Source organism: Medicago sativa, chromosome 6, assembly GCF_051527215.1.
Source record: "Medicago sativa cultivar Bolivia chromosome 6, Bolivia_mono, whole genome shotgun sequence".
Classification (NCBI taxonomy): domain Eukaryota; kingdom Viridiplantae; phylum Streptophyta; class Magnoliopsida; order Fabales; family Fabaceae; genus Medicago; species Medicago sativa.
Window position 1 is genome coordinate 19,076,398 of NC_140754.1, and position 72,089 is coordinate 19,148,486.

At 36.0% G+C, this 72,089-nt stretch overlaps 5 long non-coding RNA genes across 5 annotated transcripts; 4 read left to right on the forward strand and 1 right to left on the reverse strand.

The window, feature by feature from the left end:
* Positions 1–31,448: 31,448 nt before the first annotated feature.
* LOC146913459 (uncharacterized) lies at positions 31,449–33,528 on the reverse strand. Its single transcript, XR_015013589.1, has 2 exons — positions 33,141–33,528; positions 31,449–32,573 (listed from the first exon to the last, which is right to left on the reverse strand). It is a non-coding gene; the product is annotated as an uncharacterized LOC146913459 (long non-coding RNA).
* A 405-nt stretch (positions 33,529–33,933) lies between these two features.
* On the forward strand, positions 33,934–34,414 carry LOC146913460 (uncharacterized). The gene is made up of 2 exons (XR_015016020.1): positions 33,934–34,068; positions 34,171–34,414. It is a non-coding gene; the product is annotated as an uncharacterized LOC146913460 (long non-coding RNA).
* Positions 34,415–39,114: 4,700 nt separating this feature from the next.
* LOC146913461 (uncharacterized) lies at positions 39,115–39,938 on the forward strand. Its single transcript, XR_015013596.1, has 2 exons — positions 39,115–39,578; positions 39,680–39,938. It is a non-coding gene; the product is annotated as an uncharacterized LOC146913461 (long non-coding RNA).
* A 1,543-nt stretch (positions 39,939–41,481) lies between these two features.
* Positions 41,482–42,340, forward strand: LOC146913462 (uncharacterized). The gene is made up of 2 exons (XR_015013598.1): positions 41,482–41,865; positions 41,968–42,340. It is a non-coding gene; the product is annotated as an uncharacterized LOC146913462 (long non-coding RNA).
* Positions 42,341–66,213: 23,873 nt separating this feature from the next.
* Positions 66,214–67,021, forward strand: LOC146913463 (uncharacterized). Its single transcript, XR_015013594.1, has 2 exons — positions 66,214–66,638; positions 66,741–67,021. It is a non-coding gene; the product is annotated as an uncharacterized LOC146913463 (long non-coding RNA).
* Positions 67,022–72,089: the final 5,068 nt, after the last annotated feature.

Here is a 72,089-nt window from a genome sequence, read left to right on the forward strand (position 1 = left end):
GGCAGACAAAACATTGGAAGATTGGGCACGTAGTGGCTCGTGCTGCAACATATTCACAGGGGGAAAACCTCTTTGGAGAGACCGTCGTTGAGAGACGTATCGAAACCATGGCTGAGGGCAATAAAACTTGTAAGGGAGGGACCCTTGGAAAGATCCTTAGATACAGGTTGCCGCTGCTAGGCGTGTCAGCGCTGGGTAAACATTGGATGTTGCATCTGTGGTCAATGCTTTTTTAATTCTTTTCATTTTTCAATCCCACTTTTGCCTGAACCGCCCTTTCGGGTTTTCGATTCACCGGGGAGTAAAGTTCTTTTCATTGCCCCATTTTTGCCTGAATTGCCTTTATAGGTTGTCAATCAGCGGGGTGCTCATTTTTGCCTAAGCCGCCCTTTCAGGTTTTCGGCTTAGCGAGCTTTTGTTTTCATTCTTTTTCTCTTTTTCATCTTCATTCTGTTTTTTCATTCTTGCCATTGACCACAGATCATCCTGGGGAGTGACCTGCTTGTAACATGTATTGAAATAGACATTGACATTCATTTATTCATGCATGTTTCATTGAAATGTACCTTATTGCTCAGGTTTGCTTTCAAAATAGACAGAAAAAGATTTTTTTAGTTTTCAAAAATGTTTGTTTCAGACATCGACATCATCAAATAGAAAGAAAGTATTTTGTATATAGCATTGAAAGTAGAAAGAAAAGTAGAGTTTTAAACAAAAGCACAGGCTCAAATTGATGTATAAGAGTGAGAGTTAGCCAAAGGCATGGCTTCACGGATTTACAAAGCTTGGAAAATGGTAATTTTATTGGTTGGTGATACATTGAACACGATGACCGCTACATTCCATAGAAATTTTGAATTCACGAGCACAGAAGCCTCTGATGAAGACGAACGTTGACAGTTGCAGATGCCCCAAGGGGTGATGGTGGTTTGCCGGATATAGTTACTTGTCTTTTATCAACCTCATTTTTGCATGAACCGCCCTTTCGGGTTTTCGGCTCATCGAGGCGCTCATTCTTGCCTGAGTTGCGTACAATCTCAGCGAGCTTCTTCATATTCATTTTTTGTCCCCTAACTTTTGCCTGGATCGCCCTTTCGGGTTTTCGATCCACCGGGAAGCGCATTTTTGCCTAGGCCGCCCTTTCTGGTTTTCGACCTACCACGCTGTTCTTTTCTTTCTAGACAAAGTATTTCTTGACTATATCGGCATTAACTGGATTTGGAAGCTCAACACCATCCATGTGTGTAAGAATCAAAGCACCGCCAGAGAAAGCCTTCTTGACAACATAAGGACCTTCATAGTTAGGTGTCCACTTGCCCCTTGGGTCGGGTTGCTGACTTATTCTTCTTTTCAATACAAGTTCGCCTTCCCTGAATTCTCGCGGTCGGACTTTCTTGTCAAAAGCATTCTTCATTCGCACTTGATACAACTGTCCATGAGTCATAGCATCCATACGTTTCTCTTCAATCAGATTCAATTGATCGTACCGACTTTGACACCATTCAGCCTCAGTTAATTTTGCTTCCATGATTACTCGAAGAGATGGAATCTCCACTTCCAGAGGGAGAACTGCTTCCATGCCATACACAAGAGAGAAAGGAGTTGCCCCGGTTGAACTGCGCACTGTAGTGCGGTAACCATGCAAGGCAAACGGTAGCATTTCATGCCAGTCTTTGTAAGTAGTGACCATCTTCTGAACAATCTTCTTGATGTTCTTGTTAGCGGCCTCGACTGCACCATTCATCTGAGGTCTATAAGGAGAAGAGTTGTGATGTTCAATTTTGAATTCTTCACATAAGGCTTGCATCATGCTATTGTTCAGATTGGAACCATTGTCAGTGATAATTTTGTTGGGAACACCATATCGACAGATGATGTTATTCTTGATAAACTTGACAACCACTTGCTTGGTCACATTGGCATAGGAAGCAGCTTCAACCCACTTGGTGAAATAATCAATTGCCACTAGGATGAAACGATGTCCGTTGGAAGCTTTTGGTTCGATTCTTCCGATCATGTCAATGCCCCACATAGAGAAAGGCCACGGGGAAGATATAACATTGAGAGCGTGTGGAGGCACATGAATCTTGTCAGCATAAACTTGACATTTGTGGCATCTTTTGGCATGTTTGTGGCAGTCACGCTCCATAGTTATCCAGTAATAGCCGGCTCTTAACAGTTTCCTTGACATGGTGTGGCCCAAAGCATGGGTCCCGAAAGTACCATCATGTACATCATGCATCAATTTCTCAGCTTCTTGTTTATCAACACATCTCAACAAAACCATGTCATAGTTCCTCTTGTATAGGATTTCTCCGTCCAGAAGGAATTTGCTAGCCCATCGTCTCAAGGTCTTTTTATCCCTGTTGGAAGCACCAGGTGGATATTCATGATTCTGCAAGAATTGTTTGATGTTGTAATACCAAGGCTTTTTATCATTCACATCTTCATCAGCCCGATCTGGCATATTTTCAACAGTAAACACATGAGCGGGTCTATCGAGACGCTGCACTTTGATTACGGGCACATCATTCTAGTGATTGACACGAAACATGGAAGACAGAGTAGCAAGAGCATCAGCCATCTGATTTTCATCCCGAGGGATATGGTGTAGCTCAACCTTGGTAAAGTATGTCAACAGACGTCTTGCATAGTCACGGTAAGGGATCAGCTTCTCATGATGAGTCTCCCATTCACCCTTTATCTGATTAATGACAAGTGCAGAATCTCCATAGATGTCAAGGTGTTTGATTCTCAGGTCAAGGGCTTCTTCAATGCCCAAGATGCATGCTTCATATTCAGCTATGTTGTTTGTGCATTCGAAAGTTATTCGAGCGGTGAAAGGAATGTGGTGCCCTTGTGGAGTTACAATAATGGCTCCAATTCCTTTACCATAAGCATTAACAGCACCATCAAACACCAAGCCCCATTTGCTATTGGGATCTGGCCCTTCATTGATCAGTGGTTCTTCACAGTCTTTTGCCTTTAAATACATAATCTCTTCATCAGGGAAATCAAACTTAATTGGCTGGTAATCATCAAGAGGTTGACAAGCAAGATGCTCAGCAAGGATGCTTCCTTTGATTGCTTTTTGAGCTTTGTACACAATATCATATTCAGACAACAACATTTGCCAACGTGCAATCTTTCCAGTAACAGCAGGCTTTTCAAAGATGTACTTGATTGGATCCATTCGGGATATCAACCAAGTTGTATGATTCACCATATAATGACGCAGGCGTTTTGCAGCCCAAGCTAAGGCACAACAAGTTTTTTCAAGCATCGTATACCGAGTCTCACAGTCGGTGAACTTCTTGCTCAGATAGTAGATGGCATGCTCTTTCTTACCAGTCTCATCTTGCTGACCGAGAACACAGCCCACTGAATCATCTAACACTGACAGATACATAATCAAAGGCCTTCCTTCCACTGGTGGGACAAGGATAGGTGGTTCCAACAGGTATTCTTTAATGCTATCAAAAGCTTCCTGACATTCATCATTCCATACAACAGGCTGATTTTTTCTGAGCAACTTGAAAATTGGTCCACAAGTAGTGGTCATGTGAGATATAAATCTTGAAATATAATTCAGACGTCCGAGGAAACCTCTGACTTGCTTCTCAGTTTGAGGGGCCGGCATCTCTCTGATGGCTCGGACTTTGTCAGGATCAACTTCAATGCCTCTTTGGCTGACAATGAAGCCTAGCAACTTTCCAGATCTTACACCAAATGTACACTTGTTAGGATTCAACCGCAGCTTGTACTTTCTCAGTCTTTCAAACATCTTTTTCAAGTACACAACATGCTGCTCTTCGTCACTTGACTTCACAATCATATCATCAATATACACTTCAATCTCTTTGTGGATCATATCATGAAATAGAGTTGTCATACCTCTTTGATAGGTAGCACCAGCATTTATCAAGCCAAACGGCATCACTTTGTAACAGAATGTTCCCCACGGAGTGATGAAGGACGTCTTTTCTCTATCTTCAGGTGACATTCGTATTTGGTTATAGCCAGAGAAACCATCCATAAAGGAGAACACTTTGGATTGAGCAGTACTGTCAACAAGCACATCAATATGAGGCAATGGGAAGTTATCTTTCGGACTGGCTTTGTTCAGATCTCTGTAATCAACACACATTCGAACTTTCCCATCTTTCTTTGGTACTGGTACAATGTTGGCAATCCACTCGGGGTATTCAGCTGTCATGAGGAAACCCGCATCAATTTGCTTTTGTACTTCAGCCTTGATCTTAAGAGCCATGTCTGGACGAGACCTTCTCAATTTCTGTTTGACAGGAGGACATTCAGGTCTTGTCGGTATCCGATGTTCCACAATCTTGGGATCCAGACCCGGCATATCTTCATAGGACCATGCAAAGACATCTGGATAATCATGGAGAAGCTGAGTGATCTTCTTTTTCACTTCCGGCTCGAGTGCGGCACCAATCTTGATCTCTCGCTTGTTGTCTTCAGTACCCACGTTGATAAGCTCAATCTCTTCCTGGTGAGGCTGAATGGCTCTTCTTTCTTGCTCAAGCAGTCGAGTGATCTCATACGGTATCTCTTCATCATCATCATCCTCATCTTCAGCTTCATATACCGGGAATTCAAAATTTGGAGGAACCATAGGGTCACTGTGTTCAACGGGTTTATTATGGTTCAATCTGCATAATGTGATTGGGATGATTTTTAGAAAAAGTTTTTCTATGCAGATTTTTGAAATTAATAAGAAAATACAGATGTTTTGGTTTTTTCTGGCATTACCATTATTTCCAAGAAAAAGGCACTAAAAAGTAAAAAAAACAAAGAGTCGTGAGAAAGACGACAACTTTTATTGAAAACGGCAATGCTGAAACAAACACGCCCTTACAATGATATCACTTTCGCCTTGGGCAGAGCAAAAGGATTGTTATTTTGAAAACAAAAAACATGAGCAACGAGACACATTACATGGAAGCATGCATGACTAAAGGAACATCAATGGCTTCCCAATTTCTCACAGTGCCTCCTGGTATAACAAATGTAGGCACGTGACTACTTCCAGCAGCATCTTCGGCAATAGCATTGATGAACCCAGCACTGTAGAAAGTTCCGGTTGAAACGCCAGAGGTTGGGGAGAATCCAAGGCCTTCTTTACGCTTGTTTTCCAGAATCTGGATCACTTTGCCCCAGCCAGCAGCTTGCCCTGCTTGAACAGCCTTCTGGGCGTCTTTCAGTGAAGCCATGCTAGCACCAGCCCTCCGGGGCTCTGCACCCTCAACAGTCAAGCCTTGAAACGACGTCCCTACAGCGGACCCTGCTTCAACACAAGAGAACGATGATACCTGGCTAACTAGATATGCTTCCTCACCATGCACAGTGACAATCTTACCATTCCTCATGAACTTGAGCTTCTGATGCAAAGTGGAAGTTACCGCTCCAGCGTCATGGATCCATGGTCTTCCGAGGAGACAACTGTAGGAAGCATTGATGTCCATAACTTGGAAAGTAATCTGAAACGTCTCAGGACCAACGGTAATTGGCAAGTCCACTTCCCCGAGAACATCCTTGCGGGATCCATCAAAAGCTTTAACCAGATAGCTGCTACCCCTCAGAGAAATTCCATGATGACTCAATTGCCTTAGTGTGGATTCAGGCATTACATTCAGAGACGATCCAGTGTCCACCAATACGTTAGATATCATATCAGACCCACAGTGCACCGAGATATGTAGAGCCAAGTTGTGGCGTTTCCCTGCTTCGGGGAGCTCATCGTCACCGAACCCCAAGTTGTTGCAGGCAGTAATATTACTCACTATCCCATCAAATTGATCCACAGAGACTTCGTGGTCAACATAAGCTTGCTCCAGTATCTTCATTAACACCTTCCTGTGAGCTTCTGAGCTCATAAGTAGAGACAAGATGGATATCTTTGATGGGGTTTGTAGCAGCTGGTCAACAATCTTATAGTCACTTTGTTGGAACAAAATGTGTTTAACAATAAACCTTAAAGAGTTTTGATGATAACAAGGTATTAAAAAATTGTAAATTGGACTAGCTAATCTTTGTTCAAGTGTACAGGACCATAATTATAAAGTTACATCATCATTGGTTCTGAATGAGCAAATAAAGAGCTATGGAAACAACAAAAATTTGAAGCTTGGACGCTCCTGAAGGCAACTTGCTCCTGAAGAAAAAGCGCTCCTGAAGACAAGCTGCTCCTGAAGAAATAGCGCTCCTGAAGTAAGCTGCTCCTGAAGAATAGTGCTCCTGAAGACAAGAGGTCCAGAAGCCACATCATCAGAAGCTGCATCATCAGAAGCTGCAGAAGTCATCTCATCAGAAGCTGCATCATCAGAAGCTGCCTCATCAGAAGCCATTTCACCAGAAGCTGAATATCAACTGGATTTGCAAAGAATCAAGAATTGAAGAATCATCAATGCAAAAGCTGTCTATTGGATTCGAAAACACAAACAAAGGATTAGTGGAGTTTGCAACGGTCATTTCAAAGGTGTTTGAAGGCGTGTGTTTGCAATTTGGACGAAAGCGTTGACATTGTACTTTGTACGAATTGTACAACCACGTTCTCCACTACTCTGTTTTGTGTCCGCGCTACAGGACAAGAAAACAGCTCCAGAATACGGTTTCGCCTGCATAGATGTTCCTTTGGATAAGGAATGGATTTCAAATTTGTTCTTCATAGGACAACAACCAAATCAGGCAAAAGATCATTGGTGAAAGATCAAGCTTCAACAACGACTCTTTGGTGTGCTGGCAATTTCACAACGTCTCTTTCACACCTCTATATAAAGGAGTGAAGACCTAGAGAATTGGTAATGCAAGAACACTAAACGAAAGACTCACAAGATTTTCACAAGTACCAAACCTCTGCTGAAATTGTTCTGCATTCACTTAGAATTTCTGTGTCTCAAAGTCATATCTTAGAAATTCTTAAGTCCATTGAGTCTGTATCTGATTTGTATTGTGAGCACCTCTGATTGTATATCAAGTGTTCAACCTTAAACAATTTTCTGTGTAATTTTGTTTAGTTAGGAAGTCTCTTGCAGTTGTGCTTGAGCAGGAAGTCTCTTGATTGTGTTCTTGAGCAAAGGAAGTCTCTTGCTTGTGTGCTTGAGCATTGGAAGTCTCTTGCTTGTGTGCTTGAGCATTTGTAATCAGATATTACTCATAGTGAAATCTCCTTGGAAGTGCAAGGGGGACTGGACTACTTCCGGTTTGTGGAAGGAACCAGTATAATTGCTTTGTGTCGTTCTTCTTCTCTCTCTCTCTGTTTTATTCCGCTGCATTTAGATTCTGATCATCACTTCAGAAGCTGTCTCACTTAGCTTCTGATCAGTGTATTCAGTTGTTTAGAGGAACGAAGAATTTTTCAAAACACAATTCAACCCCCCTTCTTGTGTTTTTCTCACCTTCAATTGGTATCTAGAGCCTTGGTCTGTTGTGTAACACTTAACCGTGCAACAGTCAAAGATCTGAGAAAAACATGTCTACTCCTACTCCTACTGGTCCTGGTGATACTAGCTATAAACATGTCTCACATGATTATAGTGATAGTAAGAAAACCAGTGTTGGAAAAGTTCCAAAGTTACATCATGAGCCTAGATGAGGAATTATGGGATATTCTGGAAGATGGTGTTGGTGATTTAGTCCTTGATGAAGAAGGAGCTGCTGTGGATAGAAAGAAACATACTCCAGAACTGAGGAAACTTTACAAGAAGCATCATATTATCAGAGGAGCTCTTGTCACTGCCATACCCAAAGCAGAATACATGAAGATGAGTGACAAATCCACTGCTAAAGCTATGTTTGCTTCTCTCTGTTCAAACTATGAAGGGAGCAAGAAAGTCAAAGAAGCAAAGGCTCTCCTGCTTGTACATCAGTATGAGTTATTCAAGATGAAGGATGATGAAACTATTGAGGAGATGTACTCAAGGTTTCAAACCTTAGTTTCTGGGCTACAGATTCTAAAGAAGAGCTATGTTGCTTCTGATCATGTAAGCAAGATTCTCAGAAGCTTACCTGCCAGATGGAGACCAAAAGTGACTGCCATTGAGGAAGCTAAAGATTTAAACACTTTAAGTGTCGAAGATCTTGTTAGTTCTCTCAAAGTTCATGAGTTAAGTCTTAATGAACATGAGTCTACTAAGAAGAGTAAATCAATAGCTCTTCCATCCAAAGGCAAGTCATCAAAAGCTCTCAAAGTGGTTGAATCTGAAGAGGAAGAACAGTCAAGTTCAGATTCTGAACCAGATGCTGCAGAAATGGCCATGCTCTCAAACAGACTTCAATATCTGGCCAAGAAGAACAGAAAGTTTCTCTCCAGAAGGGGTAACTCCAGAAGCTCAAGGAAAGAAGATCAGAAGGGATGCTTCAACTGTAAGAAGCCAGGTCACTTCATTGCTGAATGCCCTGATCTTCAAAGAGAAAAGTCAAAGGACAAATCAAAGAGGTCTACATTCAAACCAAGCAAATTCAAGAAGCAGATTAAGCAGAGTTTAATGGCAACCTGGGATGATTTGGGTAGTGAATCTGGATCTGATAAAGAGGAAGCTGATGAAGATGCAAAGGTAGCTGTTGGGTTGGTAGCAACAGCAACTTCAGAAGCTGGATCAGATTCAGACTCAGAAGATGAAAATGAGGTATATTCCAAAATTCCCAGAGATGAACTTGTTGAGTCACTTAAAGAACTTCTTACACATTTTGAAGTAAGAACCAATGAGTTGAAGGATTTAAAAGAAAAATATGCTGATTTGGTACAACAGCAAAAATCAACTTTATTGGATCTGAAAGCTTCTGAACAAGGACTTAGGGGCTTTGACTTCATGTGTAAAACATATGAAGATCAGCTCAGGTTCTTATGTCAGAAGCTACAAGAAAAGTGTAATGAAAAACCTTTAAGTAACCATGAAATTGCTCTTGAAGATTTTATTATATCTGGCATTGACAGAAGCAGAGTAGCTTCTATGATTTATAGCATTTACAAGAACAATGGCAGAGGAATTGGTTTTCCAGAAGTAAAACTGGAGAAAACCAATCTAAAGTCTTGTTGTGAATGCATCAAGGAAGGTCTGAAAACATTCTTTGTACCAGAAGGGGCTGAGTTGGAAACTGTTGTTCAATCAGAACCTGAAGCTTCTAGTTCTAAGGCTAAGATTATTTCAAAGCCAAAGAACTCTAAGTCAAAGGCTATGATCAAATCTGATTCCAAGACTTCAAAGGTTAGGATCCTGAAAAGATCAGAACCTATTCCTCAGAGTCTGGTGAAACCAAAATCTGGGGTTCTGAAGTCTAAGTTTCAGAAGAAGACAGTTACTGCTTCTGAAGTACCAAAACCTAAGGTGATGGTTAATCAGAAGCAACCCAACTCACAGCACAAGGTACAAGAAGTGAAGAGTAAAGCCTTAAGTACTAACCTTCCAGGACCCATAGAACAATGGGTACCTAAAACTAAAAATGTCAATGATGCAGGTATGTCTAAGAGCAGTGCCAAAGCAAAGATCATGGTACCTAGACAGCGGTTGCTCAAGACACATGACAGGAGACAAGTCCATGTTCCTCAGCCTAACAATGAAAGAAGGAGGAAATGTGAAATTTGGAGGCAACCAGTCAGGCAAGATCATAGGTACAGGAACTATTGGTAATTCCTCTACCTCAATTAATAATGTATGGTTGGTAGATGGTCTTGAACATAACCTTTTGAGCATTAGTCAATTTTGTGATAATGGTTATGATGTGCTTTTTGAAAAACCCAACTGTACAGTAATCAACAAGGAAGACAAATCCATTGTGTTCAAGGGAAAGAGAGTTGACAATGTCTATAAAATCAATTTTTCTGAACTGGCTGATCAGAAGGTGATTTGCCTACTATCAGTGAATGATAAGAAATGGATGTGGCACAGAAGGTTGGGACATGCTAACTGGAGATTAATCTCTAAGCTTAGTAAGTTACAACTTGTGAAAGGGCTACCAGACATTGACTATCATTCAGATGCACTCTGTGGTGCATGTCAGAGAGGGAAAATTGTGAAATCATCTTTTAAAACCAAAGACATTGTTTCAACCTCAAGACCTTTAGAATTACTCCATATTGATTTATTTGGACCAGTGAATACTGCATCCTTATATGGAAGTAGATATGGATTAGTCATTGTTGATGATTACAGCAGATGGACTTGGGTGAAATTCATAAAAAGTAAAGATGTTGCGTGTGATGTATTCAGTAGCTTCTGCACTCAAATTCAATCTGAAAAAGAATCAAAAATTTTGAAAATCAGAAGTGATCATGGTGGAGAATTTGAAAATGAGCCATTTGAAGCTTTTTGTGAAAAACATGGAATTTTCCATGAATTCTCTTCTCCTAGAACACCACAACAAAATGGGGTTGTAGAGAGAAAGAATAGAACTTTACAAGAAATGGCCAGAACCATGATTCATGAAAACAATTTACCAAAACATTTTTGGGCAGAAGCAGTGAATACAGCATGCTATGTTCAAAACAGGATCTATATTAGACCTATTTTGGAGAAAACAGCATATGAACTCTTTAAAGGAAGAAAACCCAATATCTCTTACTTTCATCAATTTGGATGTACATGTTACATTCTGAACAACAAGCTCTACCTAAAGAAATTTGATGCCAAGGCCCAAAGAGGAATCTTTTTAGGTTACTCTGAAAGGTCAAAGGCATACAGAGTGTATAATTCAGAGACACTCTGTGTTGAAGAATCTATGCACGTTAAATTTGATGACAAGGAGCTTGAAGATAAAACTTCAAAGCAAGGTGAAAGTTTTGCAGAGATACAGGTTCCTGAAGCTACTCCAGAACCTGATCAGATAGCTGAATCTGAAGATAGTCCAGAAGCTGAACCCACATCAGAAGCGCAAGATGAAACTGCTTCTGATGAAGCACAAGATGGCTCACATCAAGAAGATCCTCCCAGAAACACATTCAAACACAAGTCTTCACATCCTGAAGAGCTAATCATTGGAAACAAAGATAGTCCAAGAAGAACAAGATCACATTTCAGACAAGAAGAGTCAATGATTGGACTAATCTCAATGATTGAACCTACAACAGTTGATGAAGCACTTTCAGATGATGGATGGATCCTAGCTATGCAAGAAGAGTTGAATCAATTTCAAAGAAATGATGTGTGGGATCTAGTACCCAAACCTCAGCACAAGAACATTATTGGAACAAAATGGGTATTCAGAAACAAGCTGAATGAGCAAGGTGAAGTAACAAGAAACAAAGCCAGGCTTGTTGCACAAGGGTATAGTCAACAAGAAGGCATTGATTACACTGAAACGTTTGCTCCAGTTGCAAGATTGGAAGCAATCAGGTTACTTCTTTCCTATGCAGTTAATCATGGCATAATATTATATCAAATGGATGTCAAGAGTGCATTTCTAAATGGTGTCATAGAAGAAGAAGTGTATGTCAAGCAACCTCCTGGATTTGAGGATATTAAATATCCTGACCATGTTTTTAAACTGAAGAAATCACTATATGGCTTGAAACAAGCTCCCAGAGCTTGGTATGATAGACTAAGTAATTTCTTAATCAAAAATGATTTTAAAAGAGGACAGGTTGATACTACACTCTTCAGAAGGACCCTTGGGAAAGATATTCTTGTTGTGCAAATATATGTTGATGATATAATATTTGGTTCTACTAATGCATCTCTTTGCAAGGAATTTTCTGAGTTAATGCAGGATGAATTTGAAATGAGCATGATGGGAGAGCTGAAGTTCTTCCTTGGCATTCAAATCAATCAATGCAAAGATGGAGTCTATGTTCATCAATCAAAGTACACAAAGGAGCTTCTGAAAAAGTTCAAACTTGAAGATTGTAAAGTGATGAACACTCCAATGCATCCTACATGCAACCTGAGCAAAGAAGATTAAGGAGCTAAAGTAGATCAGAAGCTATATAGAGGTATGATTGGTTCTTTGTTATACCTCACTGCATCTAGGCCAGATATTTTATTCAGTGTATGCTTGTGTGCAAGATTCCAATCAGATCCTAGAGAATCTCATATGACTGCTGTCAAGAGAATCTTCAGGTATTTGAAAGGAACAACTAATCTTGGACTCCTTTATAGGAAATCCTTAGATTATAAGCTAATTGGATTCTGTGATGCTGATTATGCTGGTGATAGGATTGAAAGAAAGTCAACCAGTGGCAATTGTCAATTTCTGGGTGATAATCTTATATCCTGGGCTAGCAAAAGACAAACAACTATTGCTATGTCTACAGCAGAAGCAGAATACATTTCAGCTGCAAGTTGTTGTACACAACTACTTTGGATGAAACATCAGTTGGAAGATTATCAGATAACTGCTAACAGTATTCCCATTTATTGTGATAATACTGCTGCTATTTGTTTGTCTAAAAATCCAATTTTGCATTCAAGAGCGAAGCACATTGAAATCAAACATCATTTTATCAGAGATTATGTTCAAAAAGGAATTTTAGATATACAATTCATTGATACTGAAAATCAATGGGCTGATATATTTACTAAGCCTTTAACTGTTGAAAGATTTGATTTTATAAAGAAAAATTTGAACATGCATTTTGTATCTGATTAAATGCTTGCTTGCTCCTGAATAGGATTTTAGGTTCTGAAGTTAGTTCAGAAGCGGTAGTCCATCAGAAGCTCTTTATTGAGGTTCTGAGGAAAACTTGCTTCTAATGATGACGTCAGCATCTGAAGTCCAGAAGCTGGATTTGTTGCTTCTGAATAGTTGAATTAGTGGAAACGTTGGAAGTTACCTTTTAAAAAGTAACTTCTGGCCCACTAACTTGGTAGTTACTCTGTGAACTTCTTACGTGGCCTGTATGTGTTGGTGTATAACTAAAAGGGCAATGATGATTTAAAGCTTTGAAAGTACTTTTCACGCGCCCCCAATTTTGTCATTAATGTTATGTTTGTTTGTTTCTTTTGAATTGCAATCATTTTACTTTTAACACTTTGTCAATTCACACACTACTCACTCACAACAAACACATTTGCTCTCAAACCTTTTGCGAAGTAAGCGCATTCTCTCAAACTTAGAACCCTAAAATCTTCATCTTCTTCAAATCTTCGTCAATCATCAAATGGCATCATCAAGCTCGCAACGAAAAGATTCAGTATCTACTTCAAGAATGGTCCCTGAATATGACTACAGAGGAAGAAGCATGAAATTGGAAGAATGGGATTTGCAGGTTCAGATAGAGAATCCAGTGGACTTTGATTCTCTGAATTTTCATAGGTGTTCAATCAGAAGCTACTATGAAGAGCAAGGACTCATGGATTATTTCAGAATGTTGAATGGACCAACATATGAAGCTCTGGTTAGACACTTCTGGGTAAGAGCAAAATTTTACAACAAAGCGGCATCCTTAGCTGAGGAAAGTCAGATGGTACTAATGTATCCTGAATTAGAAGGGAAAACAAGAGAAGAAATGGGTCTTGCGCCATTTGTTGAAGATGAAATCAGGTCCAGCATCTGTGGTATTCCAATAAGAATTGCACAATGGCACATAGAGTATGTTCTCAAGGCTGCAGCCTCTGGATACTACTCTGGAATTGATCTTTCAGATGCTGCTGAAAAACGCATTTGGAAAAAGCAAGCCAACTTGGTGATATACAATTCTGAGAAGGAGAAGAAATATGCTGAATTGAGCATGGAAACTAAGATGCTTCTGAAGATTCAGAATGAGAACCTGTTTCCAAGTGGTGACTGTGTGAAACCAAATCTAGCTCAGAAGGTCCTTCTCCAGCACTTCATCAAGAAGGAAAAGGTGAATGTGCCCAAATACATGTTCAAGTACTTGGTAGAGTGTTTGAAACAGAGTCAGCTACTGGATAAACCCTGGGTTCCTTATGGAAGACTCCTCTCAGAGATATTCTATCAAGGAGGTATCTTGGGCAGTCTCAGTCAATCTCAAGGCTTCACAGATCAGCTACTTGACACAAAAACTGGAAAATTCATTAATGCTCATACTCTCTTGAATATGAAGCTAATCAGTGAAGTCACCAAACTTCAAACTGATTTAAGTGAATCACTTGTTATGTCTGATCTTATGAAGGACTTTCCACCCATCTGCAAGAAGGATCCCATTGAAGTGCAGTTGTACTATATCAAGGAACATTTTGAGGCAACCAATGAGAGAATCAGATTGGAAGATATTCCAGAGGAAATGTATGGTGGTGCTCTGCCACGAGCCAGAGGCAGAAAGTCAAAAAGGAAGATGACTGCAGAGGAATATCTAGAGGTTGAACAACCTGCTAAAAAGGCAAAAGTTGCTTCTGACAAGCTCAAAATTGGTAGTTCATCAGTTCCTTCCATTGAAGAAGCCATTGAAGACATGGATTCCAGGATGATCATGGGTGTTGGCATTTCTCTTGATCAGCCTGCTATACCAAAGAGGAAGAGGAAGCCAGCCTTGAGGAGAACCAAGGATTTTCCTCATGTCACCTTAACAGCTCTAGCTGCTTCTGATTTGGAGTTAAAGGAGTTACAAGAGAAGAAGGAAGCAGCTGAAAAAGTCTTGGAAATTGCTGCTGAGCTACAAGAATCTGTAGTATCAGAAGCCAAGCAACTGTTGCAGATGTCCAGTGAGCCTACTAAGGAGGATTCTGATCCTGAACCAGAAAAGGTAATTAATATATCATCAGATTCCGCATCCAAATCATTATCAGATTCTGATGATTCTGATGATGATATACCCTTAGCTCAACTGTTTCGTAAACCAGTAAAAAGCCAATCAACATCAACCAAAACCAACGATAAGCCCTCTCAATCAACCACTTATGAACCAGTTGGTCACATAATTAATGAAAAGTTGGCTGAATTGGCTGAGCAGAGAGAAAGAGTCATTGATACTATTTTTCGCCTTCACCCTCAACCTCTTAACATACAACCTCTCAACATGATTCCTCCAGAAAATGTTGAATCTACCTCAGAAAAAGCCTCTGAAACAACTTCAGAAGCAACTGCTTCTGAAAATGTTGTTTCAGAAAACCCCCATCAACAAACACCTGAACCACAAAAACCCACAACACCCCCACAATCACAAATAGCTACCATTGACCCCCAACTCAACACTCAAACAACAACTTCACCACAACAACCACCAACTGAAACTGAATTTCAACCTTTACCTGAACACTCCCCAGAACCAACTCCCATGGATGTTGACATCTCTCTAGTCAATGTTCAAGCCTCAACCTCCACCACACACATTGATTCTGACCAGCCCTCATCTTCTAACACACAAACACTCCTTACCATTCCAGTTCCTAACCCTATTCAAGATTTAGAAATCAGTGATTCTGATCTTGAAACCCTTGATCATCCCCCCACAAACATCTTGGAATCTGGATATATTAATTCTGAGCTTCTCACAATCTTGAGTCAGATGCATAATCTGGTGGATCAAAGAAGGACAATTGATCTCACAGGTGCATATGAAGACTCCTGGGCATCTCTTCAGAACCGGGCAGCTGGGCTTATTGAAGAAATCAAGGCCAAATGCATTAGAGTCAAGCAAGCTTCAGTCAGAAGGCTAATGGAGCAAGTGAATCAGAGTCTGAGAGTAAGAAGCTCTACACTGCTCCTGGCAAACCAGCCTTTCTTCTTTGAAACGGATTACTTGACCAGAGAAGCAAGGCTGTGTAAGCTTCTGAAGAAACAGATGGCACAGCAGCAGCAAGAAGCTAGAGAAAGGGAACAAGCTCTTCTTCAGAGGCAACAACAACTTGAAGAACTGTTGAAGAAGAAGATTGAAGAAATGGAAGAAATGAAGAAACAACATCAAACCAACCCTTAGTTGCACACCCTTGTGTTTTACTTTTTGTTTGTTGTGTGTTTTATTTTCTTAGTCCTTGCTTTTGAAATCATCTTGTCTTATTTCTTTTGCTTCTGAATGCTTACTGATTCTGACTGTTTAGCTGCTTCTGACAATTGAATATACATGATTGTTGCTCTGATTTATTTAGTTCATTGCTTAGTATACTCTCTCACGTTTGAGTTTTTCTCATATCTTTTTGTCTTTTGTGTTTAGATTTATTTTAATTTTTTTTGATAATGACAAAAGGGGGAGTATATGTGACAAGTATTTAAAGGCTCTGAGCCCCATTAATGGCATTTAAAATTTTTGAAAAACTTCTATCTTTTTACCTTATTGGTATAAGCTATGAATGAACGAAGGAGTATCAAAATTCAAGTAAAGTTAATTGAACCATTCTTCTTATCTATAAGTTAATTCTTTCAATGATTCAATTTTGCTTTTAAGCTCTGATAATATTATTGCGCGAAAAATGAATTTAATTAACCTGGATAGAACTTAGGGGGAGCTTACAAACCTCACCTTAAAGACTATCAGACTCAGGGGGAGTTTGAGCTTACAAACCTCAGATTCTGAGCTTACAAACCTCAGAACCCCAAAGTCAACTTGTTAATTAGATTAACAACAATTGACCAATTTTAAATACTTTTGTTTGTCATCATCAAAAAGGGGGAGATTGTTGGAACAAAATGTGTTTAACAATAAACCTTAAAGAGTTTTGATGATAACAAGGTATTAAAAAATTGTAAATTGGACTAGCTAATCTTTGTTCAAGTGTACAGGACCATAATTATAAAGTTACATCATCATTGGTTCTGAATGAGTAAATAAAGAGCTATGGAAACAACAAAAATTTGAAGCTTGGACGCTCCTGAAGGCAACTTGCTCCTGAAGAAAAAGCGCTCCTGAAGACAAGCTGCTCCTGAAGAAATAGCGCTCCTGAAGTAAGCTGCTCCTGAAGAATAGTGCTCCTGAAGACAAGAGGTCCAGAAGCCACATCATCAGAAGCTGCATCATCAGAAGCTGCAGAAGTCATCTCATCAGAAGCTGCATCATCAGAAGCTGCATCATCAGAAGCTGCATCATCAGAAGCTGCCTCATCAGAAGCCATTTCACCAGAAGCTGAATATCAACTGGATTTGCAAAGAATCAAGAATTGAAGAATCATCAATGCAAAAGCTGTCTATTGGATTCGAAAACACAAACAAAGGATTAGTGGAGTTTGCAACGGTCATTTCAAAGGTGTTTGAAGGCGTGTGTTTGCAATTTGGACGAAAGCGTTGACATTGTACTTTGTACGAATTGTACAACCACGTTCTCCACTACTCTGTTTTGTGTCCGCGCTACAGGACAAGAAAACAGCTCCAGAATACGGTTTCGCCTGCATAGATGTTCCTTTGGATAAGGAATGGATTTCAAATTTGTTCTTCATAGGACAACAACCAAATCAGGCAAAAGATCATTGGTGAAAGATCAAGCTTCAACAACGACTCTTTGGTGTGCTGGCAATTTCACAACGTCTCTTTCACACCTCTATATAAAGGAGTGAAGACCTAGAGAATTGGTAATGCAAGAACACTGAACGAAAGACTCACAAGATTTTCACAAGTACCAAACCTCTGCTGAAATTGTTCTGCATTCACTTAGAATTTCTGTGTCTCAAAGTCATATCTTAGAAATTCTTAAGTCCATTGAGTCTGTATCTGATTTGTATTGTGAGCACTCTGATTGTATATCAAGTGTTCAACCTTAAACAATTTTCTGTGTAATTTTGTTTAGTTAGGAAGTCTCTTGCAGTTGTGCTTGAGCAGGAAGTCTCTTGATTGTGTTCTTGAGCAAAGGAAGTCTCTTGCTTGTGTGCTTGAGCATTGGAAGTCTCTTGCTTGTGTGCTTGAGCATTTGTAATCAGATATTACTCATAGTGAAATCTCCTTGGAAGTGCAAGGGGGACTGGACTACTTCCGGTTTGTGGAAGGAACCAGTATAATTGCTTTGTGTCGTTCTTCTTCTCTCTCTCTGTTTTATTCCGCTGCATTTAGATTCTGATCATCACTTCAGAAGCTGTCTCACTTAGCTTCTGATCAGTGTATTCAGTTGTTTAGAGGAACGAAGAATTTTTCAAAACACAATTCAACCCCCCTTCTTGTGTTTTTCTCACCTTCACACTTTTCTTGATAAGCCTCAGGATTTCGTCCAGATTGGACTCTTCAATAGATTGGCCTGCTGGACCGGTGTTCTTGTCAACAGGAGGAACAACTGGTGGAGTTATGGTGGCAATAGGTGTCACCACCTTCTTTTGAAACAAGGGTGGACGGACTTTTCCACTTCTCAGAGTTGTAACTTCACCGGCAACATTGTCAACTGTAGCTGGGGATACCAGAGGCACCTCCACCCCGTTTTCAACCATGGTTGCATTGTATTTGTAGGGAATTGCTTTGGTAGAGGTATAAGATACCGGACCAGGTAGCCTGATCACCAAAGGCTCAACATTCTTTGCCTGAGATACACTTTCAACAGGAGAGTCATGGAACACTGGCACAATCACACATACATCACTGGCAATCAAGTACTTGTCATCCATCAGGCTCTGGATATCATTTTGCACCACACAACAGCCCATAGGATTCTGCAGACATTCTGAACATGAATCATGATCATGTTTGAACAGAGAAGCCTGGCAAAGTTTGACATGTAATGGCACCAAGGGAGTGACGACATTGCGGACATCCAACATGGGATCCTTTTGAGGAACGGGAACCCCTTCAAAGGCCTCAATCATGTTAACAGCAGCATGGTTTGGAAGCGGATTGTCAAGGACATGAGGAACACTATTCTCAAAAGTCAAACGTCCTTTTTCTATCAGATCTTTCACAATATATTTCAGAGCAAAGCAACCTTCGACATCATGGCCTTGAGCACCCTGGTGGAATTCACATGTTAGATCTTGCCGAAACCTGGGAGGCAATGGATTAGGCGGAGGCTTGCCTGGTCTAGTGACACAGTGTCCCTTAGCTAGTAGAGTTGGGAGCAGCTCACCATACCGCATTGGTATTGTTGGAAAAGAAGATTTGGGTCGGGGACCCTGTTGTTGCTGCCGTTGCTGTTGAGCAGGTGGCTGTTGTTGTACTTGCTGAGGGATGGCATTGACGGGCATTGGTGGTTGACCCGGTGGCAGAGGATATTGCTGGTAGAATGGTGGGAAGAAAGGATTTTGAGAGTACTGCATGTAGTGATAGGGCAGAGGCAGTTGTGTAGCAGCTGCAGACGGGTTACCAGACACCATCCCTACATCAGATTCTTTCCTCTTATGATGACTGTTACCGTACTTCTTCGGTGCACTGTTTGAAGATTCACCCTTCTCAAGGACAATAATACCATCTCGGACAGCCTCCTCTAGGCGAGTTCCCATTGTAACCATATCAGAGAAGTTGTTCGGAGCAGAGACTATCATTCTCTCCTTATATTCCTTCTTCAGAGTCTTCAGGAATGTTTGTGTTAACTCTTCCTCATCAAGTCGAGGAGAAACACGGGCAGCTGCCCCTCTCCACCTTTGAGCATATTCACGGAATGTTTCATCTGATTTCTGAGATAGGGCTTTGAGAGAGTCCCTGTTTGGCCTTAGACGGGTGTTGAACTCATATTGACCTTCAAAAGCAGCAGCGAGTTCCTCAAAAGTATGAATGTTGTCTTTGCTCAGACTAGTGTACCAATCTGCTGCATCATCTGTCAAGCTACTCTGAAAGCAGTGGATCATCAGTGCATCGTTGTCGGCGTAGTTAGCCATCTTTCGGACATACCGGATAACATGGTTATGTGGGCAAGAAGTCCCATTGTACTTGTCAAATTCTGGCTCTTTGAATTTCTTAGGAACCTCAAATCGGGATACCAAGCATAGATCACGAGCTTTAGCAGGAGCACCATTGTTTCCCCGGCTAGCCTTGACCTCACGGAGTTCTCCAGCCAACTCCCTTAGCTGTCTCTTCATAGCTTCCATTGCGGGATCTTGTCCACGCGGAGTGTCAACATCAATCACCTGTTGCACAGTGTGCACAATAGGGTCGGTAACAACAGTGGTTACTTGAGGCATGGCAGTAGACACAGGAATCTGTCCTTTACCAGCAAAACCAGAGACACCAGCAACAGTATTAGGAGAATAGTAAGCTGAGAGGCCATAAGGACGGCCGTTGGGCATAACAAAACGAGCGTCAGTAGCCACAGTAGATAGTGGGATAGAGGGAATCACCTCAGCAGTGACTGGAACAGAAGTGGCTGGCTGTTCTTGTGAAGCCATCATAGCGGACATAGCGTCATGAGCCTTAGCCAAGTCTTCTTTCATAGCAGCCAATTCGGCGCGGAGCTGAGCATTCTCTTCTTCAAAATTAGCCATCATCCTTCTCTTGTGAAATCTTGTCTGATGAATTCTATCTGGTTGGTAGACTTTGCGAACACGAGCCACTTTTCAGACTGCGGCGGACAAAACCAGGAGGCAATGAGCACGAGAGAAGTTTTTTGTGACCAATGAATGCATATGATGCATGAAATGTGTTAATGCATATGCAAAAAAGACTCTTTTTAGGTTATCGAAGGGTTTTAGACAAATTATAAACTCGTAAACATTACTAAACAACAATCAACATAAACGGGAATAAACAACCAACATATAGTTTTACAAGACGATTCCCTTTGAAATGCTAAGCCAAGGGATAGACTTTGAAATGTAAAACAACATAAACAACTGGAAATAACAACGGGAAAAGAAATCCTCAAGCATAGGAAGTGGAAGCATCATCCTCAGACTCAGACTCATAGCTGCAGTATCGTGCATAGAAGTCACGGGCACCCCTAGCCCTCTTGGAGTCTCTCATGAGCAATCTATCTTTCTCCTCAATCTCTCTCTTAGCCTTAGCTAACTCTTTCTTCAGTGTCAAGACCTCATGAGTCTGCTGCTCATCCTTTCCATCCAAAGTCATGATCAAGTTCTCAGCCTCATAGTATCTGGCTCTCCACTGATGCTTCTCCCGACTCTCCATAGCTAGATGCTCCTGATACATCTCCTGGGTAGGTGGGAGCAGAGGCAAAGGCATGGTGGGAACAGTCGCAGATACATATCTCATAGAGGGGTAAGGCATACCAATCTCCTCAGCTTGGTTTATCACCCACTGTGTATAGGCCTCATGAGCAATACCGGAGCTTACACCCATATGCTTCACCTCCTTCTTCCGAATTTTAGACCAAGCTTGCATGAAATCCTCTCTTATTCCGGTGGGAGCATTGGAGTAGTGAAAGAAGTAAGGAGCTGTAGCAAGATTGATGGGCTTATCTTTCATCGGGAAACCAAACTGTCGCAAAGCAAGCTCCGGGTTATAGTTGATTCCACCCCGGGTACCAAGAAGAGGTACATTGAGAAATTTCCCACCACCAAAGATGATTTCCTTAACCCTTGAAGCGGGAGTAAGCCAAACCACTTCATTAGGAGTGAGAGCCATAATCCTCTGTGAAATAGACCAATTCCTCGGATTGTCGTGGAAAGACGGCGGAAGGTGCGAAATAAACCACCTATAGAGGAGAGGCACACAACAAAGAATGTATCCACGACCTTTGTCGGAACGATCGTGAATAGCATGGTATGTGTCAGCTAGCAAAGTAGGAACCGGATTCTTGGAGTGGAAGACCATAATAGCATTCATGTCCACGAAGCCATCAAGATTCGGAAAGAGAATAAGCCCATAGATGAGGAGTGCAAGAATAGCCTCAAGAGTGTCCTGACAAGTGGTATTGAGGTTGGCTTTCCAAAGAAGATACTCTGAAGTGAACCCTCGGACGCGTGCTTTAGTAACAAGATTCTTGGAGACATCGGTGGTCTTGAGATAGAGATCCTTAGCAATAACCAATGGAGTAGGAGAATTTTCAGGTCCTGAGAAAGGTATCCCCTTAGCAATAGATAAACCCATCAAGGAAGAATAAGCCTCTAGAGTAGGCACCAACTGAAAGTCTGGGAAAGTGAAGCACCGATACCCCCGATCATAGAATTGCACTAGAGTGTGCACAAGCTTCTCATCCACATTAGTATGGAGAATAGGAAGTAAAGCCCCATAACGACGTCGGAAACCAGTCGGATCCTCAATCTTGAGTGCCAAATCTCTCAAACTAGCCAAATCCACTTCCTTAAACTTGTAAGACTTAGTCATCTTCATTCCTACAATGTTTACAAATTCAACTTGTCTAAGCCCTTCGGTAACAATGCATGACAAAAGTTTATGCATGTATGCATGTATGCATGAATGCATGATTATGTTCAAGTTCGGAGAAAACATGGTGGGTTAAAGTTCAAAGTCGAGGAGTCATGGGTGGACACGGTGTCTGGTGAATCTAGGGCTTTAGGATAATAGTAACCGGGTTCTAAAAAGGTTCCCAAGTTGCAACCTCTCCGACGTATCTCATGGTGTCACGAGACAACACTCGCTCCATGATTATACGTGGAAGGTCTAACTTGAGTGTAGTATCGCGTGACGACCAAAACTCGAGACAACACTCGGTTTAGCCTCCGCACTACATCCTAGAAAATGGCCATGGATGGGTTCGGTTATCTACGGTTCATAGCGTCATAGAACAATTAGAAGTAAAGTGCCTAAACGCGACAACACGCGCCGACAACATCACCCCCAAAATGCCTCAGCTATGTGGGATTGATTGCATAATCCAAAACACGAGGCAACCCCCGGAATGAATTGTCGATTATATCCCCCCTAAATCCTAAGTTCACTCAGCCCGGGTGCAGGACTTTTGATATTCTCACCCCACACGTTTGCAAGAAATTAAACATTTATTCACATAGGAAAGCAAGTAAAAGAAATAAGTAAAAAGAGCGCAAGCGTGGAAATAAAGACTAGGCGTAACTCTCGAATCTCCCCAGTGAAGTCGCCAGCTGTTTTATCTTGGTTTCCGGGTGTCAAACATTGATTACGTTTGAACCTTTTTAACCGGTGATATCTTATTTTTTCTTGGGAAGGGAAAAAGTAAGCAAAACCCTTGAGAATCGAGGTCCGGGAGTTGTTTTCGCTACGGGAAGGTGTTAGGCACCCATAACGACTATAGTATCCTATAGGAACCGTCTTTAATTTCTACGCGCGCGCTTTATTTTTAAATGCTATTTTGAAATGTTATTTACACCTAAAATTTGCTAAATGAAGAATTGGAGGGAAAAGAATGTTTTCGGATTTTTATTTTATTTGAATTGAAGGAATTTTGATTCCTTGCCTACGTACCCGTTTAAGGGATCAAATCCACCGTAGTTCTCTTCCAAAGATGTTCTTGTTTTTTGTTGGTTGATTTTAAGTTTGAAAATGGGATTTTGAAGAATAGAAAGAGGCCTTAAAGGCATGAGAAGTTATGAAAAGAATGAGGTTTGATTAGTCATTTTGCAAAAAACAAGTCAAAGTATGATTAAAGTTTATTGAAATTTGATTAAGAAAATGAAAAGGAAAATCAATGGGGTTTTGACCCCAAGGTTTATTGTAAAAAAGATTTGGGTGAAGTTTGTTCATATTTTTTGGAAAATGATTTTTCTAAGTATAAAGCCTAAACATACATCTAAACATACAATCCTAAACATACATCTAAACATGCATATTCTAGCTATGGTGGTGTGTGTGCATGTGTCGGTGCTTGTGTCGGTGTACATCATTAGAGTCCATTGTCCTTTACATCACACCCTAGATACATTCTATGGCCTCTTTGCCAAGAAATTAAAAGTGGTATAAAAGTAAAATATTACAAGAACTCCTAATTATTACATTCTAATTTTGGTACAAATTAAATTGCAAGAAAGAAATAGAGATGAATATGGGATGAAATGGAAATGCTTATGAAATGATGAAACATGAAATGAAAGGAGTTAGTAGCACAAGATGTAAAGCAAGTCAAAGCTATCATCACAAATGTCAAAAAAAACAAGCAAAACAATGTGAAATAGGCCTAAAATCCCATTACCAATGCAAGACTTGAGTATGACCTATAATCCTCACAATTCAACATGCTTTCAAGGTATAAAAATCCAGGTCTTAAAATGAGGATCCAAGTGTCATTGCAAACTTTGCATTTTTTTATGTGAATTTAGACTTATTTGCACCATTTATTCACAAAACAAAACTTGCCAAGCAAGCAACCAATCATCACATGCACATGTCCAGCAAAAACACATTCAAACAGTAGTAAAAATCCTCATAAAATCATCCATCATGGACCACAAACATTTATCAAGGGTTGGAATTGGAATCAAGCAAATTTTCATTTATTTCTTAGCACAAAAGTATCACAAAAATAGTAGAAAAATTAACACCTTATTTCTTACCAATTTTATCATGTAAGAATTATCACAACATGCTACAAATTTATCAAGAAACCTATATGGACCTTTTTATGAATTTTTAAAGGGGTTTTGGACTAAAAAGTGCAAGAAAATAGCTAGTTCTAACAAAAATAAGGAAAAAAAGCTATACATATTTTTATTAAATTTTATTCTGCAAAAGTGTTAGAAAAACACCCAAAAACCAACAAGAAATCATGAAAAATACACTTTGGAATTTTTGCAAAAAAGTTTGATGCACAAGATGTGCAGGAAGTAAAGTTCAGGGGTGTAATTAGCAAGAAATGAGCAAAAACGAGGGATTCAGCAAGAAGTGACCCAGGCCCAAGGTTCTTGATGGATCTTGGACCATCCAGATGCCTCAGAGGCGTTGGATTGATCCAAGTTCATCACAAACCTAAATCTAAGGGCCAGGGACGCAAGGCACACCATAAGGCACATCCAGACTACCATAACAATGCAATCACACCGTCCACGTCATCCCTAACTACATCAAACGGTGAGAAATGAAAGAAAGACCGGTCTGAGGGTGAACCAGACTGGTTCAGGTGAACCGGTCTGGTTCACACTCTTATAAAAATGGCGGAACCGGTCCACCTTCATTCCAAACCTAGGTTTCTCTTTCTTCTCTTCAGACTCTCTCGTTCTCTCATGGCTTCTTTCATGATTTTCATACATCAAACATGATTTTGGACCATAAGCTATGAATCAAATCACAAATTATCGTAGAACAGACACAAAATACTTCGATCTTGCTATTTTTCTGAAGAAAGTTGTTCGAACCGTTCGATTTTGACATTTTTGGAGAAAAAGAGTTCGAAACGTTTCGATCTACAAGTTCTTTGAAGAAGAGTGTTCAAAACGTTTCGATCTACATGTTTTTACAGGTTTGATTTTGGATCTTTACGTTTTTTAGGGTTTCAACTTTCTTTTCAAATTTTTCTGAAGCAAAACCGTAATTCGAACTACTTTCTTCACTGATGATGGATTTGAACCTCAATTGATGAAATAAACGGTGAATCTTGGACGAATCATGCTTCTAGGGTTTCGTTCGAACTTCTTCGAATCTTTTTCAAAATTTTCCTTCGATTCACCGTTTATTCTTGATTTCAAACCTTCGATGATGAATACGAGCAAAAACGAGAAGGTTTTTCTTGAATATACCTGAAATTGTTTGGAGATTCGAACGAAAGATCCTGGAGCAAGCTTCGAGACCGAAAATAAATCGGTGTTTTGATCTTTCTCTTCTTCGAACTGTGATCTTGCTTCAATTTCCCCTTTCTTCTCTCTTCTTCGAACTGTGATCGTACAATTTCCTTGAAATTGTGCTGGAATTGCAGTTTTCAATTCGATGATGAAGATTCGAATGTGAATCTCTGAGAATTGTAGTGATTTCACTTCAATTTGATTCAATTTCTTGTTCTGCAATTCTAGGGTTCTTCACTGTGTTCTTCGTTGTTCTTGGTAGTTTCTGAATTTTGATCTAACTGCCAAGAGAGAGAAAGTTTTGATTCTGTTTCTGTGGTTTGATGAGTTGGCGCGTGATTATTGATTCTGGCACTGCATTGGGTGATGTGGCCTATTTATAAGCCACCAAGTGTGATGTTGGACCAATGAATTGTTGACATGTGGATTTTTGGCTTAGCTGGCTTCGGCCTTGCTGTATTTTGGACCCAGGGACCATCCTGCAATTTTGAGAATTAAAAGGACTGACCTGCAAAATAAAAAACTTAAAAAGAAATAACCTGGACAAAAAGGACTATCTTGCAATATTTGGAACTTTGGGACTAAAGTGCAATTGACCAAAAAAACTTAAACGAAATTTGACCTAAAAAAGATCTTAAAATAAGATAAAATAACATGAAGGACCAAAGTGCAATTTTAGGAACTTTAGGACTTAGAAAAAAACTAAAAATAAAATTGGAATAAAAAATGGTAATTTGACTAAACGTAAAGTGAAACGTCTAAAATTTGACAAAATGGACTAAAACGAACCAATGGCCTAAATGAGGTACTTTAAAGTACCTCTCTGCCGAAATTTTGTGTGAAATGACCAAAATGCCCCTGGGGTTGAAAACGACTAAAAAATGACTCAGATGCAATTGAAAAATGGATTTTTAACAGAAATTGAAGCAAAGACTCATACAAGCAAGATAAGAAGACTCAGAGACAAATTTTAGGATTTAAACAGGGTTTTAACACATGAAAAGACCAAAATGCCCCTAGGGGCAAAACTGACTCAAAATGACTTCAAATGCAATTTTAAAAATGAATTTTGACATAGAATTGAAATGAAGACTTATTCAAACTATTTGAAAAGACTCAAACAAAATTTTGAAAGACTGAGAGAAAATTGACATAGGAAATGACTAAAATACCCTTGCATGTAAATTTTGCAAATAACATTGAAATAAAATGCAGAGAAAGATGCAATTGATCAGAGACATATCAAATGACTTGTAATGCAAAAAAAAGAAGGATTGAGTTAGTATTTTTAGGTTCAAAATTAGGGTATAACAATCTTTGACAAGCATCAAAAGTTTTATTTTAGTTCTTTATTATGTTTAATTGATCAATTTAGTAGGATAAAGGACAAATATGTATCGACCTACATTAGAGACTTCTAACAATAATTTCAATTTAATAAATGCTTCTTACAATTCTTTAATGATTAAAAAACTATTTAATTGATTTTTGTTGAGGGGAAACTATTTAATTGACATTACCAAAGAATAACATTTTACCTATAAAATGTTTAAACAAAACTTTATATTTTAGATATACATGTAGAAAAACATGGCTCAAATTCCCTACTATGTTTATGCTTTGATAATGTTTCTTTCTCTATTTATCATGGTAACCAATGGAAGTAAGTAACTTTTGCCATTATTTTCTCATATTTTTCTTTATGATAGACACAATATTTCATATTACTTTACAACATCCCTTTGTTGTTATTTTACTTGACATTGATATATTGCGAACGTGACCGGGATTGCCCAAAAGATATGTGTCTCAGTCTATTTTTCTTCAACGACACTCGTTTACCAGTAACTCGTTATCCCAAGTGCTTGAAAAATGTTTGCAAATGTGTGTTCAAATTTCCAAAAAAGGGCTGAGACAACGCTTTCTTTTGCCTTAGATAGCGCTTTAAAAGCACCATGTTTTTTGGATAGTGTTTTTACCTTTAACCGCTATCTAAGGATTGTTTTAGATAGCACTTTAAACCTTCAACGCTACAAGAAGGTGGTTTATGATAGCTGTTTTTACCGATAAGTGCTATAAATTAGGTGTTTTATAGTAGCTATAAATAGCTCTTATGAAACTGTGGTATTTTTTATATATTAAAATAAAAATAGTTTGTACATAATATTTAATATTCTATACCATTATAAAGAAATTACAAATATATCCAATAAAAAATTTATATATAAAAAATTGTATGTAATTGTTATATATATGACATATATTACAAATGTATAACCAGTATTTCTAACAGGGCGGACCCACCATATGGATGAGTATGGCTAAGGCCACACTAGATTATTACCAAATTTATAATTATACTACGCGCAAACAATTAAATATATATAACTAGACTTTTGACCCGTGCGTCGCACGGGTTTTCTCAGCTATAATAGAGACCAATAAATTGACATGGTAGAAAATATTTTCTTCAAAAAAAAACGCAGGATGATAGGAATGAAATTGGTGTGCAATGCATTTTTTTAGATGAAATTTGTTAGGTTAAATAATTGCAAACCTGATAAAGCAAATGAGCGGGAAAAAATTAGGTTAAGTTGCTGCAGACGTAACAAAATTAATAAATAAGGATATGTGTTAGCGGTAGATATTACCTTAACAAATGTCGTGTCTTTAGTTCCTTTAGTTCAACTCTCCGTGTTTCAATTTTTCAATTGTGCTTAACATGTCAAACTTTTACTTTATTAATATATATAGTTCCTTTAATACTTTAGTCACATATATAGTTCCTTTAATACTTTAGTCACTCCAATATATAGTTCCTTTAATACTTTATAATAATTTAGTCACATATATAGTTCCTTTAATACTTTAGTCACTCCAATATCAAATGTCTGAGTTCGTCCATGATCTCTAAGTACAACTCAGTCAACGAAAACATTAAAATTTTCTTAGCGAGGTAGCATACTACAATCAGGGGAGTAGGAGGCTTTCATGCACAAGGGGTAGTCTTGGGTACCTTTAATACTTTAGTCACATATATAGTTCCTTTAATACTTTAGTCACTCCAATATAAAATGTCTGGGTTCGTCCCTGATCTCTAAGTACAACTCAGTCAGCGAAAACATTAAAATTTTCTTAGCGAGGTAGCATACTACAATCAGGGGAGTAGGCTTTCATGCACAAGGGGTAGCCTTGGGTACCCCAAAAAAATATTATTCGTTAATTGGTTGATATGTATTTATATCCAGCTACCCCAAATAATAAACATTGAGCTACCCAAATTATCATAAATAAAAAAGTAAAATTATAGCTACATGATTGATAGATTTATTTATATTGGTTTGATACATCCAACTTGTAACACCCACAACGTGGCTTTCGATATCCCGCAAGTTGGATACGAAAGGTTCCCGCCAGTTGGAACGGGCACTATCCGTAAGGATGACCCCACGTTAATAAGAGGAACCGAATCACATCGGAATGAGAGGGATCCAGAGGCCGTGTAGGTATGGGACTACATGGTTGAAGGAAGGCTTATAAGAATTGTTAGGTACTACCCATATCAACAAGATGCATCTTCTTTTCGGTAGCCCATTCCATAAGAACTCCACAGTTAAGCGTGCTTGGCTTGGAGTAGTACTAGGATGGGTGACCTACCGGGAAGTTTCCCGGTAAGCATGTGACTGAGGACAAAGCATGCTGAAAAGACTCGTGTTGGTTTGTGGGGTTAGTCGGCAATCCTGAAAGCAGTCTGGGATGTTACATATGGTATCAGAGCAGACCTCTCCCAGTACGGTGTGGTTCGGGGACGAACCAGGCTGAAGCTGGTGGGCATGTAACACCCACAACGTGGCTTTCGATATCCCGCCAGTTGGATACGAAAGGTTCCCGCCAGTTGGAACGGGCACTATCCGTAAGGATGACCCCACGATAATCAGAGGAGTTCGGTATCCCCGTAAGTTGGGTTCCCGCCAGTTGGAATTATTACCGGTCAGAGTGGAATAAATTCCGGGGTTACTCCACCTGGGTTTATTCCATACAATCAACTCAGATAATATTGTTTGTTCAACGCTAACATTCCTAACATAATATGACAGACATTATGACTATAATAGTTAGTATGATTTCAGCATTAGTATCAGGATTGAATCAGTATTTCAGATAGCGATCCTAGTTATCCCCCGATCGCTCAGTTAAGCATGACAAAACTGTATAAACCCAAAAAGGGTTGAGCTTAGAGACAGATGGCGATCCTAGGTTCCCTGAGATTGCCTACAACTTAGGATAGGTGGAACTCACTGAGACATCCCGTCTCACCCCAATCCCTTTTATTTTATTTCAGATCAGCAGGTTGTACGTGGCAAGGAGACAATATAGGAGGCTGAATGACATATTTTCACATGCTCGTGTCGTACTAGTTCAGATTATTTATTATGGTTCCAGACATGTATTCATACAGCAAATGTACGATCCTGTAGTGATATATATATTTATTCAGTCGCAATTTTTATTATTGTAATTTTAATGTATCCAGAACTAAATTTAGCGCACATTCTAAATATTCTAGATAAGTTTAGTATGGGCGTTACACAACCTCAATAACAATTACAAGAAAACTTTTTCAACAATAAAAATAACAAGACAACAGTCATAAACAAATTAAATGGACAATGAGTTTCTTACAAATATTCTATTTGTATACATTAAAAAATACATTATAATGAATTTAGTAAACGGACAATTATGGTTTGCTAAAAAAAAAAAGATAATTATGGAATAAATTGGTTTCTTCAAATGCATTTTGCCCAACTTTTCTAAATAACTATAGTCAATTTTTCACTCAATTCTTGGGAGCTCAAAATGTGTTGTATGCTGAACTGGTAGGTGCTATGACTGCAATAGAAATAGCTCATAACAATGGTTATGTTAATTTTTTGCTAGAAACAGACTATCAGCTAGTTACCTTGGCATTCAAGTCATCCTCAGTAGTGCCCTGTAACTTGAGAAATAGATGGCAGAATTGTATGGTTAGATTAAGATTCATGAGGTTTATTGTGACTCACATCTATAGGGAGGGTAACACTTGTGCTGATAGCCTTGCTAACCTGGGGCTAACCCTTCGTTCTTCTGATATTTTTTTGGTCTGACTCACTTCCTGATTTCATTAGAGGAGAGTACACTAGGAATAGGTTGGGCTTGCCCATCTTCAGATTTTGTACCTTTTGAAAAGGTTTTGGTATAGTCCCCCTTTTCTTCTTTGTACTCTTTTGTTTTTATTTTATCTAATGAAATGATGCTCTCTGCATCTGTTTAAAAAAAAAACAATAGTCAATTTTTATCCTTTTTATTGATTTAATTTACATTTCATATAAGTAAAAATTATTGTGATTTTTTCATGTATTGGTTAATTTTTGGATTAAATTTGTTTTTAGTCTCTACACCACTTGCAATTTTTAAGTTAAGTTCCTAAGATTTTGAATAAAACTGTTGTAAGGATTAAACTTAAAAAATTATAATCTATCAGACTAGAAACATATTTTATCCTTAAATTCAATATATTGGTTTTAAAAATATTTTATTGTTTCTTTACAGTTGGCCCCTGCGTAAATTTTTTGCTAGCTTTTCCGCTGACTGCAATCCTCCTTAAACAAAATCTTCATTTGTCTTAGTCGTCTCTGCTTTTCTCCCCATAACAAACGATGGAAGTTATATAAACAAACAGATTGATCATGATGCACTTCCACATTTTCGGAAATTGCCTACATTCATTAAAAAAAACAGAGATTTGTTTATGCATAAATGAAGGTGAGAAAAACACAAGAGGGGGTTGAATTGGGTTGAATTGTAGTGCCTTTTTCAAAATTTTCTAAGTGTTTGCACTGGTCTAAATTTGACTCAGAATTTGATAGCAGCGGATATATCAACAAATATATATATATATATATATATATATATATATATATATATAGAGAGAGAGAGAGAGAGAGAGAGAGAGAGAGAGAGAGAGAGAGAGCAGACACAAAGCAATTATACCGGTTCCTCATACAATCCAGGAGTAGTCAAGTCCCCTTAAAATTCTAAGGGATTTTCACTATAACCACAACTGATTACAAATACTCAAGGACACAACCAAGAGACTTCCCAATGCTCAAGCACACAAGCAAGAGACTTTCAATACTCAATTAAAACTAAAAGAGATTTACAATGCTTAAGCACAAAAGCAAGAGACATCTAAAGAGTGTACAAATAAACAATATTTGTTCTTACATTTGATATACAGTTAGAGGTGTAAACAATAATACAATTCAGAACAAGAGTCTAAGACTTAGAATTTCTAAGATTGAAACTTTAATAAGAATTTCTTAAGTGTTCTATGCGCTTTTTGATTTGACAGAGTAAGAGCACAGTTAAATTAACAAAGTATTGTTATGTTCTTCAAGTCTTCATTTGCTTATATATGCAAGGATTTGAGTGACAGCGCATTAAGGGTCATTGAGAAGCTTCAAATCAAGGATGTTGGGTCTTTTTCTGATACGGATAATTCCGTTGATTAGACATTTCAAATTCATTTGTTGAAACTGGAATTATCCATTCATTCTCTTTATCCTTGAAGTTCTTTGTTTCTACACATGGTTAGAACAAGACAAACTGTACCATCAGACTTTGATAGAGATAGATACAGAAGAGGACAAATCTGGCGTGAAGTCTAGGTCTCTCAAGATCTTCTATACTTCAGTGTCTGGAGGTCCTTCAAAGTAGCATCCTTTCTTCTTATCCAAGGCGTTGACTTCTGGTTGACCTTCCTTCAGATCTTCTACCATTGTCTTTGAGCTTCTCTAGTGCTTCTGATGCTCTTTTACATGCTCAGACGTTGTTAAATTTTAATTTATGGTCATGTACACTTGAACATATATTAGCATATACAATTGTTCTTTAATACTTTGTTATCATCAAAACCTTAGAAGAATTGTCCAAACCATGCAATTTTGTTTCAACAATAAAGGGTGGTTACAAAGACCGAGAAGTGATCCTTAGAATGCGGAGATTTAAGTAGAAAATAGTTCACAAGATAAAACTTGAATTTTGAACACATCTCCAAATTTTAAACTTCGATAATTTTGGACCATTCAAGTGCAGCAAATTTCTTGATGACTGCATATACCATAAACTTATAAGATAAGAAATAAGAGTACATACTTGACAAACACTGAGTATAATAATAACAACAACAACAACAACAACAACAATAATAATGTCATTGTAACTCCCCCTCAAATATAAAAACAATAAGGTCATGATAACTCATACAGCCACAATCAATTACCATGATTCATCTATCTATTTGAAGATATTGTATTTAAAGATGAGTTTGATAAATTCAGTAACATACCTTGATATCCAAAATTGGTGAGTAGATTTAGTATCACGTGCATATTTGGTCGAGTTTAGGATCATTGCATACATAAATGTATTTTATTGATGAATGTGAATTCGTAAATGATAAATGTCATCGTTTATAATTTGAGTGACCAAATGTGATTATGAATGATGATGATTGATTGAGGTTTATTAAATGACAATTATTGAATGATGTGAATATTGAATGATGTGATTATTGAATGATGATAATGTATATGGTTAATTGTGTATTATGTATGCTATCTCTTTGAGTCTACTCATAATGTTTATGCACCCGTATTTTTTTGAATGTAGGCTCACCTCCTGTTTTGCGGGTTGGATGCATGTACCTCTGTGTGATACAAATACTCAGGACGAAGAATCTTAGAAGTTGTGAGTCTTGGAGGATGCGTGGAGCCGTTCTCGTTAATTTTTATCGTTAATGGAAATTATTTAGTGTCATTGCTATAATTTTGTAACACTGGGGAATTGGGGTTTCCTTTTAATTTTTAGACATTATTTTGAGTTTCATGTTGGAACTCAGTTTAATTGTTAAGATGATGTGACTATGTTTTGAATTTATTTCAGCTCCACTATTTTTAGTTCAATTGGAGTATTTTCAAATGATGAGAAGGTGTGACACCATGTTTAAATATTATTTGTATTTTAATTTAAAAAAATACTTGTTGGGGATAGGGTGTTTTCACCAAAAAAGAATCATGCAATTTTCAAGTTTGATATGTATTAACTTACGTATCGTATCATTTTATAAACCAAAAAAATCATCATATTGTAATTGTAATCTATAAATAAATGTGTTTTCACCTCTTGGATGCATAAAGCTAAAAAAAAAAATTTGATTTTCATCACTATTATTTCTCTTTAATTTTGGGATCTTTATTATGTTTAATTGAGAAAAACCAAAGAATCTTTGACGAACATCGAAAGTTTTATTTTAGATCTTTATTATGTTTAATTGATCAATTTAGTAAACTAAAGGACAAATATGTCACATCGATCTACATTAGAGACATCTAACAATAACTTCAATTTATTAAGTGCTTTCTTACAATTCTTTAGCGATTAAAAATTATTTGATTGATTTTTACTGAGGGGAAACTATTTAATTGGTGTTATCAAATCGACGATACATTTTAGATATACATCTAGAAAAACATGGCTCAAATTCCCAACTATGTTTATGCTTTGATAATGTTTCTTTCTCTATTTCTCATTATAACCAACGGAAGTTAGTAACTTTTGACATTATTTTCTCATATTATTCTTTATGTTAGACCCAATATTTCATATTTCCTTAACAACATTAATTTATTGTTATTTGACTTGACAGTGATATATAGTTGCGAACGTGACCGGCATTGTCCACAACAAATGTGTAACAATGTATTTTACTTTAACAACAATCCTTTAATAGTATTTCATCGTCCAAAGTGCTTGAAAAGTGTTTGTAAATGTGCGTTCATTGCGCCAAAAAAGGCAATCAAATTTTTATATATCAAAAATTGTATGTAATTGTTATATGTATGACATATATTACAAATGTATAACCACTATCTCTAAGAAGTTACACATGATTGATTATCTCTAAGGTACAATTCAGTCCCTGGAAACATTATCAAAATCCTCTTAGCTAGGTAGCATACTGCAATCCTCCTCAAAAAAATCTTCATTTGTCTTGGTCGTCTCTACCTTTTTCCCCAGAACAAAAGATGGAAGTTATATAAACAAACATATAGATCATGATGCACGTCCACATTTTTGGAAACTACCTTCACCTAAAGAGAAAAAAGACATTCATTCTAAAAAAAATGCTGAGATTTTTTTTTTTTTTTTTTGCATAAATGGTTGTTACAAAGACCGAGAAGTGATCCTTAGAATGCAGAGATTTAAGTAGAAAATAGTTCACTGACAAAACTAGTTAATTAAGCTTACCATATCAAGAGAATCAGCTCCAAGTGCTTTGACCTTTGGTATTAACTCAAAATAGCGTCTTAACTAAACTAGAAACCAAGATCAAAGCATTCTAAATTATCTATGTTCCATTTATGTTATGTTCATTCTTTCAAAAAAGACACATATTCTTGAGATAATTACAACCATATTTTAAAAATAAGAAATAACATTGTTTGATGCATATCAACCAGCATAGCATAAATGCAAAACTTCAAGGGAGTATTACCTTAAATAACAATTACAACTTCACTATTTCAATTGAAAATACTCATAGCCTATAGGCGAAAATTATGACATTTTTTTACCTTGAATATTTACCTCATAACAGAGAAACGAATGTGAGTTTTCAACTTTTCATGGAAACTTCTTTGCTCATTTATTAAAAAGTCCTTATTGTGCAAACTCTCCTATATGTAGATTGTGTAATCTTAGTTTTCATATGCTTCAAAATATGTAGTTTGCAAAGTGGGATACTTATTGTAGAGAAATAGAATGACTTGAATTGTGTTACATCTTAAATCAATTTAGTTCCTAAACTATAACTCTCAGGTCAATTTAAAAATATAACTCTCAGGTCAATTTAAAAATATGAGTGGCTTAAAACAATTTTGAAGATAAATACCAGCCACTAGTTGAGTTAAAGTATAAGAATAAACTGTAAAAGTGAGAGTTGTTTTTTATGTGGTATATCCTCAAATAGAGTTTCATTAGGATTGGTGTTACCTTATTTCGTTTTTTTTCTTCTCTTTTTTTTTTTTCTTTTCTTAGGGAATTCATTTTTTGTGTCGGCATATACTTTTGTATAAATTTAACAAATGGGAGAATTAGATTATTGCTTTAGATGGTAACCTTAACTAACAAAAATAAATAACTTTGCTCTACGGATATGATAAGTCACTTGGTAGGAGTTGAACAAACATGTATAGTTTGAAAGTATTGTAGATAAGAGAAAACCTCGTGACAATTGTGTTATTATAAATTTTAGTCAAGTGTTAAATTGGAGTCTTAATTTTGTAAAAAAATATTAAAAAATTGGAGTCCGAATTATTTGGTCTATTAATAATTAGTGTATCTCTTAGTTTCACATTAATTATTGTTGTGAATTCAAACAAAATCACATCAATGAAAACAAAGATGTGTGGAGCAAAGGTAGTGGTAATCAATGGATAAAAGTGACATCAAGCAACAACAACAAACAGTCCTAAAACTAAGTGTAAAGCATCACCACAAGTATAATCAAAGCAACAAAGATAAGAAAGCAAGAAAGAGAACAAACACACCAAGATGGTAGCCCAGTTCAGTCCAATATGGCCTACTGTGGGGGGAGAGAGCAACCCTCCAATCCACTATGATGAAAGTGATACAAATTATGAGTTACAAGAAATTAGCTTAAAAGCTCACAAAAGAACAAGACCTAATTTCTACCCATTTTCATGTCACCACACTCACAAGGAATCCTAAGAGAAAATACAAAAGGAAGTTTTTTTATCCTTCCAATGGTGAAATCTCACTACCCAAGGTGTTTACAATGTTTCTCAACCCAAGAGACCCTCACTACAAAGATACTCAACCCTAAAGTCACCTCCTTTGTAATCTAAGTTTCTCTCACTTCAAGCTCTCCTTCAAAATCTGAACAGAAACACTTATATAGCAGTCAGACACTGTCAAAATCGTGTCACGATTGACAAAATCGTGTCACGGATGATGCGTACGACTCAGGAAAAACATGCTCCCTGCCACGAAAATCGTGACACGCCACCCAAATCGTGTCAAGATTTGGAACTTTCATCCATTCACAAATTTGAAGGCACTTTTCCAACAATTATCTTCTGATATGTAATCAAATACTGTATACATTAGTTACCTTGAATATAAGTCCTATTCAAATTTTTAATGGTCATGTCAAAACCATATTGAGTTAAAAAGAAGAAAAATAAATAAATATATATAGATTCAGGTTTGGATATGGGTTAAAATGAACCATGCATGTTAAAACATAAGCTGAAAAGGTATCATGTCAAAAACAAATATAACTAAGTGAGAGAGTAGTAGTGAATTATACCTTAACCCAACCCAAGCCTTGAGTAAATTAAGATTATGAGTGAGTGAATTTTGAAACTAAGATAGTAAATATTTAATTGTGAAGGTATATATATAGAGATAGTGGGAAAAAAAGACCGTTGCAAGGAGATTTTAAGAATTGTTGTTGCGAAGGTAACGGCATCAATCCATGCGTTTTCCTATGTGTATGTGTTATATATAATAGTATTGTGATAAGTATCTTTGTCGAGTTATTTTGGTATGAATACTATGCGTTATTATTTGTGTTGTGGCAATTATTCTTGTGGTGTTATTTTAACATGAATACTACTTATTTAATGGGGAATAACTTTAATTAGTTACTAAAATGGTGATTCAGAACCATATCCAACGGTGGGATGCAGGACATTTGAGTTGAGGAGTTATTACTCAATGGTATGGAACTGAACATCGAGTTTTAGGAGTTAATACCCAATGGTGGGGTATTGACAATTCATTCATACATTAAGTGATTCAGAATAATAGCCAACGTTGGGTACTGGACATTAAATTTTTAGGAGTTATTACTCAACGGTGGGGTATTGCCTAATGTTGGGGTATATTGTCTAATGGTGGGACATTTGGCTCCGTATAGAGGTGAAATTCGGATCATGAACATCGGCATATAGATTGACCAATAGGGACTAACACATTTTAGTCAGATTGTAACATGGTGTTAGAGGTGGTGATTATGAGACTAGAGTAATGTGTCATGTACGTTTCATTTATTTTTATTGTCATGAAATCTATGTGGCATGCCTTTTTGTATCATGTTTGTTAGTTGAAGATGACCCTTACTTTTGGACAGATGACCGTCAATCCATCTTTCCTATTCGGCAGTGGCGCCAGGGAGGCAAAGTCATCTAGTAGAAGAAGACAAAAATAAAACGGTGGTGCATATTTGGAGGCTTGATATATTCTGACACTGGTATTAACCTTGTTGAGAAAACTTTTTGCAAGCATTCATGAACTATGACCAGATAGGTTTAGTCTTGAGTAGAAAAAGGCCAAGTGTCTTGTTCTTAAGAATATTAATGTACAACAACTATGATTTACTAGTTTGAAAATTCAAATAGGAACTTATTTATTGGTTTATTTTAAAGTCGATGAGTTTTACATTACTTTTTTAATTCAATGTAACGGCTCCGCTTGGTGGGCATGTAACGCTCGAGGCTAATGAGGGCGGGGAGTGGTCCGGCTCCTTGCATGTTTCTAGGCAAAACTGAATCACATCGGAATGAGAGAGATTCTGAGGCCGTGCGGGTATGGGACGGCATGGTTGAGGGAAGGTTTATAAGAATTGTTTGGTACTCCCTATATCAACAAGAAGTATATTCTTTTCGGTAGCTCATTCCATAAGAACTCCACAGTTAAGCGTGCTTGACTTGGAGTAATTTTGGGATAGGTAACCTACCGGAAAGTTTCCCGGTAAGCATGCAAGTGAGAACAAAACATGCTGAAAAGACTCGTGTCGGTTTGTGGGGTCAGTCGACAATGCTGAAAGCAGTCTGGGATGTTGTTACATTCAAAGGAAAAAAAATATTTGTCTTTTCACTAAGAATTTTGCTAATTAACGTTTGAAAAATTGGGTCGTCATAAATCACAAGACAAATATTTGTTATTACTACTTTAAAAAAAGACAAATATTAATCATTGATAAATATTAAACACAAATGACAAATATTTGTCGCTTGTGTATAAAAAAAAACATTACACATTTATTTTTCATAGATAAAGAAAAAACAAAGGTTTAATATTTGTCCCTAATACATAAAATAAAATATGAAAGAAGTATATATCACTAAAAAAAATATAAAAGAACACAATACGAGACTATTGTCTGGAAAAATATTTATCATTGATATCAAGAAAACATTAGACAAATATTTGTCGGTAATAAATATTAAGAAACAATGGACAAGTACGAGACAAGTATTTATCGCGGTTTATTTTTACGATTTGTCGGTAATAAATATTAAGAAACAATGGACAAGTACGAGACAAGTATTTATCGCGGTTTATTTTTACGAAGTGTTTATCACTAATAAATATATAAAAAATGGTACAAATATTTGTCAATAATAAATACATAACCTATATTTATCATGATAAATATTTTCCCAAGAACCTAAAGGTTAATACCAAAAAAAAAATCATGCAATTTTCACATTTAATATTTATTAACTTATGATCGTATCTTTACCAAAAAAAAAAAAAAAACTTATGATCGTATCATTTTTACAAAAAAAAAAAAAAAAAATCATCATATTGTAATTTTAATCATTATTTATAAAGCTAATTTTATTCATTGGTCCTCTTTGATTTTGGGATTTTGTCCTTTAATAAAAAAAATGAATCTTCGATGAGCATCAAAAGTTTTTCTTATCTTTATTATATTTAACAGGTAAGTTTAGTGAGCTAATAAATAAACATACCACATTGATCTACCATCGAGATATTTAACTATAACTTCAATTCAATAGATGCATTCTTGCAATTCTTAAGTGATAAAGAACTATTTAATTGATTTTTATTAAGGGGAAACTATTTAATTAATGTTACCAAAGCATTATATTTTACTTATAAAATGTTTAAACCAAACTTTCATATTTTAAGCATACATGAAGAAAAATATGGTTCAAAGTCTCAACTTTGTTTATATTTTGATGATGTTTCTTTCTCTATTTCTCATGGTAACCAACGGCAGTAAGTCACTTTTACATTATTTTTTTATTTCCTTCTTCATGTTAGATATAATATTTTATATTCCTTTAACAACATTCCTTTATTGTTATTTGACTTAACAGTGGATATTCTTTGCAAACATGACCGGAATTGTCCAAAAAATATGTGTCTCCTTACTCAAATTCCGAAGTGCTTTAAAAATGTTTGTAAATGTGTTTAATTGTAACCATTTTACTTTAATAACTTCCCCCGCACTTTGATTTATGCTTCTTTTAGCTCTAAGTATCTTCCACGAGATGAAGAATGTATTATTATAGGAGTATACCTTATTTCTATGCCATAATATTGGCACATTAATAATTTCCCCTTGACTTTGATTTATGATTCTCTTGTCATTGTGTTGTTTAGTTGCTCTGCATTTTTTTTATCATACTCATGTTTTATCTCATTGAGCTATCTTAAGAAGGTTTTTAATAAAGCAGATGTTGAAAGTCTTTGGTTCTTTTTTCTTGAATTTCGGTCTAGTTCCCTAAAATTTGTTATTATCATTTTCAGATTATCTATTCCTATATATAAAGAGGATATATTGTTTTGGACTTGATATCTTTCGATCATACCCTTCATTTAAACTCTTATAATTTTAATTTTCTATTTTTTATACTCCCTCCGTCCCGCAATAGATGACCCATTTGAAAATTTGCAATTTTGACCTAACTTAATTTGACCATATTTTTCTACTGATATAAAAAGATAAATAATATCATATGAGATGTTGTTAGATTCGTCTCGATGAGTATTTTCAAAATATCAAATTGTCATAATTTTTTCTGACATATTATTCAAGATATTTAAGCTCAAAATTATGCATTGGTATGCGTAATAGGGTCAACTGTGTCATGTATTATGGGACGGAGGGAGTACTATATTTGAATCTTTAATTAAAAAATCAATTAAATCTCATTATAAAAAAGATATAGAAGGGTCATCGGGGTGCCAACCTACTTGGAATGTCGACGATTCTTCTTGATGTCTGTCATTTCTCCTGGCTTAGAAAAAAAATATATAGTGTATGTAAATCAAGTTTATGAAAATGTATGTAATTTGTATGTCATTTAGTTTATGTAATTTTGGTAGTTCACTTCAGTTGCTTTTCCTTTTTCTTCATCGAGAGGATACATCTATTATGTACCTAAATTACATACACTTGCGTAAACTTAGTTTACATACACTATACTTCTAAAACTGAAGAAAAACATGAAATCGAAGTACAATTTCCAATCATAAAGCGACAAACAGAAACTGAAAATTCGTAAAATCACCATTGAAGAAGCAAAATTTAATTGAGATTGTTAATGCATTCATGAGTGTTTGTAAGAAAGAGATTTTATCTACGTTATTTCTTATTTTAATCGTGGGACACGTTAGCTCAAGAGAGAGTCCCTGTATATACACTATCAATACTTACAATTGTGCATATATACACTATGCTAGAAACATTTGACGGATCATTATTTGAAGAAATTGTTTAAAGGAATTAAAAACAGAAAATGGTATGTTTATACATAACAAAAACTTATTTAACACTTTGATCAACTCGTGCATTGACTAAAGTGGTTAAATAGCTCCTCCTAAAAAGAATTGTTCGGGACAACCTGAATTCGATTTCAAGTGGAAACAATTCTTTGAACAGACTTTATTTAACTTTTGACCGAACTTTTGATTACTTGCGCCTTTTTTCCTGAGGAATCAGACGCGTACGGTCGACATCAACACCAAAAAAATTCAAGCAATATTCACATCTGATATGCATTAACTTATGATCGTATCATTTTTTAAACCAAAAGGAAATCATCATATTATAATTTTAATCTATAAATAAATGTGTGTTTACCTCTTCGATGAATAATTATCAAAGTTAAAAAAACAATATATTCATCGTCCATCACTATAATTTCTCTTTAACGAGCATCAAAAGTTTTATTTGAGATCTTTATTATGTTTAAGTGATCAATTTAGTGAGCTAGAGGACAAATATGTCACATTGATCTACATTAGAGACATCTAGCAATAACTTAAATTTAATAAAACCTTTCTTACAACTCTTTAGTGATTAAAAAACTATTTAATTGATTTTTATTGAGGGGAAACTTTTTAATTGATGTTACCAAAGAATTAAATTTTACTTATAAAATGTTTAAACAAAACTTCATATTTTAGATATACATGTAGAAAAACATGGCTCAAATTGAATCATATGTTTATGCTTTGATAATATATTTTTCTTTATTTCTCATGGTAACCAATGGAAGTAAGTAACTTTTAACATTATTTTCTCGTATTATTCTTTATGTTAGACACAATATTTCACATTTCTTTAACAACATTCATTTATTGTTATTTGACTTGACAGTGATAGTTAGTTGCGAACATGGCCGGGATTGTCCAAGACAAATGTGTCCCGAAGCATATTTCTTTGACAACAAGCCTTTTATATTATTTCATCTTCCAAAGTGCTTGGAAAATGTTTGTAAATGTATGTTCCGATAACAATTTAACTTTATTAAGGCAAATTATACGGTATATACATCCAAAAATTTGAGTGTACAGGTACACCAAATTGTTAAATTAATAATTAAATGAGTTGTTTTTTAAAGAAAAAAATTATTTATCATCATTGACAATTATAATAATTAAATCTTATTTACCAAAAGCTTCGACGAAATAAAATTTACTTTTTTTGAATTTTTATTACTCATAATAAAGAATATTGATTATTTTTGTCATGAGAAAATGTTAAAAATTTAATACGATTCTTATAAACAATGAAATGATGTCTTTTTTTCGTATGGAATGATGTTTTCTAAAATATAAATATTGATAAATAGGTTTTTAATTTATAATTGTTAATTTATAAATTTATAGAGCAAGAGTACCGGTACACCTCAATTTATGAGGTGTACCGTAGAAGTTCCCCTTTATTAATTGCCCTCGCACTTTGATTTATTCTTGTTCACGCATGTAAACACAAGTTAATTACAATAGGTGAGCTGCTCAGTGAAACGTTTTGGGTAGAGTTTAGAGAGCACTCTTAAGACATAAATGAATAATGCACTGTTTTCACTGTTTCGAATCTGTCCCATCAAACATCTAAGTGTCCTCCTTTTATAGCCATTAGAGTGTTGGTCTAATGGGCCTTTCTCTGATCATTCAAAGCCTGTTAGATTGTGATCCAGAGCCTCCTATTGGTTGTTTGTTTTAAGTACGGACGCGCATGGACTAGGATGCAACTCGTCTGTACCGGGCGCGTGGACTAGGATGCAACTCGTCCGTACCGGGCGCGTGGAGTTGAGACGCGTTGATCATCTGTACAGGACACGTGGCATTAAGTGAAGGTGAGATGAACTGCTGGCATGACTTGAACAATCAAAGCAGTGTTGAGCTGGTTGGCTTGACTCGAACAATCAAACCAGTGTTGACAGAAGACGAGCAGAGCTGGCTGGCTTGACTCGAACAATCAAACCAGTGTTGACTGAAGACGTGCTGAGCTGAACTGGTTGACTTGACATGAACAGTCAAATGGAAAGGTCTATCCATGCAAGTCCAATTCTTCTTTTAGCTTTAAACTTCTTTCAAGGGATCAATAATGTTTTATTATATTATAATTTACTTATAAATGTATAACTTATTTTTATGTCATAAAATTGGTACAATAATAATTTTATCTTACTTTGATTTATATTTATCTTGTCTTTGTGTTGTTTAGTTGCTCTATACTTTTTTTACCAAGCTTGCATTTTATCTCAATGGGCTATTCTAAGAAGGTTTTTAACAAAGCATATGTTGAAAGTCTTTGGTTCTTTTTTCTTGAGTTTTGGTCTAGTCCCCCGGATTTTGTAATTATCATTTTTAGTTTACCTATACCTATATATAAAGAGGATACATTATTATCCGTTGGATACTTATCTTTCAATTATATATTTCATTTAAACTATTCTAATAACAATTTTATATTTCGTATACTATTATCTAAATCTTTGATTTTCTTCAAAAAAAAAAAATCTAAATCTTTGATTAAAATTCGCCGATTGCTTGCTTTGGAGTGGGAATTGAAGATTTGTCATTCTTATCGTGAGGCGAATTCGTGTGCATGCGCTCTTGCAAACATGGGTTGTGTGCATGCGCCTGAATTGCGTGTGTATGAGCAGTGTTCAGCTAGGCTAAGTACGCTGATGTTAACCCCTGAATCATCTCTTTTCTCGGACTTAGGCCCCTATGTTCCCCCCACCCCCCCCCCCCCCCCCCCCCCAAAAAAAATCTTCAATTAAAAAAATGAATCTCATTATAATAAAAATAATTTTGCTACAATTAAAACAATATAAGTGAATCTTTATTTGATTATGGTATCTTATAAAAAAAAAATTATACTTGACCAAAAAAAACGACACACACATATATAACGACAATCGCATTTAAGGCTAAGTGTGTAATATTATTTATTCTAAAAAATGATTAAGGTGTATAAACATATACTTTAAATTTCATTAACAAGTGTTATACCCTAATTCTGGACCTAAAAATACTTGTTCAAAATTTTCTTTCATCTTTGATATATGTCTATTATTCTTGAAGAATTGCCAATTTGCTATTGTTTACACTGACATTTTAATCTGCTTTATCTCTCAACTTAGCTTTACAAATCTTTTCAACTGTGTATTTGTCCATGTTTTCTTGCATTTCAAGTCATCCAAAACTTTTTCTTGCATTTCAAGTCATTTGAATTTGTCTCTAATCAATTGCATCTTTCTCTGCATCTTATTTCAATATTGTTTACAAAATTCATGAAAAAGGGTATTTTAGTCATTTCCTGCATTCAAACTCATTTTAGTCCTTGAAAATTGTTTAAGTCTTTTCAATTGGTTTGTATAAGTCCTTGTTTCATTTCTATGCCAAAACCATTCCAAAAATTACATTTAAAGTCATTTTGAGTCAGTTTAGCCCCTAGGGGCATTTTAGTCATTTCCTATGTTAAAATTTCTTTCAATCTTTGAAAAATTGTCCCTGAGTCCTTTCAATTGGTTTGAATGAATTTTTGTTTAATTTCATGTCAAAATCCACTCCAAGAGTTTACATCTGAGTTATTTTGAGTCAGTTTAGCCCCTAGGGGCATTTTAGTCATTTCCTGTGTTAAAGCTCTGTTTAATCCCTAAAAAACTTGTCTCTGAGTCTTTTCATTTAGTTTGTATAAACTCTCGCTTTAATCCCCTGTTAAAAATCACTTTAAAATTGCATCAGAGTCATTTTGAGTCGTTTTAGTCCCTAGAGGCATTTTGGTCTTTTCACACGAAATTTTGGCAGAGAGAGGTTACTTTGAAGTACCTCATTCAAGTAATTGGTTCATTTTAGTCCTTTTGGTGTTTTTTATTTCATTTCACTTTAAGTTTTTTCCATTTTATTCATTTTTAATTCAATTTTAGTTATTTTCATTTTGGTCCTTTTTTAATAACTCTGTTTTTTTTTTGCTTTCTAGTCCATTTTGTCTTTTGCATTTTGGTCCTTTGTTTCTAGGTAATTGCAGATTAGTCCCAAGTTCTTAAAAATTGCAGAGAAGTCCTCAAGGTCCAGATTTTAGTCCAGGGTTTTAGTCCAGATACGTGGCAAGTTCTAAGTGGCTCAGAGGCCACATGGCAGCCTATATAAGGCCACGTCATTGATTGCACAGTGAGGATCCCATTCAGAATTCAACACATCATCAAATCACAGAAACAAAAAAAAAATTTCTCTCTCTTGGCAATTAGATCAAAATCTCAGAATTCTTCAAGAACACGAAGAACACACACAAACCCTAACTTTCCAGTAACAAAAATTTCAATCGATTGCAATGAATTCAAAGCAGTTCTCAGAGATTCACTGAAGAATCTTCATCATCGAACTCTTGTTTCTTCAATTCGAAGCTCAAATTCATCACCTAAGAGACAAATCTGAACGATCACAGAAGCGAAGCTTCGAGAGTGAGAAGAAGAAGAACGAAGTGATTTTGAACCGGCAAAGAGAGAAGAAGGAGATTCACTGGTTTATTTCCGGTTTCAACAGCATCACAACACTTACCAGAAGAAACAAGGAAGATCACGAAGTTTTCCAAAGAATTTTCGTACGAATCTCCATCTCAACTCAGGTAACCACAAAACTTCTTCATTTTTTCATCGCAAAAAAGCTCAACGAAGGTCTATAACACAAATAAACGGTGAATCATAGTAGATCGATGAATTAGAAATACTTTTCTTCGAAAGAACTTTGAAGATGTTCTGAAAAAAATTTGAAACGTTGAGACCGTAGCTTCAAACTTAGATCTACAAGGATTCACCGTTCGTTTTGCAAATCTAAGTTCATATTCGTAACCAGCACAAGAAATAGAACAAGTTAAGGTTTAGATTCAAACAGATCGGAGAAGTTTGAGTGTTGCCGGAATCTGGAATTCACGGCGGTGACAATGAAGATTCCGATGAATCTTCATCGTCTCCAGCCGTTTCATTCCAGAAACGTGCAGTGGAGGATGAACACCGGTGAAGAGAGAAGTGAGAACTTCTCTCACTAGACAAGAGAAGAGAGAGAAGTGAAAGAGAGAAATGAGTGAACCGGTCCCATTTGCCTTTATATAAGTGTTGTTGAACCGTTTGGTTCAATTAAACCATACTGGTTCGTTCGTTTCCCACCTGAACCATGTGTTCTCCACCGTTAGATCTAGGGTTAGGGCTCCTGGATCAATCCTACGTTCCACAGGTTCCCTGATGATCCAAGATCCATTTGTGTGTGGGCTTGGGCCTGTTGTTTGTACTGGATTTCGTTTTCTTTCATTTTCTTGCTATTTCAATACTGTTTCTTGCTGTTTGCACCCCTATATGTTCAAAAACCTTGATAAAAATTCCTGAAAATTTTCTACATGTTCTTGATATTTTTCTTGACATTTTTTGTGATATTTTTATGTGTTAAAACCTGAGGAAAATATATGTAGTATTTCTTGCTAATTTGTTTACTATTTTTGATAAAATTTGTGAAGTTTTGTATGTTTTTGAGTCTAAAAAAATCTTTAAAATTCTAAAATTTTTCCATGAATGTTTCTTGTTAGATTTGTGATATTTTTGTGATGATTTTGCACATTAAAATTGATAAAAAATAATATGATGCTTGTCTTGCTATTTTGTGGTGTTTTGTATTAAAAATTTGTGGAAAGTACATGTTCTTGATCCCTAATCATGATACATGATGTTGATTTGTGAAGTGTGAATTTGTAATGGATTTCTTGCTATTGTGGAGTGTTTTTTTTACTGCATGTGAATATATTGTATGAGTTTACTTGTCTTACAAGTCATGTGACTGTGTGTTTGTGAAAATAAAGTGCCAAGTATGTCTAAAACATATCATGGTTCTTGACTTGAGTGTATCTTTATAATCCTCATATTATTGAATGTGATAAAACCTTTAGAAAAGTTGGCATGATGTGAAGATTATAGGTCATACACTTGTTTTGATATTATGATAAGTTTTAGGAATATCTTGTCACTTTTAGGTTAAGGGTTTCATTACTTTTTGCCAAGGTTTTAGTGTTTCTTTTTGCTTATAATTTTCATTCCATGATACCCTATGCTACTAACTACTTTACTCCATGTTTCATGCATTCCATAAGGCATCTCGTTCTCCATCTTATATTCTTGGTCTTTATCTTTTTTATATACTTTAAAGTTCATGCAAAAATTAGAATGTAATGCCTAGGAATTCTTGTACTTTACCTTATGCTTTTTATTTTCTTGAAAGACCATAGCATGTAACTAGGGCATGATGTAAAGGACAATGGACTCTAATGATGTACACCGACACAAGCACCGACACATGCACACACATATCACATGGTTATTTTAGATGTATGTTTAGGGAATGTATGCTTAGATGTATGGCTAGGAACTTTGAAACTTAGGCAAAAATCCTTTTTCCAAAAATATGAACAACATCACTCAAATCATTTTCTAAATAAACTTTGGGATCCAAATCCCATTGATTTTCCTTTTATTTTCTTAAACAAAAAATCTTAACAAATTCTCAATCCTACTTAAACTTTTTTGCAAAATAACTAATTCAACCTCACAATTTCACAATCTTATGCCCTTGAGGCTTCTTTATCATTCTTCAAAATTCCAATTTTCAAACTTAAAATCAATCAACAAAAATAAAAACATTTTTTGGAAGAGAACTACGGTGGATTTGATCCCTTAAAAGGGTACATAGGCAAGGAACCAATATTCCTTCAATTCAAATAAAATAAAAATTCAAACACTTTCTTCTCCCTTCAATTCTTGACTTAGTAAACTCTTAGGTGTAAATATCATTTTTCAAAATAGCATTTAAAAATAAAGCGCGCGCGTAGAAAGTAAAGACGGTTCCTATAGGATACTATAGTCGTTATGGGTGTCTAACACCTTCCCGTAGCAAAATCAACTCCCGGACCTCGATTCTCAAGGGTTTTGCTTATTTTTTCCCTTCCCAAGAAAAAATGAGACATCAAAGGTTAAAAAGGTTCAAACTTAATCAATGTTTGACACCCGAAAAACCAAGATAAAACAACAAGTAGTACAATATTCCTTAAAAAAAATTAACAAGTACAATATCGAAATACAATAACATCACCACATAATTGTCCCTTTAAAAATAAACCACCTTTATGAACAAAATCTCTTATATCCAAAACATCTTTGTGAATATACCAACTATTGATAATCAATATCAATGAACTTTATATCCAAAACACACTTTTCTGAACATAATCTCTTATAAAGTAATGGAAATATTGTTTTCACTTATTTGATAGTCTTATAATTGATGTTTCATCCATAGCAGTTGTGTGCAACACTTAGCAGCTGAGATTTATTAAGCTTCTTGTTATACTTTGATTGATGAACATAGACTTCATTTATGCATTTGATTGATTTAAATACCATGAAAGAACTTCAATTCTCCCATCATACTGATTTCAAACTCTGCTTGCATCATCTTAGAAAATTTATTGCAAAGAGTTGCATTAATAGAACCTAAGAAGATATCATCAACATATATCTCAACATTTAAAACTTCATTCTTCAATTTTATTTATGAAGAGAGTTGTACCAACTTGTCCTTTTTACCAAGCTTTATGAGCTTGTTTGATATCATAGAGTGACTTTTTTGGTTTATATACAAACTTTAGGTGTTTTAAATCTTCAAACTCAGTTGGTTGTTTGACATACATTTCTTCATAGATAACACCATTTAAAATGCACATTTAACTTCCATTTGATATAAGATGATATCATGGTTTACAACATATGATACCAATAATCTAATTGCTTCTAATCTTGCTACATGAGTGAAATTTTCAGTGTAATCAATACCATCTTACTGACTATATTCTCTTTGCCTTTAAAATTCTTTGTTTATTTCTGCATGTGGTCAGACGAAGACAAACAGTGATCAGTATTAGTATTCAGTACTTAAAAACGACATTCCCTCGTAAAAAGACAAAATTGGTCAAACACATTGCAATCTTAGCAGTGCTTGTGCGTTGATTGCTTTATCTAATAATTATTTTTTGCTAATATCTTATAATTATTTATTTGCTATGGCTGAATATAGAGAAAAGATGTTCCACGAATCTATCACGACTTTACACCACAGTCTAAATCACGCTTCCTCAAATTTTCCTGATAAGAAATTCATTGTATATATAGAAAGATACTACTAATAGTTGATAAAAAAAATAACTATCAATTAGACTTATAATTGTGCATATTTAAAATTCATATTGGAGAAGAATATGGTATGTGCATGGATTCCGTTTATTGGAACCCTGTTTCTATTTATTTTGGTTTCGAATTGGTCAAGGCCCATTTTCCTAGAAAAATGGACCATCATACGATATATAGCTCCATACCTCCGTCCTAAAGGAGAAGGTTTCCTCTCGATGCAAACACCAACTAAAAAAGACATGTTCGTAAAGTAAAGGGGGAAGGACAAAAATGTAACATCTCGCCATAGGGTGATTAGGCAAAGGTATCCAACTTAGGTTACCCTTTGATATAGGAGCCATGCACATCTCAAACACCTGATAACTTCCAAAAACTCCTCATACCATCTATATAAAGAGGAGCAAGGCATTAAGAAGGGCATAACTTTATTTGTAAAACCAGGAAAGAAAAAAACATCACCACCATAACCGGCACCAAGCCAACGGGGTGGGAACGATTGTACTTTTCTTGCAAGTACAGGAAATTATAAAATTGCCTCATGTAGAATTAGTTGCACCCACATATGATATAAATACTACTGTTAGATTAGTTTTACTTAAGTCAGTATCCTATTTATATGCGGGTATTTCAAAAAAAAAAGAGGATTGTCTTATTTCGGTAAATACATCCAACCAACTCCAATCATTTTACCGATTAACATCTTAGAAGACTTCACAAAACCCTTACATTTTCGACTTTTCAGAAATATATTAGCTGATGAATTAGTAGAAGGACTTAACCTATATTTCATTCAATTACTATTCTTGAAATATAGGTTAAAATAATTTTGATTAGTTTGAGTTCGGCGTTATTTTGAGTTCGGCATTACTTTGAAATATAGAATTTATTTAAATGTTGTACATTTATGAAATTGTAAATATTTTGTAAACATTTCTTCAAATGTAAGTCATTTTAATTTGTTTCATTCGAAGTTTTCAAGATAAGACGTCAATGTCATCTCTCAATCAAAATGAAAAAGTTTCTAATCTTATTACACAAATTAGGACGTTACAACTAGCAAGGACCAAATTTGCTTACGGAAATCAATTGAGGGATCATTGTTTAAAGAAATTGTTTAAAGGGATTAAAAACAGAAAATGATATATTTATATGGACCAAAAACTTATTTAACACTTTGATCAACTCATGCAATTGTCAACCAAGTGAATTGACTCTTGTGGTTAAATAGCTCCCCTAGGACGAATTGTTCGAGACAATCTAGGTATAATTCATATGGTGGAAGCAATTATTAGACATACTTTATTTAACTCCCAACCGTACTCTCGATTTCTTGCTCCTTTTTCCCCGAGGAACCGGATGGTGGACACAGGGCCGGCCCCACACTATACGAGGCCTAAAGCGAACTTTAAAAAACGAGGCCTTTTATATTCTAATAAAAATAACAGAGCTGATGAAATTCATTGTAGTTGTACTTTTTTTATTTTGGAAGAAATGTTTAGTTGCAGTTTTGCAAAGACGAGCAATAGTGGAGTTGAAGGGTGTCTTAATTATTTGTAATTAACAATTTTATTTTGGAAGAAATGTTTAGTTGCAGTTTTGCAAAGACGAGCAATAGTGGAGTTGAAGGGTGTCTTAATTATTTGTAATTAACAATGAGAAAATTGAAAAGTTATAGAAGTAAATGTGAAAATCAAAAGTTGGGAATTGTTTTTGGAGAAAACGGTGGATGTTATTATTATTATTATTGAGTTATGAAGAGCGGAACAACGGATTAGAGAAGACAGAGTCACTGAGAGGCCTCTTTTTTTTGTTTTCACTCCTAAAATCGTAGAAGTTAGGAGCATTTTAAAAAAAATATTTGAGGCCTTTTTTTACTTGGATAAAAACAAGAAATTTTGGAGGCCTAAAGTCCTTGCTTTGGTGGCTTGGGCCTTAGGCCGGCCCTGGGTGGACATCAAAAACAACAAAAAAAAATCATTTATGTAATATCCCGCTTATCAGTATCTGAATATTATCAGTCAAGCATGCCAGAGAAAGAAAGTTTATGAAAAGTAAGTTGACGGAAATATTTATTATGGAATGTCAGCTTAATACGAGTTAAGTAGCAGAGTCGTATTAAACACGCTTAAGATAAGGATATTATGGTAATTACACGAGAAAGAGATATTTATATGGTTTGAGACCAAAAATATCTCATTTTCTCATTCTCCTTCTCTCTCTATGTTTTGGGTAAGAATCTTCCCTCCCTCTCTCTCTCTAGGCCGCCTCATCCTCCCTCAAAGAAGTCATCAAAGCCTTCCAAATTCATGCAATAGATGGCTTAGCAAGCAAAGAATCAAGTGGAAGCATGGATTTAAGCATGGTTTGGTGGAAAGTTTAGGAATCAAGGATGAAGTGGAAGCTAGGGTTTGATGCTTGGAGCTTGAAGATCAAGTGCTAATCATTAAGTGAGTTCTTAGATAGAACCCACCATTGGGATTATGTGTTTAATTGCAAGCAAAACATGATTTTAAGTTAAGATTAGAGAAATGAGAATTTTATACCTTAGCCTTGATCTAGTCTTGTACATGTTAATATTGCCATGAATGATGTTTTATAATGCATATATATGTTGTTGGATGTTTTGGTGCATTAGAATGAGTTTTTGGTCAAAAATTGGAAATTTGGTACCACAGACCCGAAGAACTACGCTATTAGCGAAATCTACGCTAATAGCGAAATCCATCAGGATGAGCTACGCTCCAGGGGCGCTAATAGCGCAGCCCTCTGGTTTGGCCAGCTAGTTTTTGGCTTGTTGGCTCATTGTCGGGTCGGTGGTGCATTCCATAGCCTTTCTTTCAACGTTTTATAACTTTATAACCCCAAAACAACATCTAGGAAATGCACATAACATCAAACGATTCTTGAAAAGAAAATCATGGCAATCTTAACATGAGTGGCAAGAGTGATTCAAGAGAGAATAGCCGAATTACTCGGGTAGCAAAGAACTAGGCATGGGATGAAAGTAGAGCCTTGACATAGCTTGTCAAGAACTAGAATAGTTAGTAAAGAATAGAATGCTAGGCATGAGTAGTATGCTTGATTAGATGCGAAGTGATATAGAGTATTCTCTTCGTATAGAAACTAGAGTGCCATACGAGTGTGGCAAGACGTGAATTGATTAGATATCTCTTCACATAGCAAGATAAGCAAGCATATAGTTTACCTCTAGTCGGATCGTATAGGTATCCGAGGTAAAAGAGATAGCTAGCATAGATTTATTACTCATGAATTTATAGACCAAGACTTTAAAGTTAAGGTGCCATGTCTCTTGTGTCCACACTAGGATGGCTCAAGGGGTTTCCATTAGGTGAAACGGGGTTAGCCGTAAGGAACCCGCATGTCACTTAGTAAGAAAGATGTAGTGGTCGTGTCTCTTGTGTCCACACTAGGTTGGTTCAAGGGGTTTCCATTACGTGAAACGGGGTTAGCCGTAAGGATCCCGCACGTCACTGCAGGAGTGCCGTTGGTTATACCTTAGATAGATTTCCATCGGATAGATAGGGATTGCGCTCGGGGTTACTCCACTCGAGGCTTTCCGTAAAATGAACTCAGATAATGTTTGATTGTTAAACGCTAACTTCATGAATGAATCTGACTGTGCATATCATTAGATATATTATGTTATGTCATAGAGCCTTGACGTAGATCGTCAAGAAATAGTAGTGCCTTGATGTAGATCGTCAAGAATAGTAGAACATAGACGAAGATCGTCAAAACAAGCATGATAGAAAGATAGAATGTGTTGTTAGATACAACATAGTTATGTATAGAGAAAGTATAGAGAAATTATACCGATGACGATCTTAGGTTTCCCCTAATCGTCCGGTTTAGAATTGTGTCATGATTATAGTATGTTTAGGCCTCGATACGTAGAGCGTATTCTTGGCATTGCGGTTCTATTTCCCCTCGACCGCCATGACACGTATAGGAAGAGAAGCCTATAACAAGGTAAGATAAGACTATGACGGCTCTAGTATGCACGACCGTCTAAGTATACAAGTCCCCACACACGTATAATCAACCGGCAGGTTGTATTCTAGACACGTGGTGACCGTAGGTTTCCCCTGAGGTTACCTATGGCCTAGGATTTAGGGGAACTCACTGAGACCTTATGTCTCATCCCAATCCTTATTTGTTTTAGATAAACAGGTTGGATTAGCAAGCTAGTAGCCGAATGGATGATGCGTCAAGTGTTCGTTCGTACCCGCTGCAGGATGAGATGGTTATGCAAGGATGCATTCATTATACTTTAGAAAAGTTGAGTTGTATTATTATGTACGAACACATTTGATTGTATTTATATTCATTCGTAGTTGTATAGTTGTAAATTTTTAATGTATCCAGTACTAAACTAACGCACATGCTAGACTTTCTAGATACGTCTAGTATGGGTGTTACATTTGGTATCAGAGCAAGTCGATTCAGATCGTGCCTTGGGTCATTAAGTTACAACAAAGGTAGTGGGACCATTGAGTTCAGGGTAAATGTTCTAGTTGTTGTTGTTAGTTGAGCCTGATCAACTCAATTTAGCATTCGACAATTAGAATGGATGCCTGAGAGCTGAATAGGACCCTGGAGGAACGAAGTATGTGATGAAGATACACCGGAAAGTGTGAACTCAGAAGTAAGAACTCGGAATGAGTACTAGAAAGAAGTTGATTGTGCCAGTAGGTGGTCGGTGAACTAAGCAAGTAGAAGTATGAAGCCTCCGGGAATGTAAGGCAATGTTGAGAAGGGTCGTTCCGATAGTGTTGGGTAAGTTGTTAGTGACACCTTGTATACCCGTAAGTGAAGAGTACAGAAATACCTTAGCAGGACCTGAAGCTTCAGTAAGGGTCGTAGTTAGAACGAAATTGTATTCCAGAAAGTAAGCGCAAGGCTACAAGATAGAGAGCAGTCGACGTAGGTTGACGGGATTAGTAGACTCTCAGGATTAGCGTTATGTTATTGAGATTATGGACTTGAATGTTCAAAGTGAACAAGGTTCTAGTGTTCGGGAAACTACGTTAAGCGGTAACGCAGAGAAGTAAGCTACTCGTAGTAGAAAAGGATTCAGTGAAAGTTTTATGTTATCAGGAATGAAGCATCAGTTTCTAAAGTGCCGAGAATTGTATCGAATTAGGTTGATGCTTGCCATGCATATGTAGTAGAATATATTTTAGATTTTGGGAATGACTGATATGCATTGATTTACTTGAGAAATAAAAAAAAAATTATGCAAAGTATGTTTTGAAAAATTGAGCTGAAGAAACTCATCAATAGCGAACCCGGAGCGAAATTTTCAGTTCGACTCTAGGGAATGCAGTGACTATTGGAGAGTTGTCTTCACCATCTTTTATGCAATGAGAAATTGTTTTTTTTGATATTGAGTGACGAATGCATATCACCCCCCTAAAGTGTTCAAAAAGGGAAAAAGGCATGGGCAACCATCAACGAAGATCGATTCGGTTTAACGTGACTTTGGAAGTTAATGTGTCAAGAAATAAGAATGAGTTTGGACCAAGAGTTTAGAGGCACCAGTATCTAGAATGGAAGTCACAGATGTGAAATAATGAGGCAAGAAGTTAAATGGTGCAAAGTCATATGAAATCACGAGGATTTTGGATTTCACAGAGTTAAGAGTACCCCTCGAATCTATGTTTTGCTTGATGAACTTGCGAAGGCTCGTTAGGATGCTAAGTTGTAAAATTTACATGATTTTAGAAAGACATACGCATATGGGTGATTGAAGTTGACATTTTTGAAATTCAAAATGAAATTTTGTAGGTACCGGTTTGTTACGACTCGCGTAGTTTGGGCTAAACTCACTAGGACTAAGATTTGATGACACATACGTGTTATCAACTCGTCCTGGGATTTTAGAGTAACGACTGGGACCTAGATTCAGTATATGTTTTATATATAGTTGTAAATCATCAACGTCAATGACCCGTGTGCTAATTTACGAAATTTTATTAGAAAGAAAAAAAAATTAACGAGCAAGCATAGGAAGGATTGAGCAAAACATAGTATGCGAGATACGAAGATACAGTGTTAGATGCATAAGGAAGTATGTCCGAGTGCAAGATGAGTCTACCATGGGATGTTGTAAGAGCGTTTCATGGAATAGTAGATATGTAATAGCAAAGATGTGTTCCTTGAGTTAAGTTGCTCATGAATAAGAGTAAGTATGACATTGATATGTTCAGAGGTAAGTTTCCTTGAGATTCAATCTTACCAGCAAAGAGTAGAGCAAGGTTGCAGAGTAGAATGCAACATAGAAGTATCGAGCAGAGTTCAAGCAGATACTACTGTAATAATAGAAGAAGAATAAAGTTCACTCGTCTCAACGGATTAGAGTATTGGTTGAAGACAACCGGTGGGAATCAGAGTAGCGCAACAGAAGTTAATTACTTAAGTTGTGAACAGTAGCCATGGAAACATGGAATTTTGTAGTAAGAATCTTTGTGAAAAATGTTCGAGATAGAAATACCATTTCAGTGAGAAGTATTATGTGGAAAGCGAGGAGTTCTCGTTATGTTAAGTAAGTATAGATGCTTATGCAGCCAGTAATGATTAAAGTAAAAGTTTAAAGAAAGCATCTTCACTCAGGTAAGATGAGAAAGACTAGAGTTAACACAGATGAATTAATCGAGTTGCCTTTTTGGTGATGTCGAATTCATAGGAGAGTTGTTGGTTAGTCAGAAAGAGTATGTGCTATGTTAATGGAGTATGATTTATGAGTTATGCCTGACGAAGTACATACCCTCTTATACCATACTTGTTAAATGATAACGATACTTTCTAGAATGGTGACAAGCCACAATTTTATAACTTTTAAAGATAAGATTGGTATTGAGGAACTTGGGAACGATGTTTATTTTAAAAACATGAAATTTCACATTGTTAAAACTGATGAGATACGTCGTAAGCGAGTAAGCTCACTTAAGACGTACAGACTTCAGGACCAGCTTGTTAGAGACAAGTGTGAAGGAGAGTCATAAAACCTTTTTTCAGATATAGAGACTCGTCCTGTGGTTCTGCAGTACTAGTATAGACTCAGTTTTAAAATGATATTTTTCTAGTCATGTATTTATTCGTTCCAAGAACCTATGTACCAAAGTTTAGAAACTCTTAGAAACAAAAGCTAGAATGAGTATCGTTATTAACTAACGAGCAATGGCGCTAGAAAGTATGCCAATACTAGAAGATAAAGTTTTATGAATGGCAATGCCCATGTAATACTAATGTCGCATGGGATGCACAGATTTGTGCTTAGAGTGTTCAATGCAAGTGCAAATGGACTTAGTAGAAAGTTTCAAGAGCATGTGAATCGCAAGACAGGTTAATGGATTGTCAGATGAATCAGTGTAGTTGCTTTCACTTCTTCATGCCAAGCTAGAACAAGTTACCCATGAATTGCAATACAGGGGTATTATGAAAGGATAGACAGGTTTCATAAGATTATGATTAGAGATGAGTAGAATCATCAAGATAAGTAGCATCAGTAAGAAGCATAAATCGCAATGTGCGGTAAAACAGATTATGTATGCATGATAAGATGTATACATGGAAGATGTGTTAGATACAAGTAAGCATTGCAGGGCAAACCTGGATATTAGTAGAACTCCAGTTTAAAGGCAAATCCTGAGTGATTCAGATAGAGAAAAGTTATTTGGATGCAGAGTTCATGCTAGGCAGAGAAGGAATAGATCCGAGACAAGCAATCCTCCTATAACAAAAGTTAGTGTTAATCACTATGTTCTCAGATAGTTCTGTGATTGAGGAAGATATTAAGATAGAAGAGATCATATTCATTTATGCAGATTAAGAAAAGGAAGAGTTACGTGTTAATAAGGAAAGTATATTTCAAACTCCTTGAAGTGGTTTTAATCAGATATTGTATAACTAAAACCAAAGGAGGCAGATTTTAGTTGCGATGATTGTAGATAATTTCTAAATTTCGAGGACGAAATTTTTTTAAGGGGGGTAGAGTGTAATATCCCGCTTATCAGTATCTGAATATTATCAGTCAAGCATGCCAGAGAAAGAAAGTTTATGAAAAGTAAGTTGACGGAAATATTTATTATGGAATGTCAGCTTAATACGAGTTAAGTAGCAGAGTCGTATTAAACACGCTTAAGATAAGGATATTATGGTAATTACACGAGAAAGAGATATTTATATGGTTTGAGACCAAAAATATCTCATTTTCTCATTCTCCTTCTCTCTCTATGTTTTGGGTAAGAGTCTTCCCTCCCTCTCTCTCTCTCTAGGCCGCCCCATCCTCCCTCAAAGAAGTCATCAAAGCCTTCCAAATTCATGCAATAGATGGCTTAGCAAGCAGAGAATCAAGTGGAAGCATGGATTTAAGCATGGTTTGGTGGAAAGTTTAGGAATCAAGGATGAAGTGGAAGCTAGGGTTTGATGCTTGGAGCTTGAAGATCAAGTGCTAATCATTAGGTGAGTTCTTAGATAGAACCCACCATTGGGATTATGTGTTTAATTGCAAACAAAACATGATTTTAAGTTAAGATTAGATAAATGAGAATTTTATACCTTAGCCTTGATCTAGTCTTGTACATGTTAATATTGCCATGAATGATGTTTTATAATGCATATATATGTTGCTGGATGTTTTGGTGCAGTGCAGGAACCATTAGAATGAGTTTTGGGTCAAAAATTGGAAATTTGGTACCACAGACCCGAAGAACTACGCTATTAGCGAAATCTACGCTAATAGCAAAATTCATCAGGATGAGCTACGCTCCAGGGGCGCTATTAGCGCAGCCCTCTGGTTTGGCCAGCTAGTTTTTGGCTTGTTGGCTCATTGTCGGGTCGGTGGTGCATTCCATAGCCTTTCTTTCAACGTTTTATAACTTTATAACCCCAAAACAACATCTAGGCAATGCACATAACATCAAACGATTCTTGAAAAGAAAATCATGGCAATCTTAACATGAGTGGCAAGAGTGATTCAAGAGAGAATAGCCGAATTACTCGGGTAGCAAAGAACTAGGCATGGGATGAAAGTAGAGTCTTGACATAGCTTGTCAAGAACTAGAATAGTTAGTAAAGAATAGAATGCTAGGCATGAGTAGTATGCTTGATTAGATGCGAAGTGATATAGAGTATTCTCTTCGTATAGAAACTAGAGTGCCATACGAGTGTGGCAAGACGTGAATTGATTAGATATCTCTTCACATAGCAAGATAAGCAAGCATATAGTTTACCTCTAGTCGGATCGTATAGGTATCCGAGGTAAAAGAGATAGCTAGCATAGATTTATTACTCATGCATTTATAGACCAAGACTTTAAAGTTAAGGTGCCATGTCTCTTGTGTCCACACTAGGATGGCTCAAGGGGTTTCCATTAGGTGAAACAGGGTTAGCCGTAAGGAACCCGCATGTCACTTAGTAAGAAAGATGTAGTGGTCGTGTCTCTTGTGTCCACACTAGGTTGGTGCAAGGGGTTTCCATTACGTGAAACGGGGTTAGCCGTAAGGATCCCGCACGTCACAGCAGGAGTGCCGTTGGTTATACCTTAGATAGGTTTCCATCGGATAGATAGGGATTGCGCTCGGGGTTACTTCACTCGGGGCTTTCCATAAAATGAACTCAGATAATGTTTGATTGTTAAACGCTAACTTCATGAATGAATCTGACTGTGCATATCATTAGATATATTATGTTATGTCATAGATCCTTGACGTAGATCGTCAAGAAATAGTAGTGCCTTGATGTAGATCGTCAAGAATAGTAGAACATAGACGAAGATCGTCAAAACAAGCATGATAGAAAGATAGAATGTGTTGTTAGATACGACATAGTTATGTATAGAGAAAGTATAGAGAAATTATACCGATGACGATCTTAGGTTTCCCCTAATCGTCCGGTTTAGAATTGTGTCATGATTATAGTATGTTTAGGCCTCGATACGTAGAGCGTATTCTTGGCATTGCGGTTCTATTTCCCCTCGACCGCCATGACACGTATAGGAAGAGAAGCCTATAACAAGGTAAGATAAGACTATGACGGCTCTAGTATGCACGACCGTCTAAGTATACAAGTCCCCACACACGTATAATCAACCGGCAGGTTCTATTCTAGACACGTGGTGACCGTAGGTTTCCCCTGAGGTTACCTATAGCCTAGGATTTAGGGGAACTCACTGAGACCTTATGTCTCATCCCAATCCTTATTTGTTTCAGATAAACAGGTTGGATTAGCAAGCTAGTAGCCGAATGGATGATGCGTCAAGTGTTCGTTCGTACCCGCTGCAGGATGAGATGGTTATGCAAGGATGCATTCATTATACTTTAGAAAAGTTGAGTTGTATTATTATGTACGAACACATTTGATTGTATTTATATTCATTCGTAGCTGTATAGTTGTAAATTTTTAATGTATCCAGTACTAAACTAACGCACATGCTAGACTTTCTAGATACGTCTAGTATGGGTGTTACAATTTAATTTTCACATTTGATATGTATTAACTTACGATCCTAACATTTTCTAATCCAAAAAAATTTATCAAATTGTAATTTTAATCTATAAATAAATGTTTTTTCACCTCTTCAATGCATAATTATCATAGCTAAAAAACATTCATGGTTTATCATTTTTATTTCTTTTTAATTTTGGTAATCTTTCCCTTAATAAAAAAATCCAAAGAAACTTTGACGAGCATCAAAAGTTTTATTTGAGATCTTTATTATGTTTAACTGATCAATTTAGTGAGTTAAAGGACAAATATGTCACATTGATCTACATTAGAGACATTAACAATAACTTCAAATTAATAAATACTTTCTTACAATTCTTAATTCATAAAAAAAAAACTATTTAATTATATTTTATTGAGGGGGGACTATTTAATTGATGTTACCAAAGATTTAAATTTTACTTATAAAAGGTTTAAACAAAACTTTATATTTTAGAAATACATCAAGTAAAATATGGCTCAAATTTTCAACTATGTTTATGCTTTGCTAGTGTTTCTTTCTCTATTTCTCATGGTAACCAATGGAAGTAAGTAACTTTTGACATTGTTTTCTCATTTTCTTCATTATGTTAGACACAATATTTTATATTCCTTTAACAACATTCCTTTATTGTTATTTCACTTGACAGTGCATATTGGTTTTGGTTGCGATCAGGACCGGGACTGTCCAGAACATATGTTTTGCCTTGATTATCAAAAACCAAAGTGCTTGAAACATATTTGTGATTGTGGGGAGACAATTTGGTGACATAATGTCATCGTGACATTAAATCTGGGCCACACAACACAACCCTTTGTGTGGCCCAGATTTAATGTCACGGTGACATTATGTCACCAAAGTATTATCCGTGAATGTGTGTAACTATAACCATTTTACTTTAATAATTTCCCTCGCACTTTGGTTTATGCTTCTTTAAGCTTTAAGTTTCTTTCACAAGATCAATAATGTAATAAATTATTTGTATGTCATAAAATTGATACAATAATAATTTTTCTTGGACTTTGATTTATGTTTATCTTGTCTTTGTGTTGTTTAGTTGCTCTACCTTTTTTTTTTTTTTTTACCAAACTCGTATTTTATATCATATGTTCTATCCAATTAACTAGACAAGATTGTACCAAAAAAAAAAAAAAAAAACTAGACAAGATTAATTTGTACCCAACGTCGCATCATATATTTTCTTGTAGTGCCTTAACATAAATTTATTGGTTCTCATTTACATTAACATTAAAACTTTTTAAAGCCTCTTTCATCTCTTCCTTAGGTTAGTGTCCTTCATCTTCCTGGCCATGAGGTTGAGAAACTTAGGGAAGTCAATAGTATTATACCCATCAACATAACAGTTCCACCATATGAAGAGTTGTTATTTAAAGTAGCTTGTGACTTGGTTAATTAGCTGAAAATTAGTTATATGTATATGGTTGATTTGAGGGACGGTGTAGAGTGGAAGGCCATCAAGGCTTTAGCCTTAGGCCCCATAATTTTTCAATTTTTTTTCAGAAGTGCTATATGGTACGAACGTATTTTGACGAAATTTCACGAATGCGTTGAAATCATTATCTCTCGCTCACCTACACAACTCAGTGAACTCTTGATAGAAATAATATATCACCTGTCAACGTAAAATCTTGAGTTGCCTTGCACCATTTATGGTTTCTTACTAGTGAATCAAGTTTCAATTGGTGTTCATGATCGTCTATTGTGAACTACAAGGGTCATGGCCTTTGAAAAGGACAAGACACCGAACATCGTCATCCAAAGTACTACTCCCTTCTGTCATTGTTATAAGCAAATACTCATATTTTTTTCTGATTCATTGAATAACTGATGTATCTAAACTATATTATAGACCAAATACATCAATTATTCAATGAATCTGGGAAAAAAATCATAATAGCCATCCAAACTCAACGATTGAGAAGCTTGATGAAAGAAAACTGAAGTCATGGTACCTTGGCACAATACAAGAGTGGTGGCAATGTAGTCCATATTTGCCATCTTTGAGCAAGCTTGAAATTAACCAACATCAAAACCTCCACAGGCTGGAAACTGGTTGAAGATGTGCATGTAGTGTTTATAGTTTATAGAAACTGAATTGACATTAACATCAAATCTTTTTTAAAAGATAAAATTAAAAAACTAAGAAGACACCATTCAACCACAACCATTAAGAGCATGAAGAAGAAAGGAAAATGACTACTACAAAGCACTGTTATTCAAGTAAAACATTGCCTGCTTCCTTTTATCTTTCATAACGTTGGTACTTCTGCAAATGATCTGAGAGGGATCATTTGGCCACTATGAAGCCCGGATACGTAGTGCGATACGGGTACGATACGATACGGGTACGCGAATACGCGAAATTTTCAAAATTTAGGATACGATACGGCTAAGATACGTTAACAAAATATTTATATTAAAATTTATATGAGTGTAAAATACTTAAAAAAACATTGATTACTCATACTATATAATCATAAAAGTCACAATTTACAAAAAAATAAAATGCATATGATCAAAATAAAAAATGTAAAGTTTTTGTATAAATCATATTCTATTTTCATTCATATGTTATGATATCAACAAATGTATCAATAAAAGAACACAAAACAAAGTTTGTTTAATGTTGACTGATTAAATCTCCCCTCTCTCGTTACTTTCATCAACCAAAATCATAATATTTAATTTGTTAATCGAAAAATAATTATAGTGATTCGTATCTTAAATTTTCACAACACAATCTCATTTTTATACACTTCATTTTTTTTTTGGATACGTCTCTGTGAAGTATCTTATAAGTATCTGTGTGTATCCGTCGAGTATCTTATAAGTATCCGATAAAATATATATTTTAAATTAAAATAATTAATTCCGATACTTCTGGGATACGGTATCCGAAGTATCCGCGGAGTATCGGTATCCGATACGTATCCGACACGGGTACGGCACCATTTTGGAGTATCCGGGCTTCATAGTTTGGCCATCATCACCTTAACGAATTCCTCATAGTTCATTTGGCCATTGCCATCAAAATCGGCCTCTCTGAATCATCTCACCGACTTCATCATCGGTGAGTTTTTTTGCCAGGGTTGGTCATCACATGGTGAAACTCAGCAGCAAAAATAAACTCATTATGCTCCTTGTCGAAAAACTCGAAAAGCCTCTTTCAGCTCCTCTTCAGAGTCAGTGTTCTTCATATACAATTTCCAAATAATAAGACTTTAAATCTAATTTGTTGATCTTTATTTTATGGTCAACATTGATTGTTTAATTAAGTGATACAAATTTTTTCGAAGTCTTAAATATTGTTTTTGGTCAAAAAATAATAGTCCTAAAACATAATTTTCTCATGAAACCGACAAGTCCAAGACTGGTTTGTTTTGACTCAATACACAACATAAATTGGTCAAGTTGGTTTTTCAGTCATTTTATATCAAAAATTTAATTGGTTATTGTTTTCTAGATTAACTTACTTAGGTCCACAAGTCCTAAGCCACTTATACCTCAGTCACCATTCAAGAAAAAGAAATTATAAAATTACAAGTAATGCAAAGCTGAATGTCAAATATCATTACAATAATAGTCATCACCATTCACCAAAATATGAATGGTAGAAACTGAAACGACATTATCACTAAAACTTGTTCAAGAGATAAAATTACAAGACAAACTAAGAAGACACCATTCGACCTTAACCAATAGCAGCAGGACTTACCACTAATCAAACATTTAACCATGAAATAAAATGTAAAAAGAAAGGGCAATGATTACTACAAAGCACGGTTATACAAGTAAAACATTGTCTCCCTCCCCTACTGTCATTTCCTTAATCAACATTTTCTTAAATTTAGGTTTTTGTGGATATGATGTGAAAGAAAAGCGATCATTTAGCCATCATGACCTTAACGAATTCCTCATAGTTTATTTGACCATCACCGTCAACATCAGCCTCACGAATCATCTCATCAACTTCTTCATCGGTGAGCTTCTCGTCAAGGTTGGTCATCACATGACGAAGCTCGGCAGCAGAAATGAAACCATTCTGATCTTTGTCGAAAGCTATGCCCGTGACGACCTTAGGTTTCCCTAATCGTCCGGTTTAGAATCTTGTCATGAATATGCTATGTTATTTATGTTTAGGCCTTGTTACATAAAGCGTACACTTGGCAATGCGGTTTAGGTTTCCTCAACCGCCATGACATGTATAGATGAGAAGCCTTTAACAAGTAAGATATGATTATGACGGCTCTAGTATGCACTACCGTCTAAGTATGCAAGTCCCCACACACTTATAATCAACCGTCAGGTTGTAATGTAGACACGTGGTGACCAGGGCCATTCCAACGAATTTGGAGGCTCGGTGCCGGAAGTAAAATGAGGCTCATTCATACAATGTGTTTTGGAAAGGGGAAAACGCTAATTTTTTTTTGAAACTGCATATATTTCAAGTGCCAAGCACCAGGAGTGCACTAAATGGCAAACTGTTACAACAGATAAAATAAGGTGCCCAACCTACTATACCAAAGCAAACAGCGGCAAAGGACACAGCAGAAAAAAAAGGCCAGCAACAGGAAAGAAACCAAAAAGCCATACACCAAAAGAAAAATAAACAAAATCCCTCCCAAAATACCGAAACAGCAACAGCAAAGCATGCTACAACAGCATAGGAACTGGTATTTTAGTGGGGGGTACTAGGCTGTAAATATTTTTTGGAGGCTCATACCTTGGGGAGGCCTGGTGCTATAGTGCTGCTTGCACCCCCCAGGGTCCGGCCCTGGTGGTGACCGTAGGTTTCCCCTTGAGGTTGTCTATAGCCTAGGATTTAGGGGAACTCACTGAGACATTATGTCTCATCCCAATCCTTATTTGTTTCAGATAAGCAGGATGATTATGCATGTTCGTAAGCGGATGGATATTAGTTCAGGGGTTCGTTCGTAAAGCTGCAGGACGTTATGGACATCGAGGATGTATTTTTATGTATGGATGAGTTGTATTGTATTATGATTTATACGAACGTGACTTGATGTAAATATTATTCATTCGGAAAAATTTTATGTTGTATATTTTTAATGTATCCAGTATCAATTTAACGCACATGCTAGGCTTTCTAGATACGTCTAGTATGGGTGTTATAGTATCCAACTTAGGTTACCCTTTGATATACGAGCCATGCACATCTCAAACACCTAATAACTTCCAAAAACTCCTCATACCATCTATATAAAGAGGAGCAAGGCATTAAGAAGGGCATAACTTTATTTGTAAAACCAGGAAAGAAAAAAAACATCACCACCATAACCGGCACCATGCCAACGAGGTGGGAACGATTGTACTTTTCTTGCAAGTACAGGAAATTATAAAATTGCCTCATGTAGAATTATTTGCACCCACATATGATATAAATACTACGATTACATTAGTTTTACTTACGTCAGTATCCTATTTATATGCAGGTATTTAAAAAAAAAAGAAAAAAGGATTGTCTTATTTAGGTAAATACATCCAACCAACTCCAATCATTTTACCGATTAACAATCTTAGAAGACTTCACAAAACCCTTATATTTTCGACTTTTCAGAAATATATTAGCTGATGAATTAGTAGGAGGACTTAACCTATATTTCATTCAATTACTATGCTTGAAATATAGGTTAAAATAATTTTGATTAGTTTGAGTTCGGCGTTATTTTGAGTTCGGCGTTACTTTGAAATATAGAATTTATTTAACTGTTGTACATTTATGAAATTGTAAATATTTTGTAAACATTTCTTCAAATGTAAGTCATTTTAATTTGTTTCATTCAAAGTTTTCAAGATAAGACATCAATGTCATCTCTCAATCGAAATGAAAAAGTTTCTAATCTTATTACACAAATTAGGACGTTACAACTAGCAAGGACCAAATTTGCTTACGGAAATCATTTGAGGGATCGTTGTTTAAAGATATTGTTTAAAGGGATTAAAAACAGAAAATGATATATTTATACGGACCAAAAACTTATTTAACACTTTGATCAACTCATGCAATTGTCAACCAAGTGAATTGACTCTTGTGGTTAAATAGCTCCCCTAGGATGAATTGTTCGAGACAATCTAGGTATGATTCATGGTGGAAGCAATTATTAGACATACTTTATTTAACTCCCAACCGTACTCTCGATTTCTTGGTCCTTTTTTCCCGAGGAACCGGATGGTGGACATCAACAACAAAAAAAAAATCATGTAATTTTCACATTAGATATGTATTAACTTGCAATCCTAACATTTTCTAAACCATAAAAATTATCAAATTGTAATTTTAATCTATAAATAAATGTTTTTTCACCTCTTCAATGCATAATTATCATAGCTAAAAAAAACACTCATCGTTTATCACTTTTATTTCTCTTTAATTTTGGTACGCTATCTCTTAATAAAAAAACCCAAAGAAACTTTGACGAGCATCAAAAGTTTTATTTGAAATTTTTATTATGTTTAACTGATCAATTTATTGAGCTAAAGGACAAATATGTTACATTGATCTACATTAGAGACATTAACAATAACTTCAAATTAATAAATACTTTCTTACAATTCTTAATTCATAAAAAAAACTATTTAATTATATTTTATTGAGGGGAGACTATTTAACTGATGTTACCAAAGATTTAAATTTTACTTATAAAAGGTTTAAATAAAACTTTATATTTTAGATATACATTAAGAAAAATATGGCTCAAATTTTCAACTATGTTTATGTTTTGCTAGTGTTTCTTTCTCTATTTCTCATGGTAACCAATGGAAGTAAGTATCTTTTTACATTGTTTTCTCATTTTCTTCTTTATGTTAGACACAATATTTTATAATCCTTGAACAACATTCCTTTATTTTTATTTGACTTGACAGTGCAGTTTGGTAATTGCATCCAAGACCGGGATTGTCCAATGCATATGTGTGGCTTTGTGCAAACTCCAAAGTGCTTGAAAAATTTTTGTGAATGTGTGTAACTATATATAACCATTGTGCTTTAATAATTTCCCTCGCACTTTGGTTTATGCTTTTTAAGCTTTAAATTTCTTTCACAAGATCAATAATGTATTACTATAATATAATTTACTTATAAAAGTATAAATTATTTGTATGTCATAAAATTGATACATTAATAATTATTCTTGGACTTTTATTTATGTTTATCTTGTCTTTGTGTTGTTTACCAAACTCGCATTTTATCACATTGGGCTATTCTTAGAAGGTTTTTAATGAGGCGGAAGTTGAAATTCTTTGGTTCTTGGGATTTACTTTTCCCACCCTATGGGTTTCCTCGCGCGCCCTATTTTTTCCAAAAATGTCATTGAGTTTCCGGATTTTATAATCCGAAATGGTGTTTTCTTTTGTTAAAGGGTGAAAAAAATGAGTTACGGATTTTTCCGGATTTTGTAATTCGGAAATCTCAAAAAATAGGGCGCGTTACATGATTTTTCGGATTACATAATCTGAAAACCCCCTAAACACCCTTTTTTCATGGTGTTGATGCAATCCGGATTCTATAATCCGGAATGCACCAGCACCAATTTTTTCATATGTAACAAGTCTTCTGAAATTCTATGTGCATCTAAACTCTTAGAACCAGGACAAACTTTAAAAGTAAGAGTCCTTAACGATGTTGAATTTGCATTCTAACTCTTCTGAATGATCCGACACTTGTACGGTAGAAATATCGATGTAACTCTGAAGTGTAAAAATTAAAGTGTCAAAATACAACAATAAGAAATAAGCTAAGAAGCTTAGGTAACATGTTTACCTGTATAATAAGTTCAACCAAGCCATGAGCACATTGGAGTGCACTAACAATATACAAAAGTTCTCCTCTATCATTGAAATTCACACCACCCAATTTCAGATACTTTATGGACTTGAACGAGCCTTTTAGCAGCGTTGGACGAATGATATTTGCATACTGCATCTATATGCATATTAGAAAAAACTATGAGATATGCATAAACAAACCACACTTACAAGTGAAAAATAATAACTTTCAGCATATATATTCACTAATGATCCAAGGTTGATATATGTCAAACTCCTGTTAAGGTTGATATATGTCAAACTCCATGATATTTACACCCAAAATTCAAAATTCCATCATTTATACTTTTTTTCATGGTGCTAATGCAATCCGGATTCTATAATCCGGAATGCACAAGGGCATTTTTGGAAAATTTACAGGGCGCGGGAGAAGGCCATAGGGTGGAAAAAGTAATTCCCTTGGTTCTTTGTTCTTGAGTTTTAGTCTTGTCCCCCGAATTTTGTAACTATCATTTTCACAAGAAGTCCAAATCGTCATGCAAATGAGACCCTAAATAGAGTCAATACCCTTGTTTGGGTATACAACAAAGAAATAACAATTTCTTTCCACATTCCCATTGTCTTTGTTAATTTCAGTCATTATTATAAACAATTTTTTTTCCTTTAGATTCATTGAATAACTAATGTATTTGAACTGTATTATAGTTTAAATACATCAGTTATTGAATTAATTTGAAAAAAGAATATTTGCATATATTAATGACCCTTATTATTTTCGGTTTTAATTTTTTATGGAAGGATCAAGTGGTATGTTTTTTTCTCAATACACAACAAAGATTGGTCAACTTGGTTTTTCAGTAAAATTACTAAATATGGTCAGAAACTAAACTACCCTTAACATAAATTTATTGGTTCTTATTTACATTAACATTAAAACTTTTTAAAGCCTCTTTCATCTCTTCCTTAGGTTAGGGTCCTTCATCTTCCTGGCCATGAGGTTGAGAAACTTAGGGAAGTCAATAGTATTGTACCCATCAGCATAACAGTTCCAAGATCATGATTCATTCCACCATATGAATAGTTGTTTTTTAAAAGTAGCTTGTGACTTAGTTAATTAGCTAAAAACTATTTATATGTATATGGTTGATTTGAGGGACGTGTATAGTGGAAGGCCATCAAGGCTTTAGCCTTAAAACCCATAATTTTTCAATTTCAATTTTTTATCGGAAGTGCTATATGGTAGGAACGTATGTTGACGAAATTTTAAGAACGCGTTGAAATCATTATCTCTCGCTCACCTACGCAACTCAGTGAACTCTTGAAAGAAATAATATATCACCTGTCAATGTAAAATCTTGAGTTTCCTTGCACCATTTATAGTTTCTTACTAGTGAATCAAGTCTCAATTGGTGTTCATGCTCACCTATTGTGAACTACAAGGGTCGTGGCCTTTGAAAAGGACAAGGCACCGAACATCAATTGTCATCCAAACTACTACTCCCTTCTATCATTGTTATAAGCAAATACTCATATATTTTTTCTGATTCATTGAATAAATGATATATCTGGACTATATTATAAATCAAATACATCAATTATTCAATAAATCTGGAAGAAAAAAAATTCTTAATAGCCATCCAAACTCAACGATTGAGAAGCTTGATAAAAGAAAACCGGAGTCATGGTACTTTCGCACAATACAAGAGTGGTGTTTGTGCATATGATCTGAGAGGGATCATTTGGCCATCATCACCTTAACGAATTCCTCATAGTTCATTTGGCCATTGCCATCAAAATCGGCCTCTCTGAATCATCTCACCGACTTCATCATCGGTGAGTTTTTTTGCCAGGGTTGGTCATCACATGGTGAAACTCAGCAGCAAAAATAAACTCATTATGCTCCTTGTCGAAAAACTCGAAAAGCCTCTTTCAGCTCCTCTTCAGAGTCAGTGTTCTTCATATACAATTTCCAAATAATAAGACTTTAAATCTAATTTGTTGATCTTTATTTTATGGTCAACATTGATTGTTTAATCAAGTGATACAAATTTTTTCGAAGTCTTAAATATTGTTTTTGGTCAAAAAATAATAGTCCTAAAACATAATTTTTCTCATGAAACCGACAAGTCCAAGACTGGTTTGTTTTGACTCAATACACAACATAAATTGGTCAAGTTGGTTTTTCAGTCATTTTATATCAAAAATTTAATTGGTTATTGTTTTCTAGATTAACTTACTTAGGTCCACAAGTCCTAAGCCACTTAAACCTCAGTCACCATTCAAGAAGAAGAAATTATAAAATTACAAGTAATGCAAAGCTGAATGTCAAATATCATTACAATAATAGTCATCACCATTCACCAAAATATGAATGGTAGAAACTGAAACGACATTATCACTAAAACTTGTTCAAGAGATAAAATTACAAGACAAACTAAGAAGACACCATTCGACCTTAACCAATAGCAGCAGGACTTACCACTAATCAAACATTTAACCATGAAATAAAATGTAAAAAGAAAGGGCAATGATTACTACAAAGCACGGTTATACAAGTAAAACATTGTCTCCCTCCCCTACTGTCATTTCCTTAATCAACATTTTCTTAAATTTAGGTTTTTGTGGATATGATGTGAAAGAAAAGCGATCATTTAGCCATCATGACCTTAACGAATTCCTCATAGTTTATTTGACCATCACCGTCAACATCAGCCTCACGAATCATCTCATCAACTTCTTCATCGGTGAGCTTCTCGTCAAGGTTGGTCATCACATGACGAAGCTCGGCAGCAGAAATGAAACCATTCTGATCTTTGTCGAAAGCTATGCCCGTGACGACTTTAGGTTTCCCTAATCGTCCGGTTTAGAATCTTGTCATGAATATGCTATGTTATTTATGTTTAGGCCTTGTTACATAAAGCGTACACTTGGCAATGCGGTTTAGGTTTCCTCAACCGCCATGACATGTATAGATGAGAAGCCTTTAACAAGTAAGATATGATTATGACGGCTCTAGTATGCACTACCGTCTAAGTATGCAAGTCCCCACACACTTATAATCAACCGTCAGGTTGTAATGTAGACACGTGGTGACCAGGGCCGTTCCAACGAATTTGGAGGCTCGGTGCCGGAAGTAAAATGAGGCTCATTCATACAATGTGTTTTGGAAAGGGGAAAACGCTAATTTTTTTTTGAAACTGCATATATTTCAAGTGCCAAGCACCAGGAGTGCACTAAATGGCAAACTGTTACAACAGATAAAATAAGGTGCCCAACCTACTATACCAAAGCAAACAGCGGCAAAGGACACAGCAGAAAAAAAAGGCCAGCAACAGGAAAGAAACCAAAAAGCCATACACCAAAAGAAAAATAAACAAAATCCCTCCCAAAATACCGAAACAGCAACAGCAAAGCATGCTACAACAGCATAGGAACTGGTATTTTAGTGGGGGGTACTAGGCTGTAAATATTTTTTGGAAGCCCATACCTTGGGGAGGCCTGGTGCTATAGTGCTGCTTGCACCCCCCAGGGTCCGGCCCTGGTGGTGACCGTAGGTTTCCCCTTGAGGTTGTCTATAGCCTAGGATTTAGGGGAACTCACTGAGACATTATGTCTCATCCCAATCCTTATTTGTTTCAGATAAGCAGGATGATTATGCATGTTCGTAAGCGGATGGATATTAGTTCAGGGGTTCGTTCGTAAAGCTGCAGGACGTTATGGACATCGAGGATGTATTTTTATGTATGGATGAGTTGTATTGTATTATGATTTATACGAACGTGACTTGATGTAAATATTATTCATTCGGAAAAATTTTATGTTGTATATTTTTAATGTATCCAGTATCAATTTAACGCACATGCTAGGCTTTCTAGATACGTCTAGTATGGGTGTTATAGTTTCCAACTTAGGTTACCCTTTGATATACGAGCCATGCACATCTCAAACACCTAATAACTTCCAAAAACTCCTCATACCATCTATATAAAGAGGAGCAAGGCATTAAGAAGGGCATAACTTTATTTGTAAAACCAGGAAAGAAAAAAACATCACCACCATAACCGGCACCATGCCAACGAGGTGGGAACGATTGTACTTTTCTTGCAAGTACAGGAAATTATAAAATTGCCTCATGTAGAATTATTTGCACCCACATATGATATAAATACTACGATTACATTAGTTTTACTTACGTCAGTATCCTATTTATATGCGGGTATTTAAAAAAAAAAGAAAAAAGGATTGTCTTATTTAGGTAAATACATCCAACCAACTCCAATCATTTTACCGATTAACAATCTTAGAAGACTTCACAAAACCCTTATATTTTCGACTTTTCAGAAATATATTAGCTGATGAATTAGTAGGAGGACTTAACCTATATTTCATTCAATTACTATGCTTGAAATATAGGTTAAAATAATTTTGATTAGTTTGAGTTCGGCGTTA